Source organism: Acomys minous (genome assembly GCF_964271855.1).
Source record: "Acomys minous genome assembly, chromosome: 1".
Lineage (NCBI taxonomy): Eukaryota > Metazoa > Chordata > Mammalia > Rodentia > Muridae > Acomys > Acomys minous.
This window is the reverse complement of record NC_140483.1, coordinates 87,292,132-87,364,220: the sequence shown is the minus strand read 5'-3', so window position 1 is coordinate 87,364,220 and position 72,089 is coordinate 87,292,132. Positions and strand designations below refer to the sequence as shown.

Here is a 72,089-nt window from a genome sequence, read left to right as displayed (position 1 = left end):
AACGACCGTTTCTCGACGTTTTCTAACTCAGGGAACAAGTTGCACACTTCGCAGATAAATTTGGGCAACTTCGTAAGAAGCGGGTTTTTTGCCTAAAGAGACGTGCTTTAGATCGCGCTAGTTTTGCCTATTTGCGCAGTAGTACAGATTCTGAGTATGTAACTGGGTTTGATGAAATCAGCATTTCTCTTGCTTCCCTGTGCGTAGGGAAGCTCAGTTTTAGTCACAGTAGCTCCCACAAGTGTCTCCTCAGCGTGTTCCCACTTCCTTAGAAACAGTGTATTTGCGGGGAGAAAAGTGCATTATTGTGCCCTTTTACCGTTCAGCAAAGAGATGTTTAGAAGCACAGCATGAGCAGAAACGACCGTTTCTCGACGTTTTCTAACTCAGGGAACAAGTTGCACACTTCGCAGATGCATTTGAGCAACTTCGTAAGAAGCGGGTTTTTTGCCTAAAGAGATGTGCCTTAGAACGCGCTAGTTTTGCCTATTTGCGCAGTAGTACAGATTCTGAGTATGTAACTGGGTTTGATGAAATCAGCATTTCTCTTGCTTCCCTGTGCGTAGGGAAGCTCAGTTTTAGTCACAGTAGCTCCCACAAGTGTCTCCTCAGCGTGTTCCTATTTTCTCAGAAACAGTGTATTTGCTGGGAGAAAAGTGCATTACTGTGCACTTTCACCGTTCAGCAAAGACATGTGTAGAAGCACAGCGCTAGCAGAAACGACCGTTTCTCGACGTTTTCTAACTCAGGGAACAAGTTGAACACTTCGCAGTTGCATTTGAGCAACTTCGTAAGAAGCGGGTTTTTTGCCTAAAGAGACGTGCTTTAGAACGCGCTAGTTTTGCCTATTTGCGCAGTAGTACAGATTCTGAGTATGTAACTGGGTTTGATGAAATCAGCCTTTCTCTTTCTTCCCTGTGCGTAGGGAAGCTCAATTTTAGTCACAGCAGCTCCCACAAGTGTCTCCTCAGCGTGTTCCCATTTCCTTAGAAACAGTGTATTTGCTGAGAGAAAAGTGCATTCCTGTGCCCTTTCACCGTTCAGCAAAGACATGTGTAGAAGCACAGCGCTAGCAGAAACGACCATTTCTCGACGTTTTCTAACTCAGGGAACAAGTTGCACACTTCGCAGATAAATTTGGGCAACTTCGTAAGAAGCGGGTTTTTTGCCTAAAGAGACGTGCTTTAGAACGCGCTAGTTTTGCCTATTTGCGCAGTAGTACAGATTCTGAGTATGTAACTGGGTTTGATGAAATCAGCATTTCTCTTGCTTCCCTGTGCGTAGGGAAGCTCTGTTTTAGTCACAGTAGCTCCCACAAATGTCTCCTCAGCGTGTTCCCATTTCCTTAGAAACAGTGTATTTGCTGGGAGAAAAGTGCATTACTGTGCCCTTTGACCGTTCAACAAAGACATGTGTAGAAACACAGCGCTAGCAGAAACGACCATTTCTCGACGTTTTCTAACTCAGGGAACAAGTTGCACACTTCGCAGATGCATTTGAGCAACTTCATAATAAGCGGGTTTTTTGCCTGAAGAGACGTGCTTTAGAACGCGCTAGTTTTGCCTATTTGCGCAGTAGTACAGATTCTGAGTATGTAACTGGGTTTGATGAAATCAGCATTTCTCTTGCTTCCCTGTGCGTAGGGAAGCTCAGTTTTAGTCACAGTAGCTCCCACAAGTGTCTCCTCAGCGTGTTCCCATTTCCTTAGAAACAGTGTATTTGCTGGGAGAAACGTGCACTACTGTGCCCTTTGACCGTTCAGCAAAGACATGTGTAGAAGCACAGCGCTAGCAGAAACGACCGTTTCTCGACGTTTTCTAACTCAGGGAACAAGTTGCACACTTCGCAGATGCATTTGAGCAACTTCGTAAGAAGCGGGTTTTTTGCCTAAAGAGATGTGCTTTAGAACGCGCTAGTTTTGCCTATTTGCGCAGTAGTACAGATTCTGAGTATGCAACTGGGTTTGATGAAATCAGCATTTCTCTTGCTTCCCTGTGTGTAGGGAAGCTCAATTTTAGTCACAGTAGCTCCCACAAGTGTCTCCTCAGCGTGTTCCCATTTCCTTAGAAACAGTGTATTTGCTGGGAGAAAAGTGCATTACTGTGCCCTTTGACCGTTCAGCAAAGACATGTGTAGAAGCACAGCGCTAGCAGAAACGACCGTTTCTCGACGTTTTCTAACTCAGGGAACAAGTTGCACACTTCGCAGATGCATTTGGGCAACTTCGTAAGAAGCGGGTTTTTTGCCTAAAGAGACATGCTTTAGATCGCGCTAGTTTTGCCTATTTGCGCAGTAGTATAGATTCTGAGTATGTAACTGGGTTTGATGAAATCAGCATTTCTCTTGCTTCCCTGTGCGTAGGGAAGCTCAGTTTTAGTCACAGTAGCTCCCACAAGGGTCTCCTCAGCGTGTTCCCATTTCCTTAGAAACAGTGTATTAGTTGGGAGAAAAGTGCATTACTGTGCCCTTTGACCGTTCAGCAATGACATGTGTAGAAGAACAGCGCTAGCAGAAACGACCGTTTCTCGACGTTTTCTAACTCAGGGAACAAGTTGCACACTTCGCAGATGCATTTGAGCAACTTCGTAAGAAGCGGGTTTTTTGCCTAAAGAGACGTGCTTTAGATCGCGCTAGTTTTGCCTATTTGCGCAGTAGTTCAGATTCTGAGTATGTAACTGGGTTTGATGAAATCAGCATTTCTCTTGCTTCCCTGTGCGTACGGAAGCTCAATTTTAGTCACAGTAACTCCCACAATTGTCTCCTCAGCGTGTTCCCATTTCTTTAGAACAGTGTATTTGCTGAGAGAAAAGTGCATTACTGTGCCCTTTGACCGTTCAGCAAAGACATGTGTAGAAGCACAGCGCTAGCAGAAACGACCGTTTCTCGACGTTTTCTAACTCAGGGAACAAGTTGCACACTTTGCAGATGCATTTGAGCAACTTCGTAAGAAGCGGGTTTTTTGCCTAAAGAGACGTGCTTTAGAACGCGCTAGTTTTGCCTATATGCGCAGTAGTACAGTTTCTGAGTATGTAACTGGGTTTTATGAAATCAGCATTTCTCTTGCTTCCCTGTGCGAAGGGAAGCTCAGTTTTAGTCACAGTAGCTCCCACAAGTGTCTCCTCAGCGTGTTCCCATTTCCTTAGAAACAGTGTATTTGCTGGGAGAAACGTGCACTACTGTGCCCTTTGACCGTTCAGCAAAGACATGTGTAGAAGCACAGCGCTAGCAGAAACGACCGTTTCTCGACGTTTTCTAACTCAGGGAACAAGTTGCACACTTCGCAGATGCATTTGAGCAACTTCGTAAGAAGCGGGTTTTTTGCCTAAAGAGACGTGCTTTAGAACGCGCTAGTTTTGCCTATTTGCGCAGTAGTACAGATTCTGAGTATGTAACTGGGTTTGATGAAATCAGCATTTCTCTTGCTTCCCTGTGCGTAGGGAAGCTCAGTTTTAGTCACAGTAGCTCCCACAAGTGTCTCCTCAGCGTGTTCCCACTTCCTTAGAAACAGTGTATTTGCGGGGAGAACAGTGCATTATTGTGCCCTTTTACCGTTCAGCAAAGAGATGTTTAGAAGCACAGCATGAGCAGAAACGACCGTTTCTCGACGTTTTCTAACTCAGGGAACAAGTTGCACACTTCGCAGATGCATTTGAGCAACTTCGTAAGAAGCGGGTTTTTTGCCTGAAGAGACGTGCTTTAGAACGCGTTAGTTTTGCCTATTTGCGCAGTAGTACAGATTCTGAATATGTAACTGGGTTTGATGAAATCAGCATTTCTCTTGCTTCCCTGTGCGTACGGAAGCTCAATTTTAGTCACAGTAACTCCCACAAGTGTCTCCTCAGCGTGTTCCCATTTCCTTAGATCAGTGTATTTGCTGACAGAAAAGTGCATTACTGTGCCCTTTGACCGTTCAGCAAAGACATGTGTAGAAGCACAGCGCTAGCAGAAACGACCGTTTCTCGACGTTTTCTAACTCAGGGAACAAGTTGCACACTTTGCAGATGCATTTGAGCAACTTCGTAAAAATCGGGTTTTTTGCCTAAAGAGACGTGCTTTAGAACGCGCTAGTTTTGCCTATTTGCGCAGTAGTACAGATTCTGAGTATGTAACTGGGTTTGATGAAATCAGCATTTCTCTTGCTTCCCTGTGCGTAGGGAAGCTCAGTTTTAGTCACAGTAGCTCCCACAAGTGTCTCCTCAGCGTGTTCCCATTTCCTTAGAAACAGTGTATTTGCTGGGAGAAACGTGCACTACTGTGCCCTTTGACCGTTCAGCAAAGACATGTGTAGAAGCACAGCGCTAGCAGAAACGACCGTTTCTCGACGTTTTCTAACTCAGGGAACAAGTTGCACACTTCGCAGATGCATTTGAGCAACTTCGTAAGAAGCGGGTTTTTTGCCTAAAGAGATGTGCTTTAGAACACGCTAGTTTTGCCTATTTGCGCAGTAGTACAGATTCTGAGTATGCAACTGTGTTTGATGAAATCAGCATTTCTCTTGCTTCCCTGTGTGTAGGGAAGCTCAATTTTAGTCACAGTAGCTCCCACAAGTGTCTCCTCAGCGTGTTCCCATTTCCTTAGAAACAGTGTATTTGCTGGGAGAAAAGTGCATTACTGTGCCCTTTGACCGTTCAGCAAAGACATGTGTAGAAGCACAGCGCTAGCAGAAACGACCGTTTCTCGACGTTTTCTAACTCAGGGAACAAGTTGCACACTTCGCAGATGCATTTGGGCAACTTCGTAAGAAGCGGGTTTTTTGCCTAAAGAGACGTGCTTTAGATCGCGCTAGTTTTGCCTATTTGCGCAGTAGTACAGATTCTGAGTATGTAACTGGGTTTGATGAAATCAGCATTTCTCTTGCTTCCCTGTGCGTAGGGAAGCTCAGTTTTAGTCACAGTAGCTCCCACAAGGGTCTCCTCAGCGTGTTCCCATTTCCTTAGAAACAGTGTATTAGTTGGGAGAAAAGTGCATTACTGTGCCCTTTGACCGTTCAGCAATGACATGTGTAGAAGAACAGCGCTAGCAGAAACGACCGTTTCTCGACGTTTTCTAACTCAGGGAACAAGTTGCACACTTCGTAGATGCATTTGAGCAACTTCGTAAGAACTGGGTTTTTTTGCCTAAAGAGACGTGCTTTAGAACGCGCTAACTTTGCCTATTTGCGCAGTAGTACAGATTCTGTGTATGTAACTGGGTTTGATGAAATCAGCATTTCTCTTGCTTCCCTGTGCGTAGGGAAGCTCAGTTTTAGTCACAGTAGCTCCCACAAGTGTCTCCTCAGCGTGTTCCCATTTCCTTAGAAACAGTGTATTTGCTGGGAGAAAAGTGCATTCCTGTGCCCTTTGACCGTTCAGCAAAGACATGTGTAGAAGCACAGCGCTAGCAGAAACGACCGTTTCTCGACTTTTTCTAACTCAGGGAACAAGTTGCACACTTCGCAGATGCATTTGAACAACTTCGTAAGAAGCGGTTTTTTTGCCTAAAGAGACGTGCTTTAGAACGCGCTAGTTTTGCCTATTTGCGCAGTAGTACAGATTCTGAGTATGTAACTGGGTTTGATGAAATCAGCATTTCTCTTGCTTCCCTGTGCGTAGGGAAGCTCAGTTTTAGTCACAGTAGCTCCCACAAGTGTCTCCTCAGCGTGTTCCCATTTCCTTAGAAACAGTGTATTTGCTGGGAGAAACGTGCACTACTGTGCCCTTTGACCGTTCAGCAAAGACATGTGTAGAAGCACAGCGCTAGCAGAAACGACCGTTTCTCGACGTTTTCTAACTCAGGGAACAAGTTGCACACTTCGCAGATGCATTTGAGCAACTTCGTAAGAAGCGGGTTTTTTGCCTAAAGAGACGTGCTTTAGAACGCGCTAGTTTTGCCTATTTGCTCAGTAGTACAGATTCTGAGTATGTAACTGGGTTTGATGAAATCAGCATTTCTCTTGCTTCCCTGTGCATAGGGAAGCTGAGTTTTAGTCACAGTAGCTCCCAGAAGTGTCTCCTCAGCGTGTTACCACTTTCTTAGAAACAGTGTATTTGCTGGGAGAAAAGTGCATTACTGTGCCTTTTGACCGTTCAGCAATGACATGTGTAGAAGCACAGCGCTAGCAGAAACGACCGTTTCTCGACGTTTTCTAACTCAGGGAACAAGTTGCACACTTCGTAGATGCATTTGAGCAACTTCGTAAGACGCGGGTTTTTTGCCTAAATAGACGTGCTTTAGAACGCGCTAGTTTTGCCTATTTGCGCAGTAGTACAGATTCTGAGTATGTAACTGGGTTTGATGAAATCAGCATTTCTCTTGCTTCCCTGTTTGTAGGGAAGCTCAATTTTAGTCACAGTAGCTCCCACAAGTGTCTCCTCAGCGTGTTCCCATTTCCTTAGAAACAGTGTATTTGCTGGGAGAAAAGTGCATTACTGTGCCCTTTGACCGTTCAGCAAAGACATGTGTAGAAGCACAGCGCTAGCAGAAACGACCGTTTCTCGACGTTTTCTAACTCAGGGAACAAGTTGCACACTTCGCAGATGCATTTGGGCAACTTCGTAAGAAGCGGGTTTTTTGCCTGAAGAGACGTGCTTTAGAACGCGCTAGTTTTTCCTATTTGCGCAGTAGTACAGATTCTGAGTATGTAACTGGGTTTGATGAAATCAGCATTTCTCTTGCTTCCCTGTGCGTAGGGAAGCTCAGTTTTAGTCACAGTAGCTCCCACAAGTGTCTCCTCAGCGTGTTCCCATTTCCTTAGAAACAGTGTATTAGCTGGGAGAAAAGTGCATTACTGTGCCCTTTGACCGTTCAGCAATGACATGTGTAGAAGAACAGCGCTAGCAGAAACGACCGTTTCTTGACGTTTTCTAACTCAGGGAACAAGTTGCACACTTCGCAGATGCATTTGAGCAACTTCGTAAGAAGCGGGTTTTTTGCCTAAATAGACGTGCTTTAGATCGCGCTAGTTTTGCCTATTTGCGCAGTAGTACAGATTCTGAGTATGTAACTGGGTTTGATGAAATCAGCATTTCTCTTGCTTCCCTGTGCGTACGGAAGCTCAATTTTAGTCACAGTAGCTCCCACAAGTGTCTCCTCAGCGTGTTCCCATTTCCTTAGAAACAGTGTATTTGCTGGGAGAAAAGTACATTACTGTGCCCTTTCACCGTTCAGCAAAGACATGTGTAGAAGCACAGCGCTAGCAGAAACGACCGTTTCTCGACGTTTTCTAACTCAGGGAACAAGTTGCACACTTCGCAGATGCAGTTGAGCAACTTCGTAAGAAGCGGGTTTTTTGCCTAAAGAGACGTGCTTTAGAACGCGCTAGTTTTGCCTATTTGCGCAGTAGTACAGATTCTGAGTATGTAACTGGGTTTGATGAAATCAGCATTTCTCTTGCTTCCCTGTGTGTAGGGAAGCTCAGTTTGAGTCACAGTAGCTCCCACAAGTGTCTCCTCAGCGTGTTCCCATTTCCTTAGAAACAGTGTATTTGCTGGGAGAAAAGTGCATTCCTGTGCCCTTTGACCGTTCAGCAAAGACATGTGTAGAAGCACAGCGCTAGCAGAAACGACCGTTTCTCGACGTTTTCTAACTCAGGGAACAAGTTGCACACTTCGCACATGCATTTGGGCAACTTCGTAAGAACTGGGTTTTTTTGCCTAAAGAGACGTGCTTTAGAACGCGCTAGTTTTGCCTATTTGCGCAGTAGTACAGATTCTGAGTATGTAACTGGGTTTGATGAAATCAGCATTTCTCTTGCTTCCCTGTGTGTAGGGAAGCTCAGTTTTAGTCACAGTAGCTCCCACAAGTGTCTCCTCAGCGTGTTCCCATTTTCTTAGAAACAGTGTATTTGCTGGGAGAAAAGTGCATTACTGTGCACTTTCACCGTTCAGTAAAGACATGTTTAGAAGCACAGCGCTGGCAGAAACGACCGTTTCTTGACGTTTTCTAACTCAGGGAACAAGTTGCACACTTCGCAGATGCATTTGGGCAACTTCGTAAGAACTGGGTTTTTTTGCCTAAAGAGACGTGCTTTAGAACGCGCTAGTTTTGCCTATTTGCGCAGTAGTACAGATTCTGAGTATGTAACTGGGTTTGATGAAATCAGCATTTCTCTTGCTTCCCTGTGCGTAGGGAAGCTCAGTTTTAGTCACAGTAGCTCCCACAAGTGTCTCCTCAGCGTGTTCCCGTTTCCTTAGAAACAGTGTATTTGCTGGGAGAAAAGTGCATTCCTGTGCCCTTTGACCGTTCAGCAAAGACATGTGTAGAAGCACAGCGCTAGCAGAAACGACCGTTTCTCGACGTTTTCTAACTCAGGGAACAAGTTGCACACTTCGCAGATGCAGTTGAGCAACTTCGTAAGAAGCGGGTTTTTTGCCTAAAGAGACGTGCTTTAGAACGCGCTAGTTTTGCCTATTTGCGCAGTAGTACAGATTCTGAGTATGTAATTGGGATTGATGAAATCAGCATTTCTCTTGCTTCCCTGTGCGTAGGGAAGCTCAGTTTTAGTCACAGTAGCTCCCACAAGTGTCTCCTCAGTGTGTTCCCATTTCCTTAGAAACAGTGTATTTGCTGGGAGAAAAGTGCATTCCTGTGCCCTTTGACCGTTCAGCAAAGACATGTGTAGAAGCACAGCGCTAGCAGAAACGACCGTTTCTCGACGTTTTCTAACTCAGGGAACAAGTTGTACACTTCGCAGATGCATTTGGGCAACTTCGTAAGAACTGGGTTTTTTTGCCTAAAGAGACGTGCTTTAGAACGCGCTAACTTTGCCTATTTGCGCAGTAGTACAGATTCTGTGTATGTAACTGGGTTTGATGAAATCAGCATTTCTCTTGCTTCCCTTTGCGTAGGGAAGCTCAGTTTTAGTCACAGTAGCTCCCACAAGTGTCTCCTCAGCGTGTTCCCATTTCCTTAGATACAGTGTATTTGCTGGGAGAAATGTGCATTCCTGTGCCCTTTGACCGTTAAGCAAAGACATGTGTAGAAGCACAGCGCTAGCAGAAACGACCGTTTCTCGACGTTTTCTAACTCAGGGAACAAGTTGCACACTTCGCAGATGCATTTGAGCAACTTCGTAAGAAGCGGGTTTTTTGCCTATAAAGACGTGCTTTAGAACGCGCTAGTTTTGCCTATTTGCGCAGTAGTACAGATTCTGAGTATGTAACTGGGTTTGATGAAATCAGCATTTCTCTTGCTTCCCTGTGCGTAGGGAAGCTCAGTTTTAGTCACAGTAGCTCCCACAAGTGTCTCCTCAGCGTGTTCCCATTTCCTTAGAAACAGTGTATTTGCTGGGAGAAAAGTGCATTCCTGTGCCCTTTGACCGTTCAGCAAAGACATGTGTAGAAGCACAGCGCTAGCAGAAACGACCGTTTCTCGACGTTTTCTAACTCAGGGAACAAGTTGCACACTTCGCAGATGCATTTGAGCAACTTCGTAAGAAGCGGGTTTTTTGCCTAAAGAGACGTGCTTTAGAACGCGCTAGTTTTGCCTATTTGCGCAGTAGTACAGATTCTGAGTATGTAACTGGGTTTGATGAAATCAGCATTTCTCTTGCTTCCCTGTGCGTAGGGAAGCTCAGTTTTAGTTACAGTAGCTCCCACAAGTGTCTCCTCAGCGTGTTCCCATTTCCTTAGAAACAGTGTATTTGCTGGGAGAAAAGTGCATTCCTGTGCCCTTTGACCGTTCAGCAAAAACATGTGTAGAAGCACAGCGCTAGCAGAAACGACCGTTTCTCGACGTTTTCTAACTCAGGGAACAAGTTGCACACTTCGCAGATGCATTTGAGCAACTTCTTAAGAAGCGGCTTTTTTGCCTGAAGAGACGTGCTTTAGAACGCGCTAGTTTTGCCTATTTGCGCAGTAGTACAGATTCTGAGTATGTAACTGGGTTTGATGAAATCAGCATTTCTCTTGCTTCCCTGTGCGTAGGGAAGCTCAGTTTTAGTCACAGTAGCTCCCACAAGTGTCTCCTTAGCGTGTTGCCGTTTCCTTAGAAACAGTGTATTTGCTGGGAGAAAAGTGCATTCCTGTTCCCTTTGACCGTTCAGCAAAGACATGTGTAGAAGCACAGCGCTAGCAGAAATGACCGTTTCTCGACGTTTTCTAACTCAGGGAACAAGTTGTACACTTCGCAGATGCATTTGGGCAACTTCGTAAGAACTGGGTTTTTTTGCCTAAAGAGACGTGCTTTAGAACGCGCTAACTTTGCCTATTTGCGCAGTAGTACAGATTCTGAGTATGTAACTGGGTTTGATGAAATCAGCATTTCTCTTGCTTCCCTTTGCGAAGGGAAGCTCAGTTTTAGTCACAGTAGGTCCCACAAGTGTCTCCTCAGCGTGTTCCCATTTCCTTAGAAACAGTGTATTTGCTGGGAGAAATGTGCATTCCTGTGCCCTTTGACCGTTAAGCAAAGACATGTGTAGAAGCACAGCGCTAGCAGAAACGACCGTTTCTCGACGTTTTCTAACTCAGGGAACAAGTTGCACACTTCGCAGATGCATTTGAGCAACTTCGTAAGAAGCGGGTTTTTTGCCTATAAAGACGTGCTTTAGAACGCGCTAGTTTTGCCTATTTGCGCAGTAGTACAGATTCTGAGTATGTAACTGGGTTTGATGAAATCAGCATTTCTCTTGCTTCCCTGTGCGTAGGGAAGCTCAGTTTTAGTCACAGTAGCTCCCACAAGTGTCTCCTCAGCGTGTTCCCATTTCCTTAGAAACAGTGTATTTGCTGGGAGAAACGTGCACTACTGTGCCCTTTGACCGTTCAGCAAAGACATGTGTAGAAGCACAGCGCTAGCAGAAACGACCGTTTCTCGACGTTTTCTAACTCAGGGAACAAGTTGCACACTTCGCAGATGCATTTGAGCAACTTCGTAAGAAGCGGGTTTTTTGCCTAAAGAGACGTGCTTTAGAACGCGCTAGTTTTGCCTATTTGCGCAGTAGTACAGATTCTGAGTATGTAACTGGGTTTGATGAAATCAGCATTTCTCCTGCTTCCCTGTGCGTAGGGAAGCTCAGTTTTAGTCACAGTAGCTCCCACAAGTGTCTCCTCAGCGTGTTCCCATTTCCTTAGAAACAGTGTATTGGCTGGGAGAAAAGTGCATTCCTGTGCCCTTTCACCGTTCAGCAAAGACATGTGTAGAAGCACAGCGCTAGCAGAAACGACCGTTTCTTGACGTTTTCTAACTCAGGGAACAAGTTGCACACTTCGCAGATGCATTTGGGCAACTTCGTAAGAACTGGGTTTTTTTGCCTAAAGAGACGTGCTTTAGAACGCGCTAGTTTTGCCTATTTGCGCAGTAGTACAGATTCTGAGTATGTAACTGGGTTTGATGAAATCAGCATTTCTCTTGCTTCCCTGTGCGTAGGGAAGCTCAGTTTTAGTCACAGTAGCTCCCACAAGTGTCTCCTCAGCGTGTTCCCATTTCCTTAGAAACAGTGTATTTGCTGGGAGAAAAGTGCATTCCTGTGCCCTTTGACCGTTCAGCAAAGACATGTGTAGAAGCACAGCGCTAGCAGAAACGACCGATTCTCGACGTTTTCTAACTCAGGGAACAAGTTGCACACTTCGCAGATGCATTTGAGCAACTTCGTAAGAAGCGGGTTTTTTGCCTAAAGAGACGTGCTTTAGAACGCGCTAGTTTTGCCTATTTGCGCAGTAGTACAGATTCTGAGTATGTAACTGGGTTTGATGAAATCAGCATTTCTCTTGCTTCCCTGTGCGTAGGGAAGCTCAGTTTTAGTTACAGTAGCTCCCACAAGTGTCTTCTCAGCGTGTTCCCATTTCCTTAGAAACAGTGTATTTGCTGGGAGAAAAGTGCATTCCTGTGCCCTTTGACCGTTCAGCAAAGACATGTGTAGAAGCACAGCGCTAGCAGAAACGACCGTTTCTCGACGTTTTCTAACTCAGTGAACAAGTTGCACACTTCGCAGATGCATTTGAGCAACTTCTTAAGAAGCGGGTTTTTTGCCTAAAGAGACGTGCTTTAGAACGCGCTAGTTTTGCCTATTTGCGCAGTAGTACAGATTCTGAGTATGTAACTGGGGTTGATGAAATCAGCATTTCTCGTGCTTCCCTGTGCGTAGGGAAGCTCAGTTTCAGTCACAGTAGCTCCCACAAGTCTCTCCTCAGCGTGTTCCCATTTCCTTAAAAACAGTGTATTTGCTGGGAGAAAAGCGCATTACTGTGTCCTTTCACCGTTCAGCAACGACATGTGTAGAAGCACAGCGCTAGCAGAAACGACCGTTTCTCGACGTTTTCTAACTCAGGGACCAAGTTACACACTTCGCAGATGCATTTTAGCAACTTCGTAAGAAGCGGGTTTTTTGCCTAAAGAGACGTGCTTTAGAACGCGCTAGTTTTGCCTATTTGCGCAGTAGTACAGATTCTGAGTATGTAACTGGGGTTGATGAAATCAGCATTTCTCGTGCTTCCCTGTGCGTAGGGAAGCTCAGTTTTAGTCACAGTAGCTCCCACAAGTCTCTTCTCAGCGTGTTCCCATTTCCTTAAAAACAGTGTATTTGCTGGGAAAAATGCGCATTCCTGTGCCCTTTGACCGTTCAGCAAAGACATGTGTAGAAGCACAGTGCTAGCAGAAACGACCATTTCTCGACGTTTTCTAACTCAGGGTACAAGTTACACACTTCGCAGATGCATTTGGGCAACTTCGTAAGAAGCGGGTTTTTTGCCTAAAGAGACGTGCTTTAGAACGCGCTAGTTTTGCCTATTTGCGCAGTAGTACAGATTCTGAGTATGTAACTGGGTTTGATGAAATCAGCATTTCTCGTGCTTCCCTGTGCGTAGGGAAGCTCAGTTTTAGTCACAGTAGCTCCCACAAGTCTCTCCTCAGCGTGTTCCCATTTCCTTAAAAACAGTGTATTTGCTGGGAGAAAAGTGCATTACTGTGCCCTTTCACCGTTCAGCAACGACATGTGTCGAAGTACAGCGCTAGCAGAAACGACCGTTTCTCGACGTTTTCTAACTCAGGGAACAAGTTGCACACTTCGCAGATGCATTTGGGCAACTTCGTAAGAAGCGGGTAATTTGCCTAAAGAGACATGCTTTAGAACGCACTAGTTTTGCCTATTTGCGCAGTAGTACAGATTCTGAGTATGTAACTGGGTTTGATGAAATCAGCATTTTCTTCTTTCCCTGTGCGTAAGGAAGCTCAGTTTTAGTCACAGTAACTCCCACAAGTGTCTCCTCAGCGTGTTCCCATTTCCTTAGAAACAGTGTATTTGCTGGGAGAAAAGGGCATTACTGTGCCCTTTCACCGTTCAGCAAAGACATGTGTAGAAGCACAGCGCTAGTAGAAATGACAGTTTCTCGACGTTTTCTAACTCAGGGAACAAGTTGCACACTTCGCAGATGCATTTGAGCAACTTCGTAAGAAGCGGGTTTTTTGCCTAAAGAGACGTGCTTTAGAACGCGCTAGTTTTGCCTATTTGCACAGTAGTACAGATTCTGAGTATGTAACTGGGTTTGATGAAATCAGCATTTCTCTTGCTTCCCTGTGCGTAGGGAAGCTGTTTTAGTCACAGTAGCTCCCACAAGTGTCTCCTCAGCGTGTTCCCATTTCCTTAGAAACAGTGTATTTGCTGGGAGAAAAGTGCATTCCTGTGCCCTTTCACCGTTCAGCAAAGACATGTGTAGAAGCACAGCGCTAGCAGAAACGACCGTTTCTCGACGTTTTCTAACGCAGGGAACAAGTTGCACACTTCGCAGATGCATTTGAGCAACTTCGTAAGAAGCGGGTTTTTTGCCTAAAGAGACGTGCTTTAGAACGCGCTAGTTTTGCCTATTTGCGCAGTAGTACAGATTCTGAGTATGTAACTGGGGTTGATCAAATCAGCATTTCTCGTGCTTCCCTGTACATAGGGAAGCTGAGTTTTAGTCACAGTAGGTCCCACAAGTGTCTCCTCAGCGTGTTCCCACTTCCTTAGAAACAGTGTATTTGCGGGGAGAAAAGTGCATTATTGTGCCCTTTTACCGTTCAGCAAAGAGATGTTTAGAAGCACAGCGCTAGCAGAAACGACCGTTTCTCGACTTTTTCTAACTCAGGGAACAAGTTGCACACTTCGCAGATGCATTTGAGCAACTTCGTAAGAAGCGGGTTTTTTGCCTAAAGAGATGTGCTTTAGAACGCGCTAGTTTTGCCTATTTGCGCAGTAGTACAGATTCTGCGTATGTAACTGGGTTTGATGAAATCAGCATTTCTCTTGCTTCCCTGTGTGTAGGGAAGCTCAATTTTAGTCACAGTAGCTCCCACAAGTGTCTCCTCAGCGTGTTCCCATTTCCTTAGAAACAGTGTATTTGCTGGGAGAAAAGTGCATTCCTGTGCCCTTTCACCGTTCAGCAAAGACATGTTTAGAAGCACAGCGCTAGCAGAAACGACAGTTTCTCAACGTTTTCTAATTCAGGGAACAAGTTGCACACTTCGCAGATGCATTTGGGCAACTTCGTAAGAAGCGGGTTTTTTGCCTAAAGAGATGTGCTTTAGAACGCGCTAGTTTTGCCTATTTGCGCAGTAGTACAGATTCTGAGTATGTAACTGGGTTTGATGAAATCAGCATTTCTCTTGCTTCCCTGTGCGTAGGGAAGCTCAGTTTTAGTCACAGTAGCTCCCACAAGTGTCTCCTCAGCGTGTTCCCATTTCCTTAGAAACAGTGTATTTGCTGGGAGAAAAGTGCATTCCTGTGCCCTTTGACCGTTCAGCAAAGACATGTGTAGAAGCACAGCGCTAGCAGAAACGACCGTTTCTCGACGTTTTCTAACTCAGGGAACAAGTTGCACACTTCGCAGATAAATTTGGGCAACTTCGTAAGAAGCGGGTTTTTTGCCTAAAGAGACGTGCTTTAGAACGCGCTAGTTTTGCCTATTTGCGCAGTAGTACAGATTCTGAGTATGTAACTGGGTTTGATGAAATCAGCATTTCTCTTGCTTCCCTGTGCGTAGGGAAGCTCAGTTTTAGTCACAGTAGCTCCCACAAGTGTCTCCTCAGCGTGTTCCCATTTCCTTAGAAACAGTGTATTTGCTGGGAGAAAAGTGCATTCCTGTGCCCTTTGACCGTTCCGCAAAGACATGTGTAGAAGCACAGCGCTAGCAGAAACGACCGTTTCTCGACGTTTTCTAACTCAGGGAACAAGTTGCACACTTCGCAGATGCATTTGAGCAACTTCGTAAGAAGCGGGTTTTTTGCCTAAAGAGACGTGCTTTAGAACGCGCTAGTTTTGCCTATTTGCGCAGTAGTACAGATTCTGAGTATGTAACTGGGGTTGATGAAATCAGCATTTCTCTTGCTTCCCTGTGCGTAGGGAAGCTCAGTTTTAGTCACAGTAGCTCCCACAAGTGTCTCCTCAGCGTGTTCCCATTTCCTTAGAAACAGTGTATTTGCTGGGAGAAAAGTGCATTCCTGTGCCCTTTGACCATTCAGCAAAGACATGTGTAGAAGCACAGCGCTAGCAGAAACGACCGTTTCTCGACGTTTTCTAACTCAGGGAACAAGTTGCACACTTCGCAGATGCATTTGAGCAACTTCGTAAGAAGCGGGTTTTTTGCCTAAAGAGACGTACTTTAGAACGCGCTAGTTTTGCCTATTTGCGCAGTAGTACAGATTCTGAGTATGTAACTGGGTTTGATGAAATCAGCATTTCTCTTGCTTCCCTGTGCGTAGGGAAGCTCAGTTTTAGTCACAGTAGCTCTCACAAGTGTCTCCTCAGCGTGTTCCCATTTCCTTAGAAACAGTGTATTTGCTGGGAGAAAAGTGCATTCCTGTGCCCTTTCACCGTTCAGCAAAGACATGTGTAGAAGCACAGCGCTAGCAGAAACGACCGTTTCTCGACGTTTTCTAACTCAGGGAACAAGTTGCACACTTCGCAGATGCATTCGAGCAACTTCGTAAGAAGCGGGTTTTTTGCCTAAAGAGACGTACTTTAGAACGCGCTAGTTTTGCCTATTTGCGCAGTAGTACAGATTCTGAGTATGTAACTGGGTTTGATGAAATCAGCATTTCTCTTGCATCCCTGTGCGTAGGGAAGCTCAGTTTTAGTCACAGTAGCTCCCACAAATGTCTCCTCCGCGTGTTCCCATTTCCTTAGAAACAGTGTATTTGCTGGGAGAAAAGAGCATTACTGTGCCCTTTGACCGTTCAGCAAAGACATGTGTAGAAGCACAGCGCTAGCAGAAACGACCGTTTCTCGACGTTTTCTAACTCAGGGAACAAGTTGCACACTTCGCAGATGCATTTGAGCAACTTCGTAAGAAGCGGGTTTTTTGCCTAAAGAGACGTGCTTTAGAACGCGCTAGTTTTGCCTATTTGCGCAGTAGTACAGATTCTGAGTATGTAACTGGGTTTGATGAAATCAGCATTTCTCTTGCTTCCCTGTGCGTAGGGAAGCTCAGTTTTAGTCACAGTAGCTCCCACAAGTGTCTCCTCAGCGTGTTCCCATTTCCTTAGAAACAGTGTATTTGCTGGGAGAAAAGTGCATTCCTGTGCCCTTTGACCGTTCAGCAAAGACATGTGTAGAAGCATAGCGCTAGCAGAAACGACCGTTTCTCGACGTTTTCTAACTCAGGGAACAAGTTGCACACTTCGCAGATGCATTTGAGCGACTTCGTAAGAAGCGGGTTTTTTGCCTAAAGAGATGTGCTTTAGAACGCGCTAGTTTTGCCTATTTGCGCAGTAGTACAGATTCTGAGTATGTAACTGGGTTTGATGAAATCAGCATTTCTCTTGCTTCCCTGTGCGTAGGGAAGCTCAGTTTTAGTCACAGTAGCTCCCACAAGTGTCTCCTCAGCGTGTTCCCATTTCCTTAGAAACAGTGTATTTGCTGGGAGAAAAGTGCATTCCTGTGCCCTTTGACCGTTCAGCAAAGACATGTGTAGAAGCACAGCGCTAGCAGAAACGACCGTTTCTCGACGTTTTCTAACTCAGGGAACAAGTTGCACACTTCGCAGATGCATTTGAGCAACTTCGTAGGAAGCGGGTTTTTTGCCTAAAGAGACGTGCTTTAGAACGCGCTAGTTTTGCCTATTTGCGTAGTAGTACAGATTCTGAGTATGTAACTGGGTTTGATGAAATCAGCATTTCTCTTGCTTCCCTGTGCATAGGGAAGCTGAGTTTTAGTCACAGTAGCTCATGAGCCATTATTTTATATACCTTTTAAAATTATTTATTTATTTAATATATATGAGTGCTTCTGCTTTCATGCACAACAGAAGAGGGAATCAGATCCCATTACAGATAGTTTGAGCCACCATGTGGTTGTTAGGACTTGAACTCAGGACCTGGGGAAGAGCAACCAGTGCTCTTAACCACTGAGCCTCTTTTTAGTCACCATTTATTTCATATCTACTATGTATTTATTCATTACATGTGTGTGTGGTACGCCTGTGTGTGGTGTGGAGTGTGTGTGTGTGTGGGGGGCATATGTATGTGATGTATGTGTGTGTGATATGTGCCTATAGTGTGGTATGGTACTGTGTGTATGTGTGTGTGTGTGTGTGTGTGTGTCTATTATATGTGGTATGCATGTGTGTGGTATGGTGTGGTGCCTTATGTATGTGGTATATATAAGTGTGTGCGGTGTGTTTATATGGTATGCGTGTTTGTTTGTGTATCTGTGCTGTGTGTGGTGTGGTATGGGTGGTGTTTTGTGTGGTGTGTGTGTGTGTGTGTGTGTGTGTGTGTGTGTGTGTGTTGTATGTGTTTATGTCCATGCACATGCATGCAGAGGCCAGGGACTACAATTAGCTATTATTCTCAGTCCTTTTGTGAGACCAGGTCTCTCTCTGAGCCTCCATGGTCAACACGCCCCCAGGATTGTCCCATTTCTATTTTACCAGTCCTAGGATTATAGGTCTGTGCCACCTAGACTGGCCTATTATGTGGAGGTTGGGGATATAAACTCAAATCCTCATGCCCGTGCATTTTACCCACTGAGCCATATCACCAGCCCTACGAACCTCTTTTTTAATGCAAATATGTTTAGAACTAATGAACAAATTTGATGCCATCTCTAAAAGACAAGCTGGAACATCCTTAAAAATTCTGTCTGATTCTCCTGTTTTCATTTCTAAAAAAGACAATATGTAACACGCACTCTTGCTTTTAGTCTCTATGGCTATCCACCGTGTCTTCCAGAACGTTTGAAAGAGTAGTTGCTGGTAATTTCCACTAAAAATAGATTCTACCATATAACAGGCGTATTGCAGTTAACTGTCGGCAAATATTTCATGTCATCCTTACCGGCACTGCAGCTACGCTACCGTGTCTTTAGAGATAGGAGAGGGGTTGCAATTAGATGGGGAGCATCACAGGCTTTCACACCCAGTCTTGTGGACTGTGTACAGCTTACCTTTGTTCATTCAAATATTGATTTCTTTACTCTACTCTCTGGATCAATCTGGACATTGCATTGTGTTGTTTATTCTAAGTATTTCTTTTGGGATGAAGGAGCCTCAGTTGAGAAAATGCTTCCACCAGATTGGCCTGTGGGGGTGTCTGTCAATCAACTAATCATTAATCTTGGTTATTGGTTCATGTGGGAGGGTACAGCCTATTGTAGGTGGTTTCACCCATGGGTAGGTGGCTCTGGAGTGTGTAAGAAAGCAGGCTGAATAAGCCACAGGGGAGCAAGCCAGTAGGCAGGGTTCCTCTATGGCCTCTGCTTCAGCTCTTGTCCTGAGTCTCCTTAGTGGTGGACTGCAGCTGTAAGATGAAATAGAGTCTGTCCTCAACAAGTTGCTTTTGGTCATTTTAATCACAGCAACAGTGAGCAAACTAGGACTGTGTTGTCTATGATTGAGCTATATAGAAAGTTAACATTCATGTTGTTGCTAAGGTTGGAACTTCTCATTAGCTGTTGGGGAAGGTAGTTGTACACTAGTAAGAACTAGCTTGGGCCCTGCTTTGTGGTAGTTACTACATCAGCACTCACACTGGACGTTCTGTCCAGTGCTGATCATCTGATAGGAAGACAGACAGTAGTGCAGGATGGAGCTGGTGTGGTACACATGGAGAACAGAAGATGCTAATCTTCATGCAAGACATATGGCCTGTCACTCATCACCTACTGAGGGGAAAGTGTGGCTAGAAGGTAGGTGTTGAGAAAGGTAGCAATTTCTGTGCTTATCCACTTTATAGTTCAGTAGACTGAGTAACAACATGCACATGGTTTATAAAAGAACTACCAACTTTATTTTCAACATGTTTTCCTCACTTAGTATCTTAGCAATATTCCACCTGACAGAAGTGAGAAGCAGCCATGGGAAATATGTGGAGAGAAGTGCCCAAGGAAATTTCCCAACTGTTAAAATCTTTGTTTAGCTGCAGCAGGCATCTGACTGGCCCTGATTTATTCCAGGTTTCCAGCATTCATTTGCATTGCTGTCTTACCTCACTTTCCTGAACTAAAATAACTCCAGTGATTTTTGTTACAGAACAGCAGGGAATATGCTCCATTTGTGTAACTATTGCCAGCCGCAGGACAGTGACATGGTGCTAAAAACTCTCTGTAAATAGTTTATTTAGTAGAATTGAGCAAGGAAAGGAAAACAGCTGGAATAGAATGTGGGCTTTGTGACAGACCATGCTGGATGCGATCCTTTTATGTCTTCTCAGAGACCTCTCATCTCATTCCCACACACTGAAGGGCCAATTTACATAATGTTTTGTGTTGCTTCTTTCTTTCTTTCTTTCTTTCTTTCTTTCTTTCTTTCTTTCTTTCTTTCTTTTTAAAGGCATGGCTCAGTCACTATGTAGCCCAGCTGGACTCACATTTGTGAACCTCCTATCTGCCTCAGCCTCCCAAATGCTGGGATTGTAGATGTTCACACCAACATCTTAGTGACGCCTTGTGTTGGCAGCCCACAACACAAGGAAGCCAAACATAAGGCATGGGACCTAGTGGGAGGAAGTCCGTACTCTTGAAAGAGATATTTGGACCTTGTCCCCTTCTTTTTGCTTCCTGTCTGCCCCATGAAGTGAGAAGTTTCTTTAACTATATTCTCCTTCTTCTTCCAAGACTTTCATTCAGAAGAGATGAGGCCAACCAACCCTGAGCTGTGTCCTCCAAAGCTAGGTGCCAAAACAAACCCCATTTCTTTGTATGTTGTTTAATCCAGGTACTTGTTACAGTGATGGAAAGGTGACTAAAACAATGGCATTGCTTAATGCCCTTAGAGGTCCCAGAACTAAGGCAATCCTGTGATGATTCACCTGAGATCCAAATTCCTGAAGCATGAAATAGAACAGATCAGTCCCACCACATCTTACATTCTTACATTCAAGCATCTCTCCTTTCTCATACTCTCACTTTGCCTGTATTATGTGATGTCTTTGCCTAGATCAAAATTATACTTCTTATTGTCCTTCTCTTCTCTTTCCTTCTATTTCCCTCTTTTCAGTTCCCTGTTAAGCCTTCCCATTGTGTCTTGGAACAGCTGATGTAGGAAGCCAAACCTTTGGCATCCTTACCTAATGTAACACTATTTTTCTGGCTTCTGATCCTTCCAACACAGCTTAAGACATCATTATACAATTTAGAGCATTAAGCTTCTTTCTCAACTCATCCTACAGATTTATGCTTGTCTTGGTGTGGAGCTATGGGGTACTCAAATCTTCCTGAAAGTGGACCAGCCTGTGGGACAAATCAAACAGGGCTCCCTGGAAGAGGGAGTGAGAATTGAAAGTGGGGGACAGAGACACAAGAAAAATTGAGTCAAGTCTGGAGATTTCTGATCCAGACTCACTTTAATGCAGATGAGTAGACTTTATATAGCAAGGTCACCAGAAGCTCTATTGTAATCTCACGTCTCCTAGCTCCCAGGGAAGAATACAATCCTCTGAATAGCTCTGTGTAAGAACTTCCTTAGTCCTCTGGGTAGTTAGTTCCCTGTAAGAACTTCCTTAATCCTCTGGGTAGTTTCCTGTAAGAACTTCACTATTTCTTTCAAAGGTAAACAATCCAAAGATAGCCTAAAACAAAAGACCTCCTTCAGTAAAGGTCAACAACTTGAAGGTCATAGCATTTAATCTAAGCACAGGATTTCTAACATATCTGAATTTAGCATGGCTCCCCACAAGAAAAAAAAAGCCTTGATGCTATAGCTCCTGGGAGTATAGACATGGGAGTGTCTAGCTCAGCTGTAGAGATGGATCTCATTTAAGTTTATACTTATCCAAGGGCAATTATATCTAATGTCAACCGATCACGACAGGGCATCATGATCTGGTCATTTGAGTCAAATATGAAACAGCTTTGAAAATAACTCCATTACATGGGTCCCACTTAGAGTGCCTCTTAGTATTTTTCAGGAAGGCATAACAAAATAGTTTAGACTGACTGGGCAATGTATAAACAACAACAATTTGTTCCTAACTACTCTGGAGGCTAAGAAATGCAAGATCACGGAGTCAAGAGATTTGCTCTTTAGTGAAGGTTCATTCCTCTTAGTAGATAATGCAGTCTGTGTATCATTGCAAGGCAAGGGCACAACTAAGGTTCTCTAGAGTATGACTGTAAAAGCACTAATCCATTCAGAAGGCATAGAACCCTCATGGCATCACTGACTGGGTTAAATTTCAACACAATGCACATGAGCATCACTTCCTGCTCTCATGTTGCAGTTTGTCCTGGTTTTGTCCATTTTTTTCAGATTCATTCCTACTCTGACAAGTGAATTAAGACTGCCAAGTGACAGTGAATCTTGACTCTCCCTTGGCCCAGCCTAACTTGCCTTCTTTTAAGTCTACCTCTGATTAGGGGTCCTGATGTTAGAGAGTTAACATCTGGTGACACTGTGTTAGAGGCTGCTTTCTGGAAAACACCAACTCCAACAAGGAGCATGTTCTCTGTTCTCATGCTGCAGAAAGGCGCATATGCCTCACTTCCTGTCCTCACACTGCAGTTTCTTTTGTTTTCCTTTTTCATTTTAGCAACACTGACTTTTGGCATAGGGATCTCTATCTCCTATCTAACCTTCCAAAGCCCCACTCTGAAGAGACACCATGACCATGGCAACTCTTAGAAAGGAAAACATTTACTTGGGGCTGGCGCACAGTCTCAGAGGTTTAGTCCATTACTGTCATTTATTTATTTTTATTGTTACTTATTCAAGCCACTACACTTATATTGACAGTATAGATTTTGGACTCAAGGAAAACAGATGACTTACTTTAAGTCACTAAAAATGCCTAACCCAAAGCCAGCTGCTGTCTGTCTTTGGCTATATTAATATTCTAAGAAGCTCCTTTATAAATCCTTGCCAATCAGATTGTAGGGAACTGTTTGAGCTTTAGGGACCATTTTTTTTAGTACCAAGAAATTCTGCTTTCTAGTTATGTTTTCCTCTTATAATGGTCACAAAGTACCAGGCAATATTTATTTTGCCCTGCATGAAAAGAAATAGATTTTTTTCAGTCTGCTATTTTTTTCATATGAAATTGGGGAGGTACTAATTATCATCTATATGTTAATGAAATACCTGCTGTGTATTAATACAAATAATTTTCCAGAAGCAAACAAAAAGAATAAGACATGGACTTTGTATAAAATGGGTTTTAATAGGAAGAGCCATTTCTCTTCTTTGCATTTTCATGCTATTTTCTTGGTTGGAGGGGGGGTCTGCCTTCTGGGACATAAATTATTCCATATACTGGGTGCAACTGTTTGTTTGTTTTCATGTTCAGATGTCTTGGATATGCTTGGATGTCCTTGAGTAGTAGAGTCTTAGTGCATGCTTGATGATTATGTAATTTCTTCATTACAAGCACATATTGACTAAACATTGTGGGATGGATATTTGATCATTGGAGTTTGGTATACTATGTCATTATCCTAATGTTTTCATGAATGTCATGCCTTTGCTGTCCAAAGATTTATATTCCAGGATGGGTCTCCAGAACAGGACACAGGGGCTTTTTTGGGTCTTGGTATTTGGCTATTCATTGCTCCACTTCAAGAAGTTCATAGAGACTGCTCCAGCATTTTGGGGCTCTGGGTTCTGGCTGCAGTTCCAGATTCTGGCAGCAACTTTGGTGGAATTGCTTGCTGGTCTACTGAAATCCTGCCAACTATACCAGGGGAATCATTTCCAGGAACTGAATCCAGCAAGGTCTACTTCTCATGTTCCCATAAACCTCCTTTCTCTCCTATCTAGGGTAGGTGGGTTGGAAGGGAGGTATAAACATTAAAGAACCCCAAATAAAGTAGGCTTGGAAAAGTTGGATCCTACGCCATCTCCAGTTAAATGTTTCATGGTGTCTCTTCACAGCAATAAAACCCTAACTAAGATTGCCAACATGTGGGTGCTGGAACCAAATCCAGGTCCCCTGCTACAGCAGCCAGTGAAGGTTGAGATCATTTGATGGTCATCAATACAAAAATTTTCTTCCTTTTAAGTACCATAGGATTATAGCAGCAGATGAGCAACTGAAAGGCTATAGCTATAGCTTAATGTGGTAACAGAGTTTTTCTGATTTTTAGGTGTGTGTGTGTGTGTTGTATAAGAAAATGCATTTATCTGTATTTCTACATTTGAAGATTAATCCATTTTAAAATTAATAACAGATGTTCAAAATGATACTCAAAGATAAAACAGAGAGCATCAAGCCAGTTATTCATTTACCTGCTGTCTGGACATCAATCCTCAAGTGGAAAGAAAGTTCTGGAAATAACAGATCCAGGAATATACTCAACTTGATCTATTTTAATAATGAGCAATATTAAAGCTAATAGCTACCATACTATGGAGCATAATCAATTTTATTATACATAATGTGATATATAAGAGTTAGAGAAGGAACCTAATAGGATGTATTGATTTCTCTTCTGTTCCATGTGTCACTTCTTTTATGTTTCTGATCATTTTCTTTCAAGATATTCAACTAAGCTCCTTATCCCTCTATATTCCTATTTTAGAAGGACTAGAAATCATTGACCCACAGAAGAAAATTTGAATTGCCATATCTTTTACTATTAAGGTTTTGAATTTATCATCAACAATTTGTTTTGAAAGTGAAGTTATGTTAATTTACAAGTTTGAAGATACTTCTATTCTTAAACATTTTATTAACATCAATTAGCATCTCAAATTTTGTTAGTTATCATAAAAAATATTCTCATAACTAGGAAATAGTTTTGATGGTATATTATTAGTCTGCTCCCATGTCTTTTAAATAGATGTATAAGATAAAGAAAGATTACCTACTGGTAACTTGTGTTTCTATTTTGAGCAGGGCTTATTATCACATTATTATCCAAGTACTCAGAGATGGTTAGCTCAAGGCCAACCATCAGCTAATACTAAAGCATGTCTCAAACCAAAACTGAACACAAGCTCAAAATTGAAATAAACAGTTTATTAAAGGAGCATTGAAAACAATAGCCAGCTAAAAGCAATGCTGGCCTGGTACTGATGTCATTACATCTGTCTCTCAAATCCTAGCCATCTTTAAGTAGGATAGGCAATCTGATAGAAAATTGACCCCAAGGTATATAGCATGGTTGGAAAGCACAGGCCTTTTTCTCTTTTATAGTCAAGCTGAGGGACTCTGGCTCACACAAATGGCTTTTCTATACAGATGTGAGTCAGTCATGGGCTCCTTTCCATCTTTTCAACAGAAGGCTTTCATGGTCACAGTGCTTGTCTCTGATGGGGCTCATTACATGACACTCCCTCTCCCTCCAACATAGCAACCTGAACACATAAGCTGACCTTCATGTGAAGCATATTACAAACCCTCATTGGGGAGATGCCCCTCCCACACCCAAAGGAAGGGAGTATCCTGGCTTCTGAGAGTTTGAACACCAGCTATGGCAATCTTCCTTCAGGCAATGATTCTCACTTCATCCTCTATTATCAAACTATAAAAACGAGCATTAAAATATCTAACCTTAATTTTTTCTTTAGGATTTTATTTCTTTGGGAAACCTCCTGTGACACATAAATTTCTCTCTCTCTCTCTCTCTCTCTCTCTCTCTCTCTCTCTGTCTCTCCTCTGTTTTCCTCTGCCAAGCTGTCTTTCCTGATGTAGTTTATAGGGCTGTAGTTAATGTTCCTATGATGAACAGAAGTAAAGATTTAATTCCCCCTCTCTTCTTCATCTAATGGAGAAAGAAAACTTACAGAGTATGGCCTATGGCAAGTTTGTATGAGCCTGGATTTGTTGGGGAATGGTCTAATGTATTTTGATGGTAATTACTTCTTGCTGTCTCTGTGATCCACCTTTTGATTAATAAAAGGCCATCCCACCTGGGCAGAGAAGAGGAGATAGAGGTGTGGCTAAGATTCCAGAGGGAGAGAGAGGAATCCTGGGAAAAAAAGAGAAGGAAGCCGAGGAGAGAGACACAGAGAGAGGAAAAAGGAAGCCATGGGTTAGATGGAGGAGAAGCACATGGCTGGCATGGATAGAGAATCTGGCCCAGATGAAGAACATGAACAAGTATTTGGGATTACGGATGGGAGATAGCTTGATAGAAATTATTGGAAGCAGATGGCATGGGATTGAGGCAGGGATTCCATGCCAGCCCCCTTATGGGAAGTAGTTTAGAGGGTTAATGTCTGCCCTGCTTCAGGTTAAAGGCTATTTTAAATATTTAAATATTTTAAAATATAACCAGTGTCAGTGTCTTAATTGATTGATAGCCAGGCCTACTGATAATACAGATCATTTAAAAATAATATGGATTGACAGGGGTTTGCTTCATGTCTGGTTGGCTAGACTTAGTGACAGAGTCATGTCTAAAAATGGAAACTGGTAGAAAACTAACATAGTTTTAGATGTTAGAACAAAAGGAAGTAGGCTTGGAGAACAGAGAGATAGCTTGTGCCACACCTGATATCTGTATAAACTTTGTGATCTTTGCAAAGATGTTAAATGATTTAGTAGTGGTAAGGCACAGATATCAGGTTTATCATCAGAAAATGAAAGTTGGTGTTCATTGTATTTAGTTACTTTAAAAAAAATCCCTTAATGGTCCATGTACAGATGTTCAGTCTGCAGGTGTGGCTGCACATCACATGTGTGCAGTGCCCACAGAGGCCTGAAGAGGGCATCAGATACCCTGGAACTGGAACTGGTCATAAGCTGCCATGTGGGTTCTGAGAATGAACCCAGGTCCTTTGAAAGAGGAGCTGGTCTCTTACCCTCCATTTTTTTATGTATTTATGTATTTATTTATTTAACCAATTTACAGCTGGATCCCAGCCCTCTCCCTCCTCTCCTCCCAGTTCCACGCTCACACTCCCTTCTCCTCCCCCTTTCCTTTCTTCTCAGAGAAGGGGAGGCCCCCAGGGGTATCAACTCACCCTGGCAGCCAGTGCTCTGGACCACAGAGTCATCTTTCCGGTTTCAGATGATGCTTGTTTTAATATACGAGAACTAGAATCCAAGAATAAGAACATAAGAAAAACCTTAGTAGGCCATTAATACACAACACTTACTACTGTAGGGAAGTAAATCTGTCTTCTTCCAAATCCATCATCCACCCGTATCCATCCTAGAGTTGTGTATTTGTTCTTAAACAAATCACATATTTTAACACAACCATCCCAGTGTACCACAAACAGCCCTTTGTTATGAAACCCACCTAAATCTTCATCATTCTGTGTCTCTCTCACCCCTTACTGTGTGCCTATTTGGACAGATGTTAACAGCTGCCTGTTGGATATCTAAGCTCTCATTTTTTTTCTTATTCTTAGAACTCTATTTTTTTTTTTTTTGGTACAACCACCTGCTGAGCCATCTATCTCTCCAGCCCTCATTAAATAGTGTTAAATGAATGGAGGCATTGGGAACTGTTGAATCATCATGACTTCTCAATTTAATTTCTAAAACAAATACAAAAGCACCCTCAAAATATTGCCCATGTTCCTTGCATATCTCTTATTACCAGGTCTCATAAATTAGAGGATTCTGAGGATGATTGTAAGATAAAACCACAGGACACCCAATTAAAATTTAATTTCATGTAAAACAAATTTCAACTGAAAAATATTTTGCCTGGGATGCACTAAAATATTATCTGAAATTAAAATGAATGGGGCACTGTGTTTTGGACTTACGAAATCGAGTAAACCTAGATGAGTTCCCCCGCCTTCGTTCTTTCCATATTCTTTCAACCTTTTAGAACACAGCACTAAAGCACAGACGCTAGGATAGACCACGACCTATCTGTTCTTACTGAAGCTGTCTGTCATGCTACTGGCCACCACTGACAAAGCATAGCTCATTGTGGCATCTATCTCACTCTCCTCATTTCCAAAAGTCTTTCCATGATCACAACCCCAGTGTCTATAAACGTGGCCCTTCAATGCCTTTGTTTCTAATTTCCTTTGCTTTCTCACTTCAGAAGTTGTTTCCTCATTGCAGTCCAACAATAGAGTATGAGGAAGGTTTTCTTGGGCAGCTAGAAACGTGTCCCTGAATACAGGACAGGGCTGTGGGAAGGAGCTGCTTAGAAAGTACATTAGTTTCTCACCATTGTAAATGCAGATGTCCCCAGATTTGTTTCAGAAGTTTCTTGAACTCAGGAACTAGATCTTATAGATCTGGTGTTATTGATTTCTCTCAGTGATATTTTATCTACCCAATAGCTCGCTGAACATGATGGTTCACAGGTGAAGACAATCAATTCTTGTTTAGCACATTAATAGAAGGCTACTAAATATATCTGGAAATCAATTCCACTTATGAGAGGATTTCTAATCTTAAAACAGGAGTCTGAGTAAGGACGCAAAACAAAAGCACATGTTGAATAAGAAATCAGGGGGGCAGGAAAGATGGCTCAGTGGTTAAGAGCCTTTGCAGTTATTAAAGACAGCTTGCATCCACTCCCTAGCAATTCTTAACCAACTGTAATCCCTATTCTAGGGCATCCAGTGTCCTCTTCTATCTTCCATGGACCATGCTCGAACATTTATATCTTAAACAAATGCAACCAGCATTACAACTAGAAAAGCACATTTTGAGAGGTGCAGCTGAGGGGCATTGTGATGGTGTGGCCTTGAGATGCAGAATATTTTCTCAAGTGTTTCACACGTTTCCTTTTGAGCAAAAGGCTTTCAGATGTTCTCTATAGAAAATAGCATGCTAATCCTGTGTCTTCTCCCCTACTGCTCTTCTGTAGTCTTTCTTGCTTCCTTTTATTTATTTTGTTTTCAATCCATTATGAACTTTGTGTAGTGGAGATAAAAAATAAAATAAAATAAAGTTTAAAACTGTTCTTCCCTCCACTTTTTTTTTTCTATAAATTCTACTGAGTGCCTGCAATCGATTTACAGTGAGAAGAACACAGGTCTAGAGGTAGTGGCTCAGTGGTTAAAAGTTTTCGCAGCTCCTCTAGAGGAGTTCAGTTCCCAGCACTGACATGGCAGCTCACACCTGTCTGTAACCCTCATTGCATGGGAATCTGGTATCTTCTGACCTCTGAGGGCACCAAGAACTGACACAAATAATCATTGACATTTATTTATTTACTTATGTACATATTCATTCATTGATTCATTTATTAAAAAAAAAAAAACAACAGCTCTACAGCCGGGCGCGGTGGCGCACGCCTTTAATCCCAGCACTCGGGAAGCAGAGGCAGGCGGATCACTGTGAGTTCGAGGCCAGCCTGGTCTACAAAGCGAGTCCAGGACAGCCGAAAAACCAAAACCAAAACCAAACCAAAACAAAAACCAACCAACCAAACAAAAAAACCCCAGCTCTGCAAATACAGATGAATTTCTGTAGCACAAATTTGGATGAAGTTATAAATGGAGGAAAGAAATAGAGGAAACTTCCCTCTTCTAAGCACTCAGATTGGATGCCCTGCGTCTTTAACTCCGTCTGATATTTTCTAAAGCGTGAGGATAAAGAGACAGGACTGCAGCAAGAACTCAGCGACTGCTGGTATCATAGTAGCAGAAACTACGCGCTACGCGGGTGGAGGGGGGGGGAGGGGGGACCATTTCAGGTCCCATTCGGAATCCGTAAAGTCCCTGTCCGGAAGTCGAGCGCTGCAGGACGTGACGTTTTACGGGTTGGCGCCCGCGGGAAAACTGGCCGCTGGCTAAGGCGGTCTCACCGTTGGGACTCGGAAGCGGCCATGAGCCTCTGGGTGGATAAATACCGGCCGAGCTCCCTCACCCGGCTGGACTATCACAAGGAGCAGGCAGCACAGGGGCGCAACCTGGTGAGCAGAGCGGGAGGGAGGCGGCCGCCACGCTCAGCAGCTTCCCGCAAAGCAGAGGGGAAGGGAGTGAGACGGGGGCCCCCAGTGCTGGTGAGGGAGTCCCCAGAGTGCAGAGTGTGTGTTGCGGGGTTCCCGTAAGCCTGGCGTGGCGACCTGAGAGAGGGCGTTATAATGGCGCCCACTGAGCTGGCCCGGGCTGTAGGAGTCGGCGCAGGGGCGGGGCGAGTGTGTTACAGCCGCGGGCCGTGATGGAGGAGACTGTGCTCTGGACTCTGTTGCTAGTAACTAAACTCTTCATAATCATAGCGAAGTGCTTTCCAAAGAGGAGAAATTTGAACAAATGCCTCAATCCTCTCAATATATGAGGTTTTTTTTTTTTTTGAAGAATCGAGAGTGAAGTGGAGGATATGTTTTTGTTTTTAATCCATGCAAATAATTTAAAGTAGAGCATTATACTTCGTTTATATGCATACCAGTTTTTCTTACAGTAACGTTAATTTTCCTAGCGGCAGGATGGATGCATCTTTTACTGGATTTCTGTGGCTACTCGTACAGAGTTGGGGCTATATTTTTAGAGCAGGCTTTAAAATACTATTCCTACCTGTTAGTAAGCCAGCTTTTAAACACTGTCTTCTTAACCAATCAAGCCCCCGTGCCTATATTGCTCTTTAGTTTGATAGCACTCTCTTACTGCTGCCATTTCCATAGCTTTGCATTCCTGGCCTTAGGTGAAGTTCTCTTGTGCTTCCCAAGTGTCCTTGCAAGGAAATTGGTGCACCTACTTCTTAGGAAGAGGACCATTTTGGGGGACCCGGGTAGGAGGAGCATCTATTGCAGTTACAGAGATTGATAGGGAGTTCCTATGTTTAAGCATATAGTGTTGGGCCTTGCATGCTCTGTGTTGTGCATGTAAGTTGGGTTAAATTAATGCCCAGAAAATAGTAAACATTCCAGAGTTTGGCAAATTTTCTATTGGAGTTGGATGGTAAACAAAATGCTTTGGTACTTTAAAAGTAATTTGTTTAACCCTGTGTCACCTCAGTTTGACTAGGGTAAAATGTGTTGTTCTTTTTTTTCTTAGGTGCAGTGTGGAGACTTTTCTCACCTCTTAGTCTATGGACCGTCAGGTGCTGGAAAAAAGACGAGAATTATGTGTATTCTACGAGAACTGTATGGTGTTGGGGTGGAAAAATTGAGAATTGAGCATCAAAGTATCACAGTAAGCATCTCATGTCGAGGCTTGGCAGATGTTTCTGGCAGGGATTTTCAGTCCTGGTCATGTACATACCTCACCCCCACCAAGGCTGCCTAGTGTGTGACTTAAGAATGTGTGTGTGTGTGTGTGTGTGTGTGTGCGTGTGTGTATGCATGAGTGTGTGGGTGTGTGCACACTCGAGAGCTCATGAACACTCGCGTACCATGTGTGTATGTGATGAGTAGGATAACGGCTGTGAATTCTCTCTTTTCCATTTTGTTTAAGAAAGCTTCTTTGCCATCTCCTGCAGCAGGGTGGCTGACCCAGAATCTCCTGTCTCTGCCTCCCACCTCCCTGTGAAGGTACCCTGGGATTTTCACTAGCGCTTATAGCTTTTATGTAGCGTCTGGGGATTTGAACTCAAGTCATCATGCATGCATAGCAGGTGCATTCTACTCAGACACACACACACACACCCGCCGTCTCTGACATGCCCTTCTCTTAAGTGCTCCTCAGCTCAGCAAACTTGGCAGTTCATTACAAATAGTAGTTTATAACTTGCCTTGATTATACTTGTTTATCTTTTACTTTGGTAAGTTGTATTTGTTTTGAAGTTACTAAGAGAATATGCCACACCTTTTTAAAGTCCCCCTGCCTCTAATAGAGTGTCTTATGGTATTGTGTATTGAAAAAGGAAAAGTGCTTAGTGTGAATGGAATGCTCTTAATAGAATCTTCAAGAGGGTAATGTTGAGTTATCTCAGAGAAACCTTGTCTTACAAGACAAAAGAGATGAGCAAATAGAAACACGAAGTATCTTCTCATTTGGGAGACTTATTATTTAAAAGTTATTTTCCCTCATATTACAATATAAATTTCAGTTAAATTCCCAATGTTTAAAAACTGTATGATGCCATCCTAAATTCCCTATGGAGAATACATTTCTGAAATGAGTTAAAGTTGTAAATAAGATACTTAAAGTGTATTTGTTCCCTTATCTCATCTGTGGAATCAGATTATGTACCACAAACTAGCTTAAGGGAGGGTGGATTTATTTGAAGGGAGAGAGAGGGGGGAGGGAGAGAGACAGACAGACAGACTATTGAGATATATTGATTTTGAGAAATAGAAATAGCAAGTTTTCTGATAAAATACACTTCACCAACTTGAGTCCTGAGTTTGAAGTAATTTCAGAAGGTTTAGTCTGTGATCAGTGGACTGTGTCTTTAAGTCCATCGTGCAGCAGAAAAGTTATATGGGTGGGGTGTATGTGTATGAAGGAGGAACTTCCTTTGTCAGTGGAGGGGTAGCAGAGCTAGAGGCAGGAAGGAACCAGGCACATTTATGCCCAACGATCCACTCCAGTACCACAGTCTACCTCTTGTAGGCAGGCCCTACTCCCTAACATTTCCAGAACATCCCAAACACAGCACCATCTGAGCACTTAAGTCTGTAGGGACATGGTACATTCAAACTGACATGGGACTTCTTTTACAAGATGGCAAATCAGAGTTTGACTGTAAAACAGTAAGGTAATAATTTGACCTGTGAAAGCAAATAGCCCACAAACATGCAGGGTGTATTTCAAATTAGTGGAAAGAATGAGGCAGCATAGCTGGTCATCTACTGGAGGAAAGTAAAGATGAATGCTGTGTCATACAGCTATGATATAAAGACTTATGATGAAATACTGTCTTAGAATGACATGTCTTAGACTCTGTGAGCTCCCCATGGGCAGGGAAGCCATGGAGAACATGGAAACTACAGAAAAGATGTGGCTGTTTAGTGCATGTGGCTTTACGTCTGTAAGACAGGGGATAAGCTGAATTAGCAGAGAGTGATTGGCATAAAGTATTCTATTAAACAGCAGGAAGATAACTTGGTCAAAACCAACAAGTAATCACAGTGCAGTGTGAGTGGCCAGTGACGAGTAACTGGAGCTTTGGAGTGGCCCAGCAGTGTGAGTCTGTTCTGTATTAGAAAACAGCAAGATCAGAATCCAGTCAGTGAAACTGAATAGCCAGACATGTTAGATTCTTGCTCAGCTGATGGGGCTGTAGTCAGGGGACACAGATATACAGAGTGTCAACAGAGTGAAAATCCATATGGGTAATTAGCTGTAGACTGTGCATGTTATGAGTTGATATACAGTCATGGCCTCCAGCAGTTTTCCGAAAAGGATTGCAAAGACATAGTAGGAAAAGCAAAATAGGTATGTGTGAAATTCCCTCTTTTTATATTTTTTTCCATGAAACACTGATCCTATTAATGTATTTTTTCTTTATTTCTCTGTTAATATGGAAGACTGCAGATAGTTGACAGTGGTGATTTGCTGATACATAAAAAAGGGAAGACAGCCGATCAGTAAAGTTGAGGAGATTCTTGTTTCATTCACAGACTCCATCTAAAAAAAAATTGAAATCAGCACCATTGCCAGTAACTACCACCTTGAAGTTAATCCCAGGTAAATTCCTACTAAATATTTTTTATAAAAGTAGCTAGAAATTAACAATGTTAGCAGAAAAGAAGTTTTGCAGTCTCTGTCCTCCAGATTATAGTTTTATTTTTTAATAATATTGTTCATGTAGAAGCACAGGATATAAGCAGATTAAAGTAAAGCAGCTTGCTTGACATAGCCTGGTGCTTGGCCTACTGTGCTCTTAGCGCATTCAAGTCTATGCCATCAACAGAGCTTACTCTTTTCCCATAATTCTTGCATGAATTCTGTTAGTGATCTTGATTTATTCGGTGCTGATGAGCATGCGCAAAGCTGTCTAAAATGTTGATCCTGTTTGGAATGAGCATGACTGCAGGCTGCACTAGTTTGTGTTTCAGTGTCCCAGTTAGAGTGGTGTGATGGCCACCAAGCATTGCTGGGATGTCCTGCTGGGGACGGGTGCACACCGGGGACGAACGTTGCAGATCAGAGCTGGGAAAATGGTCAGGGTTTTGTGTGGCCTAGGCATTCTTGGAGGAGTACAGATCAGAGGCCCTTAGGGCAGGGGCCACCATGGACCATGTTGCTGAGGTGAGTGCTTGTGTAAAGGAAGGGGTGTAGTGGAGAGCGCGGAAGGAGGAGTTGAAAGATCTTGCATATGTGGATTTGGCGGCAGGACCCTTGTGTGCTGTATATGAACCTCAGAGTAACCCTGAGAGGGTTCATCAAGGGAAAGATTGCGAATAGATCAAATTATAAAACTAAACATGTTTGCTCTATAGGCAACTTGGGAATTATTCTAACTTCTTGGCTGGGAAAATGGTTGCCAGCGTCCAGCTGTTATGATCCAGCTGTGGCAAGCGGAGGAAACCTTAAGGGCTGTGTGGGTAACAAAGTAATTGACAAGTAGGATGTAATTAGGTCTTCACTTTCTGTACTGAGTAGTCTATCAAGATATTTGTTAAACTGTTAGTTTTGTTGTTCAAGTAATAATAAACTACTGTGAGAGCACACAGAATATTTTTAGTAGTAATACATTTTAAACTTGTTAATGAGCCTAAAACATCTCAATTTTAAAGGTTTATGAGTATAATTAGATATTACTAGTTTCAACAACAGCAAAAAAGATGTCACCACAAGGCCTTCAATTGTAGCCAAGCGTGATGGTAAATTCTGGAGGCTGATGTCAACATGTCTCCCAAAACAAAGCAAAAGAAGGCAAACTTCTGGCATTTCTCATGTAATAACAGATTAAGAATGAGGGTATATTTTACTTGGTGAGTATTTGCATCCATATAACCAACATTCTGCTGTTGTGTAGTGATGCAGGGAACAGTGACCGGGTGGTTATTCAGGAGATGCTGAATACAGTGGCACAGTCACAACAGCTTGAAACAAGCTCACAAAGAGACTTCAAAGGTAGGTGGTGAGGAGACTTTCTGTGAAGCTGTGGAGTGACAGGGCTCTTTTCTTATTAGAGCTAGAAATGAATACATGCTGGGCATCCATGTGTATGTCCTTAATTACAGCACTAGGGAGGCAAAGGAGTTCAAGGCCAGCCTCGTTTACAGAGTGACCTAGCTGCAGGATAGCCAGGGCTGCATAGAGAGATCTGTCTCAAAAGAAAAGAAAAATGAATGTGAGCCCTGGTTTCTGCTTATGGTGTTTAGTCTTATGGTATTCAGTCTTCTGTCTGTGGTGCCTGTTTGACATTTCAGAGCAAGGTAATGGGAGCCCACCTCATTTAAAATAAAAAGAAATGCCATTTCAAAATAACACTCTATGACCAAAGTTTCCTGTTGTCAATTGTGAACAAAGAAAATAAAACTAGCTGCAATTGCATTTCCTAGACAGCCACTATTGACAGTGACTTTTGCCTGCCAGTATTTTTTATATACAGGTTATTCTTACATATAAGAATTTCTGATGACAAAATGGCAGCATTTGATGTCAAATTCTTCTTCTGGGGGACAGTATACATTTGTATTTCTCCAAAACATTTATCTAATCTCCATGTTATTATTTTTTACCTTTGTCATTTTGGAGAAAATAGCATTTTTGTTTTTATATTTTCTTCTGTTATGTATTTATTATTTGAATTATTTATAGTTATTCTTAGCCCATTTCTTTTGTGTATACATGTTTGTGGTGTGTGGGGCCGTGATGTGATGATGTACAATGCACATGTGTGCAAGTGCACGTGCATGGCGGCAGTTGACACTTCCTGTCTTCCTAGCTCATTCTTCACCTTATGTTTGAGGTGAGGTCTCGCTGAGTCTGGAGCTCACTGATTTTTGGCTCTGCTGACAGGGCTGTGAGTTCCTGGGATACCCCTGTCCCTGCTTCCCCAGCTCTGTACGTGGGCACTGGGCCTGAACTCAGGTACTTGTACTTCCAAAGTTTTCCATTAAGTTTATGGCTATATGAAAATAATGGTTTTCTGGGTACTTTGAATTCAATTGGTTCTTTTCTGTTGACCATTTTTACAAAAAATAAATGTGAATTTAAATTAAAAAAAAAAAAGGCTTTCTTGTAGTGTTTGAAAGTAGGAGGCCAGAGAGGGATTGGGTCTCAGGTGGGCCCCATATTTTATTTTCAGAAAGCAGTGAAGCACATAACCCTGTGCTGCGGTCTCTACCTCTTTGTTTTTCCTGCCACTCTGCATCCTTGTTCTTGTCTCATTGTTGCTCTGTTCAGCCACTTCCATTGCCAGGCTCTGTGTGGAGCGTCATTGTAGCATTTTCAGAACCAACCACTTGCCCAGGCTTTACTGTGTCGGGTCCTGTGTTCCCATCTGCAGGTTGGGCCCTGTGCAACCTGCTCCTCCCGCTTACAACTTCTGCTTTGCTATTGGCTGTGATTCTTAGTGTGTCCTGTGGGTACTTTGGGGTGTCACATCCTAACAGCTGGGGCAAGTGTTGTGGATCCCTCCTTTCTCTCCCATTTGAGCACGATGCCGCTTCGTTGACACTGTTCGTTCCTATCAGCTTCAATGTGGCTGTAGTATGACTTAAATGCTGAGGCGGCTGTGACTGTGAGCTCGTTTAAGTGGAACCTGTTGCCACTGCTATCCTTTGGAAGCAGTTTGTTTTTGCAAGTTAGATTTATCCGCTGCCTATGCATTGTTCCTGAGCCACTTAAGACTGACCTGTCCTAGGTTGCATCCAAATCCTCCTGTTGGCTACACCCAATGGTTATGACTCTTGTAATGGAGATTTGCAAAGTCTTAGTGAATTTTTTTAGAATTTACAGTGCAGTGCAGCACATTCAGGTCTTGCAACTTTGTTACCAGTGGTAACGGCTGTAGTGACATTCCTAATTTAACTTCACTGTGACCCTGTAGTGACATTCCTAATTTAACTTCACTGTGACCAATGTTTCTTAGTCTTTTTTATTATAAAAAATTAAAAAATACTCTTCTAAATCTAATTTTGTCCCTTTCAAAGGTAAAGTGGACTATCAGTCATCTATTTAGGATTAAGGCCTTGTCTTTCAAGCCTTATTGTGAAGCTGGTTACTTTCTTTTTGACTCAGTGGTATTATTGACAGAAGTGGATAAACTCACAAAGGATGCTCAGCATGCCTTGCGCAGAACCATGGAGAAGTACATGTCCACCTGCAGGCTGATCTTGTGCTGTAATTCTACGTCCAAGATGATACCCCCGATCTGCAGTAGGTGCCTGGCAGTTCGTGAGCCTGCTCCCAGTATCGAAGATGTAAGTCAGGTTAAGCTTTTCAGAAATGCTTGCTCCAGTTTTGCTTTCTGAAATACAGTGATACTTATTGGTCATTGAAGGGCAGCTACAGATAGAACCGTAGGCCAGCCATTAGTAGGTGCGGAGTGATAGTGATGTGTTTAATGGTGAATGCAAATGCAGAACATGCTCTCTTTCACTAGTCTTTTACTCTTAACAGATGAGCAATCACCAAGCTATGTGACGTCTCCGGAAGTATTTAGTATCTTCTACCTCAAGCTGATTTACTTAGTTATAGGGGGAAATGTGAGCATCAAGGAAGGAGATGACATGAGAATCCTGGTCCCTCTGGGGGAGTCATCCTGGGTACTCCTGTGCAGTGGAGCCGGGCAGTGAGGCATCCTGGGTACTCCTGTGCAGTGGAGCCGGGCAGTGAGGCATCCTGGGTACTCCTGTGCAGTGGAGCCGGGCAGTGAGGCATCCTGGGTACTCCTGTGCAGTGGAGCCGGGCAGTGAGGCATCCTGGGTACTCCTGTGCAGTGGAGCCGGGCAGTGAGGCATCCTGGGTACTCCTGTGCAGTGGAGCCGGGCAGTGAGGCATCCTGGGTACTCCTGTGCAGTGGAGCCGGGCAGTGAGGCATCCTGGGTACTCCTGTGCAGTGGAGCCGGGCAGTGAGGCATCCTGGGTACTCCTGTGCAGTGGAGCCGGGCAGTGAGGCATCCTGGGTACTCCTGTGCAGTGGAGCCGGGCAGTGAGGCATCCTGGGTACTCCTGTACTATACTCTGCCTGTGGGATGGAAAGGAGCTTGAATGTCTACTTTTAAGAAAACTTTTAAATCCCTATCTTGATTGACATGGAGTGGAATCGGCAGTAGCTTACTGAGAACCGTGGGTAGTTGTTTTCACTTTTGGTCAGAACCTTGGGGGAATATTGTTGTTTATTCTTGTTCTGACATGCAATGTGCGCATTTCCTTCACCCACTCCTGAAAGTGTCGTCAGGAAGGCTTGAGTTAAGGGTTCACAGGTTTGGCCCCCGTGTTGGCTTAGCTTGGCTATGCTTCCCTGGGAGCTCTGGCCTATCCCTTCTATACTAGGCAGCTTGTGTCCCTGCTGTGTTGTTTATATACTTTTTGCTCATATCCCCTCATCACTTGGGTGATTGACGGTGGCTGTCTAGTCTTCACAGCCACTCTGGATACTTAAGGCGTACAATTCAGTTGTGTGTACAGAAGATGCATTAACATAGCGCTTGGTATATCAGTAAAGTGAGTGTCTTCAGGTCCTGATGTGAATGAGCTTTACATTTCAAGGTTGTTTTTCTTCTTAAAGTTATTATCTCTCTCTCTGAATATGTGTGTATACAGCCATGACTGTGTCAGTATCTGGAGGTCAGAGAATGACTTCCGGGAGTCCATTGTCTCCCTCCACCATGGGTTCTAAGGGATCAAACTCAGGTCCTCAGGTTTGTACAAGACACAGATTATTCACCAAACTTGTCAGGCCCTGGAATCTTGATTTCTCTCTAGTAGTCTTGTGAGTGATATAATAGCCCTTATTATAAATACTTATTGTTAAAAAGGTATGAAAAAAAAAACCATTTTAAAAAATGAGTTGGTCCATGACCATGGTGGTGTATCCTAGGAGGCTGAGGGTGGAAGATTGCTCCTGATTCAAAGCCAGCATGAGCTACACAGTGAGGTCCAGGCCACTTGGGCCACAGAATGAGACTGTCTGAAAAGACAAACTAAAGTAGGTGGGGCTTGGGCTGTCTCTCCTTCATACAGCACAAGCCATCAAGGTGATATAGCAAGTAAGAAAATGGACCTGTACTGGCTGGTGTGTTAAAATTGCTTCTTACTTTTTATCACAAAGTAGCAATTTCTTTGTTTTATATAGGCTCCTTGAAGTCCGTGGGAGCCTCTATGAGCTTCTAACTCATTGTATTCCTCCTGAGATAAGATTGAAGGTAAGTAGCCCTGTTTTACGTCCTGAACTTTTATAACTGTAAGCTGGACACTGGCTGCATGATCACAAAACTTTTGAAATGCTGAGATATATCATTATTGCTAGCATTTCAGTAATCCTGTGCATTAGGGGAGCACTGAAGAAGGAAGGGAGGACCCCAGTGTGACAGTAATCCTGTGCATTAGGGGAGCACTGAAGAAGGAAGGGAGGACCCCAGTGTGACAGTATGTGATAGAGAGTGATAAGGGGGACAAGTGAAGAAGATTTCAGAGTGTTGTGAGTCTTTAGAGGAAGGAAAGGGGGATAATAATAATGGAAGTGAGCTATGCACAGCATGGACAGCTGCTCAGGGAAAGGCCCTCCTCAGCTGACACGTGGAGGATTGAGACTGAAGACAGGTACAGTCTAGGCCTTATAGGATTGGCCTACTGGCCACTTGGCTAAGTTTACTGATTTTGGATATTGGGGCATTTGTGGGATTTTGTTTGTTTCTGTCAAAATTGCACAGTAATGTGAACAAAATTAAATGATACTGAAAAGGCAGAGAAAAATGTGCTCTCTTACATACAGGAGTTAATTCTGTGAATAGATTTCTGTTCTTTTCACCTAGTAACAAGTGCTGTGTGTGCGTGCATGCATGGGTGTTACTAGTGTATAGTCTGTTCATTCTATTGAGTTTTCATTCAACAGTATAGGATAAATGATACCTCATTGTATGACCATGTCAATTTCTTGAAGATGCGCTTTATTGGTGAAAATTTGGATTGTCTATAGATTATTATTATTTTTATAATGAATGTGGCAGTAACTACCTTTGTGCTTAGATCCTTGCACTCCTATGCAACTGCGTATAGCTGCTCTCAAGTTATGTTAGGTTTCTTCCTGGTAAACACGTTATAAGTTGAACATGTTATGTCTCAGAATGGCATAGCCAGATACTGTGGCCACACCTCTAGCTCCAGCCACTGGAATGAAGTATAAGGATATTTTGAGCACATCAACCTGGGTAACAGTGAGACTTGGTCTCTTAGCACCACTTACTTGCCCATCAGCAGCACAGGTTAGTGATGATATGCTGTAGGGTATTGACTGTTGCCATCAGGATTATGTGGTACTGGCATTGCTCCCTGCTTGGCACCAGGGTCTCAAGAGAATATTATAGTACATATTTCTAGTATGGAAAAAGAGTATGTGTGCATTTATAATTTATATATGTATATATATTCTTAAATACATATGTACAACCTGCTCAGTCTGCATACTGTCACTTGTATTAATATACAGTTTCTGCTGCATATGTACTTTATTTTGCATTATCAGTAAAGCCAAAACCTCATGCTGTGGCAAGGGGCTTTCTGTGTTTGACAATGGAAGACCTTGAATAAGTACCAGGTTTTGTTACACATGTTGGTTTTAGGTTTTTTGGCTTTGATTCACACAAATGAAGTTAACATCTTTCTCTTATACATATATACATATGCTTGTATATATTCACCTGCATATACATATAAAAACTATATTAAAGCTTTACCTTTTGTAAGTGAGAGGCATAAGCATGTTTGGCTATTTTCCTCATGATTGTGCTTTATGCCACCCTCACTTCCTGTAGGGCCTACTTTCAGAACTCTTACATAACTGTGATGGGCAGCTGAAAGGGGAAGTGGCACAGATGGCAGCCTATTATGAGCATCGACTACAGCTGGGCAGCAAAGCCATTTACCATTCGGAAGCATTTGTGGCCAAGTTTATGGCACTTTATAAGAAGTTCATGGAGGATGGACTGGAAGGCATGATGTTCTGACTCAGCCAACAGGTCTTCCAAACACCTCAGAGATTGGGTTTATGTACATTTATGCTGGGCTGTCGGTACAATAAACTAGCTTTACTTATGGATTGTTATTGTTGTTTTAATTCTCTCCTAAGTATAAATCTCATTTTTAAAATTTTTATGTGTATGAATGTTTGCATTGTGATTATGTGTGCTTGTGTACCATGTGAATGCCTGGTGCCTCAAGAGGTCAAAGAGGGTCTTGAATCCCCTGGAACTGGAGTTATAGATCGTGTGACTACCATGTACATACTGAGAACCAAACCAGTACTTTTTATCCCCTGAGCCATCTCTATAGCCCCTGAACTATAAAAGACATCCATGATCTTGTTCTTAGTGTTGTGGTATATTGGTTGAAAGGTGATCCTGTAACAAAAATGGGTGTAAGTCTAGAAGGTAGACACTGAAATTTCCGGATCCCTGTGATACTTGACAGTGAATTACACAGAGACTGTTGTACAGAGTTCACATAACTCACAGGACCTCTTTAGAACATGTTTCCTTGGCTGCATGAAGCTTAGGGAGGTTATGAGCTGCCAGTCTTTCTCTCCTGGAAGCCTTTCTTAGGTTAGTCTCTGAATTTCCAGCTTCCAACCAGAAAATACTCAATTCTTCTAGACTATCTTCTATTCCTTAAGTCTTGAAAGAGTTTTGGTCATAAGAATAATGTAACACTTTGGACCAAAGATTTATCCTACTAGTCCTGCTCTGGAGGATGAGCACTCTCCACAGCCATCTTGCCCTTGCCCTTGGTGCCATGGTGAACAGATAGGAAGGTGGCCCAGACACTAAAAAACCTGCATGCTGAATATCAGGAGCTTGGCTTCTTTGAATTGTCAGGAAAGTTATAGTGGGATCTCTTCAGGGACAGGGCTCCTAGGTATCCCAGGACATAGTAAAAAGCAATTGATTGATCCTTGTTGACTATGATAATTTTTCAACACAGGAACCTCTCTCACCTTAAGGTGAATAAGACTATTCTGGAGCCAAATACAAGAGACTATTGCCCTGAAACATGGATTTGGGTCGTTCCAAATTCCACATTCCAATGTGGAAGCAGTAGTATTTATAGTATACTGCTATTCAGTATAGTATATACTGTATATTCAGTATAGTAAGTGCTATTCAGTTAGATGTTAGAAAAGTGGGTTATGGCAATGCATAGAAAACTCAAGCTATTGGCCACAGATGCTTTCAGGTGGAAACCTTAACATTGGGCCTGGTAGAAGCTTGTGTTCTAATGAACACATTCCTAAAGGTATTCATTAGTCATAGGACATTGGGCCAACAAAAGAGGTGGGCAAGGAATGGCTAGTAGGGGCTAAAAATAGCCCAAGATACAATTGTTATTCGGCTGTGGGTAGTCCAACATCTTCACATAACTACAGTTCTGTGGGAAGGATTGTAAGCTTTGTCACAGGTGAAAGCAGTCTTGGTGGGCTTTGCCCTTGGATTTTGATACTCCCCGAGATTAACCGTGAGGTAGGGTGGAGCCATCCTGGGCTTGGAATTCAGGAAGCAGACCTGGGGACTCCACTCGGATTATTGTGTTTCTAATCGTCTAATCGACCCTCGATGGGAGGAGACCCTTGCACCTGAGAGACAGGCAGAGAGGACAAGAGGAGGGAGCAGGTTTGGAGGGAGCAGCTCAAGTGCTCATGGATTGGCAAAAGGATCAATGAACAGGCCGGACCAGCGCGCAGGTCAGAGAAACCTAGTGACCCATCCCATGGAACAGATAGCGGAAGGTTCACTTTTGTTTCCCTTTAACCTTTTTCTCCCTCTTGTGTAAGATAGTTGGGTTGTATAATAAAGTTTAATCGTTAAGAAACAGAGCCAACACAGTTCTAATTGGTCAGTCAGACTTTGTACACATAGCTTCCTCCTCGGAATTCTCATTCACGCGATGAGGTAGGTGGTCAGGTTCAGAGTGTGCCACACTGTCAAAACAGATCCAACCACCAAATTCCACAGATAAGTTGAATAAAAGAACAGATGAAGATGACAGGTGATTGATAACCAGCAAACACTTCAGTGTTATTGCTGCTTTTAGAAACTTGAAGGCTATGATTTTAGTAATATTCCCCATCCCATACCCCCAAAATAAATAATAGAAAAAGCCACAGTGAATACAAGTCCAAATGTTACTTGCTGGGTGATGCAGATGACCCTACTGCAGTAGTGAGGAGTACATAGAAGAAGGGGCAGCAGAAGGTAGTCAAGATACAGCTTAGAGCTCTGGCTTGCCCTGGACAGCCAGTGGGTCTTAGTTCTATACAAAGTGATGTGAAGCCACAGCTGTGAAGACCAGTGGGTCCTCAAAGGTGAGAAAGATCATTTGTTTGGGGTTAATCTCATGGTTGAGTGCTAAGAGCCGCCCTGTTGAGGGGGCTCACTAGGCATGTGGGCTGTCTAGGAGGTGATCTGGTGTTTGCAAGGTCTTATACCATGATGTACCCTGAAACTGCTTCCAGCCTCTAACATGCTGCCAGGAGCCATTGATTTGGGAAAGTCCAGGAGGCGTGAGATATCGGAGGTGATCCGATATTTGCAAGGTCTGTATCGTGATGTGCCCCAGAATTGCTTCCAACCTCTGACTACCCTGTCAATTATGCACTGCTGCATCTCTCTGACATCTGGCATTAGAGCTGGGCATGGTGGTGCATGCCTTTAATCCCAACACCCAGGGAGGCAGAGGCAGGTGAATCACTGTGAGTCTAAGGCCAGCTTGGTCTACAAAGCAAGTCCAGGACAGCCAGGACTACATTCATGGCCAGCCCGGTCTACAAAGCGAGTCCAGGATAGCCAAGATTACACAGAGAAACCCTGTCTCGAAAAACCAAAAGTAAATACATCTGGCATTGGTGTGAATTGTTATTTTCTGGGTACTGACCAGCTCTGATTGAGCAAACTTCCTAGAGGTTCTTATTGAAGATGTACTTTTTGTTATCCAGATGAATTAATCCCTCATTATGGAATTCCTGATTTGGCTCAAATAGTTTTAAAAGTTAAAGTTAGTTTTTGGCTGCAATAAATACCTTTGTGGACCTCCAGATGCCTCACTAGGATAGCCTACCAGCAGATTTGTGGCTTCAGATAAGCTTCCACCGCAGATGGCACCACGAATCCTGGTATTTTCCCCATAAATATAGCCAACTTTGTTTAAACTCCATGTGAACCTACGTGGAATGAAGTTACCTAGAGATGTCTGAATTTACTCTGTTTCTTAGAATGAAAGACAGACAAAATTATTGTCCTGCGCTCATAACAAACTAAGAGATAGCTGGATAATGTATAGTTAGGTCCGTCCTAACTGATAAGTTGTATACTCTTGTAAGTTTCTGACCCTATTAACCTTAGACCCTGTCAATCTTTGTCATTCTGAACTCGCCATGATCATAGATAAGAAATGTTTAGATTTAAAACATGTAACCTGTTGTATTTTTAGAATGCATTTGTTTTGTGATTAATTGTACTGTTTTGACTATGAGGTAATTCCCTGTTCTCAGAAGTATAAGTATGGTCTTCTACAATAAACGAGGAGAGAGAAAGGAGAGATCGAGAAAAAAGTTGAGGAGCAAAAACGGAGCAGCTCAACCTCAGTTGAAGTTAAGATGCCTGACTTCATCCACCTTTTCTCCTGATCCTCTTCTCTTGAATGTATGTGTGTGAGTGGTTTATTTTCTATCTCTCTCTTACTTCTTATTTCTCTGTAGATTCGCAAATAAGTTAGCAGACTCAGGGCCATCAGCCTTCTATAGCTATCAAGCCTAAGTTTACACCAACTTATTGGAGATCTCCATAAAGAGGCCTATCTACAGATCAAAGAGCCTCCTTCTACGACCCCGTGCAGTTTCTAGCCAGAAGCCGCTTTTACAGCCTCAGCCATAGGCAAAAAGGTGGTCAGTTTAAGTTCTCCTCAGCCGCAATACAGCCAGTCCCTAGAGAAGAAACCTTGGGCTCTTTTTCCCTTTCCTTCCTTTTTCTTCTTTCAATCCTGATCGGTTGCCTGAGCCATCAGCTCTGGCCACCCAAGAGGTAAAGTGAACAAGAAGGGCACCCGCAATCCAACCCCAGAGTGAATCTACCCTGGACCCTCACCAGAGCACTAGCCGAGCATTAACAGTTGAAGTACTCTTAAATTGGGCACTTGTATTTCATAAAGAAGAAATTTTCAGGCTTTATGTTTCAAGAAATGGCTATCATTAATGAAATGATTGAAATGGCTATCATTAATAAAAATATCAAAGAAAATGCAGGAGGAATGCATATGGATGCAGTGGTACATGTCTGTACACACAGAAATCCCATTAAAGCATGAAACCAGAAGCTATAATGTACACAAAGGAACTGTAAGTTAAAAAACAAAACAAAACAACAACAACCCTGATACAACATTATGAGACAAAGAACGTACAAATGGCCGTCTATCGCTGGGCATGGGGCCTACCTTGAAGCATGATTTGTTGCTCCGATGAGACTCCCTTGGAGAAAGCTAAGGCCTTATTTTTAAGTGTTTATCTCCTTTGGCTCTTAACACTCTTTCTGCCACAGAATTCCCTGACCCCTTAAGGGAAGCATTATTGACTGGTTGTCGGTCTCTGTATTTGTTCCCAATCTGCTACAGGAGGAGTTTTCTCTGATGATGGCTGAACAAGGCACGGATCTGTGAATATAGCAGAATAAGTCATATTGCTATGTTCCTTCAGCAGAACTGTAGTATTTAGATTTCTCTTTATCCCTGACCTATCTAGTTTTGGGTTCTTGGCCACCCAAACTGTATTGGATATAAGTTCCTTCTCATGGAGTGGGGCCTTAAATCCAATCAGATATTAGTTGGTCACTTAACACAACTTTTGTGCCACCACTCCACCAGCAAATCTTGTAGACAAAACACCATTGTAGAGTAAAGGGAGTGTGGCTGGATTGGTGTTTGGTTTTCTTTTCTAGGAGCATGCAGAGTAGCTTTTAGTATCATAAACAGTAGTCCATAGGGGTAGACACCAGCTCAGATTCTCTATGTTCAGTGAGTTGCTTAGGTGTTGTCCTTAGCAGCAGGGTCTTACCAACAGGTTGTTTGGTGGTTTTTATGGCACCCTTTGGTGAAACCTCGATTAGGTTTAATTCATTTTCAGTACAGGAAGATTCATTTGATGATGAAAGATATCCAGTTGGGGCTTTTTCTCTCACCCATTATTTGTTGGTTTCCTTTAGATGATCTTCAGATTTGTATACATTTTCTTAAGCTTCTACTGTATTAGGTTTACATACAGCCTCTCAAATAATATTTGGTTTTAGCTGTCTTTCCCCTTAGTCCCTTCCCAACTTCCCTGTCCCCTGTTTGACCCTCCCATTAAAGTCTCTCTCCCACTCCATTCATCTATCTATAACTATTCTATTTTCCCTAGGGAGATCTGTCTTGCTCTCCTGTCCCTTTGTCTATACCTAATCCCTGTTGTTGCACAGATTATAGCTTGGTCATCAATGATTTAATGGCAAACATCTACATACAACTGAATGCATACCATATTTATCTTTCTGGGTCCGAGGTTCCTCACTCAGGATGACTTTCCCTCTAGCAACATTCATTTATCTATGAATTTCATTTATTTTTAACAGCTGAGTAATGATCCATTGTGTAAAATGTACAACATTTCCTTTATCCACTCATCCATTAATGGACATCTAGGTTGTTTCCAGTTTTTGGCTGTTTTGAGTTGAACAACAAATATGGTTGAGTAATTGTATAGTTTTAAAATAAATACAAAAAGAAAGAAATGAACCTGCAACTAAACCTTAAAAAATGTTTTATTTATTTTTATCATTCTCTTTCCTACTGATTTGTATATAGATGAACCTTTTGTAGAAGGTTTTTTTTTTTTACATTTTTCTTATTTTGTGTTGATTCTTTTAAATTTTTGTATTAAAAACCAAATCAGGTCAATTCTATTGATTTGTGTTTTGAATGGAATTGTATTAATTCATTTGGAGAAATTGATATTTTCATTGTTTTGTTGCAAAATAGGATGTGTTTTCAATACATTCAATCATTTACTCTTAAAAACATGGTTTCCTAATGTTGCAGAACAGGGTAACCTGGAGAAGGCAATGTGAATCCTAGCATATACAAATATGAAGATCGTCATAGAAAATAGAAAAACAGTGTAACTCTTTTCTCATCTGGGCTACATGAAACAAACTGAGAATGCTTAAGAGAAGCCCAAAATATACAAACATAGTAGTAGATTCAATGTAAATGTCCTAGAAAGTGCCAGGGCTCATGGTCTAGCAATTTTGGGACATGTGATTTTTCCCTAAACCAACTAACCCTCTTCCATTCTCTGGAGTGCTTTTGCTTTTTAAATTAAATACTTCTATATCTATTTCTAACCTGGTGTCTATTCCAACTCATTGTCTTGGGACATGAGAACCTGGATATGGGTGCCTTACAAGCTCAAGTCCATGCCTTTGACAGTGATCCACTTTTAAAAGCTAGCACATTGTACGTATTTCAAGATTCATACATGATAAAGTATTCCATTTTTAAAAAATTATCTATTTACTTGCCATAAAATAGACATGTTGATTAATGGTCTAGAACTGAAGATTCAGATATAAGCCCACAAACCTATGGACACATGATGTTTGATAAAGAAGTCACACATACACTGGAAAAACAATAAAATATTTTCAACAAATGGCACAAGTTAAACAATGTCTTCACAGAGAAGAATGCAAGTTGATAAATAGAAATTTATCAACATGCAAAAATTCAACTCCAAATGGAATAAGAACCTCAACATAGGACCAGATATTTTGAGTCTGAGAAAAGAGAATGTAAGAATAGGCACAAGAAAGGAGTTCCTGGACATGTTCAGATAGGATGGCATGAAGACCAACAATTAATAATTATGACTGTACGATGCTAAAAAGCCTTGGAAAGGCATTATCATCATTCAAGCACAGCTGCCGCCTCCCGGAGGGGAAGAAATCATTACAAATTTTATGTGACATAGAGACAATATCTAGATTTTATAAAGAACTTTAAAAAAAGGTGAACACCAAGAAGTTAAATAACCTACAACTAATAATATACTAAAAAGTATAATCATTAATGACAAACTAAACATTTGATCCACAGATAAGTGTACCCCTTACTTCTCAAGGAAACTTTTCTTTGTAACAGATGGAAACTAGTAAGGAAAACAAGAACATAAAAAATGCAGAGTTATGAGTTATGCAGCCCAGTCTCAGCAGATACATCTATAAAATACTCCTGCATTAAGGCTCAAAGAACACTGAGGAAGATTGTTAAGAGTACCAAGAAGAGACTTGAGACCCTAGCATCATATTCAGGGGGAGGTGGTCCCCCTCAGTCACAGTCATAGGGAAGGGGAGTGGGGTGAAAGCGGGAGGGAGGGAGGAATGGAAGGATGCATGGGATGGGATAGCAATTGAGATGTAATATGAATGATTTTATTTTTCAATAAAAAGATAATAATTCAAAAGAAAAAAGAGGATCAGGGAGCTGGCCATAAGGTTGTGTCTTTTAGTAATGTCAGAAGCAGAATCCATAACATCATAGCAACATGACTGCCAAAAAACATGAGCTGAAAAAGGACAGTACCAATAGACATGCCAAATTGGATGGGGAAAGCCCAAGAGCCCTCAATCCTACAAAGAGAACTACATGCAACTAAGGAATGCTGAGAGTTGGAGAAATAAGTCTTTCCCAAGTAAGAACACATCAATTTGGTTATCCAATAACAAATCTTCAGCCCTGTAAACATACATGTGAGTAACATTATATGGATTGAGTAGTTTATATTCATGGTTATGTCTATATATACATGTATACATATAACAGCAATTAATGAATAGGTCATGGATTTGAAAAGAGCAAGGAAATATATATAGGAAGATTGGGAGGGAGAAAAGGAAAGTGGGAAATGACGTAATTATAATCTTGGGAAAGAGGAAAAGAGAACAAGCAACCCAACTAAAAATAGGGTATAGAACTAAATATTCTCAAGTAAAACACAAATGGGTGAGAAATGCTTATAAAAATGTGGACATACTTAGCCATCAGGGAGTCTCAAATTAAAACTGCTTTGAGGTGTTATCTTAACACACTCAGATGGCCAAGATCAATAAAGCAAATGACAACACATACTGGCAAGGCTGTAAGGAAAGAGGGACATTTATCCATTGCTGATGAGGGTCAAAACTTGTATAGCAACTATGAAAAATGGTGTGGGGGGTTCCTCAAAAGGCTGAAAATCAATCTACCCCAAGATCCAGCTATTCCACTCTTGGGTTTATACCCAAAGGATTCTGCATCTTTTTTGTCCTTTATTAATTTATTCTTGTTACTTCTCAATGGTTATCCCATACCTTGTATCCTCCCATTCTTCCCTCCCTCCTCTTTTCCCCTTATTCCCCTCCCCTATGACTGTTCCTGAGGGGGATTACCTCCCCCTGTATATGCTCATAGGGTATCAAGTCTCTTCTTGGTAACCTGCTGTCCTTCCTCTGAGTGCCACCAGGTCTCCCCCTCCAGGGGACATGGTCAAAGGTGAGGCACCAGAGTATTTGAGAAAGTAACATCCCACTCTCCACTCTACTGTGGAGAATGTTCTGTCCATTGGCTAGATCTGGGTAGGAGTTTAAGGTTTACTGCCTGTATTGTCCTTGGCTGGTGCCTTAGTTTGAGTGGGACCCCTGGGCCCAAATCTGCCTATCATAACGTTCTACTTGTAGGTTTCTAGGACCCTCTGGATCCTTCTACTTTGCCATTCTCCCATGCTTTTCTCATCTAGAGTCCCAATAGAATTTCCTCCCCTCTGTCTCAGTTTCCTGGTAAGTGAAGGCTTCGTGGGACATGCCCCTTGGGCTAATATGCAGATATAAGTGAGTATATACCATTTGAGTCTTTCTGCTTCTGGATTAACTCCCTCATTATGATCATTTCTAGCTCAATCCATTTATTCACAAATTTCGGGAATGCTTGTTTTTAATAGCTGAGTAGTATTCCATAGTGTATATGTACCACAGTTTCTTTATACATTCTTCTACTGATGGACACTTAGGCTGTTTCCATGTTCTGGCGATTATGAATAAGGCTGCTATGAACATGGTGGAGCAAATTTTCTTGTTGTGTGCTGGAGCATCTTCTGGGTATATTCCAAGGAGTGGAATAGCTGGGTCTTGAGGAAGCCCTATTCCCAGTTTTCTGAGATAGCACCAGATAGATTTCCAAAGTGGCTGTACTAGTTTGCATTCCCACCAGCCATGAAGGAGTGTTCCTCTCTCCCCACATCCTTGCCAGCATGTGGTGTTGCTTGAAGTTTTGATCTTAGCCATTCTGATGGGTGTAAGATGGAATCTCAGAGTTGTTTTGATTTGCATTTCCCTGATGACTAAGGAGGTTGAGCATTTCTTTAAGTGTTTCTCAGCCATTTGATATTCCTCTGAAGGACAAAACTTTAAATGGTTACAGGTAAAACTGAGCATGAATGAATAACAGGGTCTTGTTCTTAGTCACAGACAGCTAAAAGTAATTGAGAAAACTCAGGTTATTATGACTTTTATGTGTTAGGAGGACAAAGCAGTTTGTCAGTTCTTCTTTGCCCCCATAAGATGAGTGTATGCCTGGAATGATTTGGAATTCATTCTAGGGGCCATTTGTTGAAGCTCTTTGGGCCTGCATTCCTTGGCGGATCAGGTATGGCTGGCTGTGCTCATTTGAAATTCCTGGCTTCTTATTTCTTCTCAGACCCATCCATTCCTGAGAGCAGTCTTGTCAAGTGTGGACCTATACACACAGTTTTGGTACCAGAGGATGCTGTCATATTCCATGGCCCTGGTGTGTATCCTGAAATAGAAACAGTGAATATGTGAGTTTCAGGTCTGGAAGGTACAAGAGCAAAATGCTCGGTAGTTCAAAACTAAAAACTAGCTATTACAGAGTGTCTTACACATTTTAATTAATATCAGCTGCTCATAAAATATATCATGATATCATTAGCGGGTTTCGAAGAAAAACCCTCAAGAACTAATCTCAAGTTCCAGAAGTTGAAGAAATTCCATATCAAGCATGGTATATGAGTGCCATCTCTTTTCATTCCCAAGCCGTATCATTCTGAATTCGTCAGCAGAGCTAGTGTTGGGAAAGCAATGAATCATTCTGATTTCTTTTGTAATAAATGTGTGTACCATGGATGTTGTCTCACATGAATGAGAAGTCCCAGGTTTTAGCATTTTTTTCCTTGTTCCTCATCATGATTGATCTAATCAGACCTAATTTTTTTGCTTGGTTCATCTTCCTACTAATTACTATTGTTGGGCTCTTCTGTCCACATAGGTCATTGTGGAAGAAAGGTTGAGAGAGAGAGACAGAGAGAGACAGACAGATAGATGGCTAGAAATATGGGGGAAAGAGGAAGAAAAAGATGAGGAGGAGTAACAAGGAGAGAAGGAGGGGGAGAGAGAGAGAGAGAGAGAGAGAGAGAGAGAGAGAGAGAGAGAGAGAGAGAGAGAGAGAGAGGAGAAAAAGTAAAGAGCAAAACAGAAAAAAGAGGGGGGCAATTAGGAATAGGACAAGATGGACAAGGTCTAAGAGGAGGACAAAGATGACAGTGATGACAGGAATAGGAGGAGAAGGTCCACAGGCACTAGAAGAGGGAGAAAGTGTGGAGATTGCATCCAGTTAGGGTCCTGTCTTTTCATGTGTTCCTTCCCTGCTCCTATGTCATAAATATTACTTCTGGTAGTTTCTGAAGCCTGTGATAATTTGAGAGCCAGCAGCTTTGGCCACAGCCACAACAGGGTGTCTCAGGCATTCTCGGGAGCCACAAGACAGATGAAATTATAAGCTTCCGTATAATGTTTGTGTGAAACCTTTGTATCTAACAAATGATTTTCCTATTGCAGGAGAAAAAAAGAGATTGGAGGAGAAGAGGGAAGTGAAGATATAGAGTAAGAGATAAAAATTGGAGGCATCTAAGAAAGGAAAGGAGACAGGAAGAATGGAAAATGAAAGAAGGGGAAAAAGGAGAGAAAGGTGGAGAAGTGAGAGGGAGGTGACTTGATGGAATATCTACTTGACTTTGAGGTCTGCCTTTTCTCATTTCAGAATTAGAATTTGCACATGGACACCTACTGGATTAAAAGAGATTTTCTTCTGCCCCAAGAGGGGATTCCATTCCTATAAACAGGAAACTATTCTACATGTATACCATAGTACAAGAGACCAAGGCCATGATCTCAGGCAGGATATAGAGCTGATAAGGTTTCTCATCTTTTCAGACCCATGTGGAAGTTCAGCCTTATCATGCACCTTCCCAAAAATCCATAATAACCACATATCTAGGAAGCAAGAGGGCAGAGGACATAAGCTTCCTCATATTTTGAAACCCATAATGTACTGTATTTGAGGGTACTAATCCTTTCTGTGCCCTTTACCTGATATCTGGATATACTAATATTATGTAAGTTTAGGGGATCTTGAGAGAATAATGGAATTAGGACTGGGGTGTAACTTAGGGTCCGAGGGTGAGCTCAGCATGCTAGAGGCTCTGGATTCCATCCCTAGTAACATGGGGAAAAGAAGTAACAGACAAGGATGGAACCAGAAGCTTATTCAGTGCTTATTATGTGTTATTTTGCTCTTTATCAATACCAATTACCAAGCTTCAGTCAATCATCTGAATGCAAAGGGAAAAGCCATGTAAGTTAGGTCAATTAAGCAACTTTTATTCTGGAATTCAGCCAAAAAGTAGGGTTTTCACCTGCCTAGGGATATGGTTTCTTCTCCCAGGTTGTGTTCACTAAAAACACCCTTAGTATGATTAGATAGATCTTGGTATATCAGATCATCCACAGAGCAATGATATTTTGTCACTTCACATTATCCTGGTCTCTTCCACTGATTTTGCACTCAGAGGAAATGCAGCAACATTGTGAAAGGACAAGAACTTGTCGCATAAAGTATATAAGACCCAGAGATGCAGCCACCGAGATCCAAGGAAGTTCAAGATCCTGGGATCATATGCTAATTCCAAGAGAAAGGGAGGGAGGGAGGGAGGGAGGGAGGGAGAGAGAGAGATAGAGAGAGAGAGAGAGAAGAGAAGAGAAGAGAGAGAATCTGCTACCTCTTTTCTCCTTGTATGTGTTTTTTAGATATCATTAAAAAATAGCTGTGGGAAGAGCAGGGACTGCCTCTGACATGGGCTCTGGTGCCCCGCATCTGACCATTTCCTCTTGGGGGGAGGCCTGGTGGCACTCTGAGGAAGGGGAAGCAGGCTATCTGGATGAGACCTGATAGGCTGTGGTCATATGGTAGGGAAGGAGGTCCCCTTTTGTCAGAGGTCTAGATGTGGGGAATAGAGTGAAAGGGGGGGTGATCAGATACAAGTGAGGGGATAACAATTGGGATGTAATCCGAATAAATTATTTTTAAAAATAAAAATTTAATTTTAAAAAGAGAATAAGGAAAGTAGCAATGTGGTATACCTCAGGGTCAGAGCTTGAGCTCAGCTTGAGGCCTTGGATTCCATTCCTAGTAGTGGAGGTGTGTGTGTGGGGGGGGCAGGGTAGAGAGAAACAAAGGATGAAATCCAATAGCTTATTCAATGCTTATTACCTGCTACTTTGTTCTTCAATATCAGTTCCCAAGTTTCATTCAGTAGTGTGAATACAAAGGTAAAAGTAATGTAAGATCATAAAAAAATATATATGCCTTAAAAATCACATCACAATATCACCTATAGGCTGAGAATTATTGGCCTCTCTCTGTGCATGTTGTGTGTGTGTGTGTGTGTGTGTGTGTGTGTGTGTGTGTGTGTGAGAGAGAGAGAGAGAGAGAGAGAGAGAGAGAGAGAGAGAGAGAGAGAGAGAGAGAGAGAGAGAGAGAGAGAATGTGTGCTAGATGCTCTTTGGAATCAGGATAAATTACAGGAATCAGTTCTCTTATTCCGCTATGCGGAGTGATTAAGCTCTGTCAGGATTGGTTGCAAGGGCCTTATCCCGTGGGGTCAAGTGGTCTGCCCCATTTTCTCTGTTTTAACATCCTGCTGTGCTTAATCAGAGTTATTTGCATGCCCTTGCCTGTGGCATTCCTGGGCAAGTTTTCATTCTCTGCATCCCTCCATAAAATGGCTCTTCCTTCCCTTGTAAAAGTTAACTATCAATAGCCCCTCTGGAGGGGTGGAGCAGAACCTCTATCTCAAGCATGCTGGAATACTGAAAGGGTGCCACCTTGTGAAATTTTAGTGGAAGTAACCACAGCTTCAGAGTTTTAAGTGTGTAATGCCTTGTCAAGTCCAGAGAGGAGGTTTTCACAACACTCCTTCCCAGCCTCTACCTCTTGTATTATTTCTGTGTCATTTTACACCATGCCACCTGAGTGGTGAGGTCTGGTGTGTGACTGTGTGATACAGATACCTCCTTGTGGCCAGACACTCAACACTTATTCTCAACCTTTTGATGAGTCTGTGCATTAATAGCTCTTCATACAAAAGAACCTTCTCTGACAATAGGGAAAGCAGCACTATCTATGGACATGAACCTGGGCTTCATGAAGTGAGGCAGTAATATAACACAGCTTTCATCCTGTTTGGAATACATAGTGAGACCCTGTGTGAAACAAAGCCAATGCTAGCAAGGAGGGGAGACATCTCCTGGGATGCTGTTGCTTCTCCACCAAGTTAAAAACCCTGTCAGGTGATTTCCATAACACTGGTGTCCATGGAGCTGTTTCCTCTCCTTGCTGCTGCTGGCATTTTCCTGTTATCATAGCAAGTGGCATTAGTAGTCACTGAGAGGTAAGGTCTGTTGACAATTCTGAATGGACACATAGTCATACCTTTTTCTTTTTGACACAGGATATTTGTAACAGGTGAGCTCTCCATACATATTTTTAGTGATTATCCTGCATCAGCTTCCCTGAGCTTTGAATGGCATTGATATTGATGTTTTGTTTAGGCTAGAGCTGTCAATTTAGGATGCTCAAGTTCTGATGTAGCAAGAAGCCACAAATCATCACTGTAGGTGTTAGAAACTTTAAGACACTGAGTATGTGGCTGAAGGTGCAGGTGACCATAAAGGACTCCTTCTTGCTCACAATGCAGGGTCAGTGCTCTGGCCTTCTGGCCAATTCCTTCAATGACTGACATATTTAGAGGGAGCATAGGGATGACGTTCCCCACAGAGTGATTGGAATCATCTAAAATGAAAAAGGTTCTAAGATGACTGGGGGAAATGACATGCTTTCCACTCACTCTTGGGTACCTGTCCCCTGTCTGTCCTATGGGAACACCATGAATCTACTGCCATCTGTGACATGGGTAGCTTGGTAGGATTAGTAGGCTGTAACCCAGGTAACCATATTGGTTATGAAGTTGTCATTCCAGGGCCCTCAGTCTTCTCATCCAGAGGTTTCTGAAAGTGAGAACATGTTTGGAGAATTGTTGAGTCCCACACATTATAATTTAATTAGAGCCGAAGAAAAGGAATAAACCATAGATCCTAGTTATCATGAAGTGGAAACAAGGCCTGGTCTTGGGGGCAAGGGGTGGTTTCTACAGACAAATAAGGACTACTAAGAGAATTGGTCATAACATTACCAAAAAACCTGTTTAAATGTGTGTATACATGTAAATTCACACCCACAAGAGGTTTCTGCATTTATACCTTCTATATAAAGGTAAAAGTCTTCATTCATGTGATTATATATTTGTGTGAGCATTCTTACACATGTGCTTGGGTATGCATGCCTATGTGTTAACATTGGTGTGTCCTTTATGTATGAATGTCTATGGGCATGGGATCATGTGTGTCTGTGTGTGTACATATGCATCCATATTTATAAATTTACATGTGCCTGTCTTCAGGTCAGAGGACCTTTTGGAGTTCTCTTCATCCTGATTTACATGAGTTCAGGAATTGACCTCAGATCTTCATGCTTGCACAGCAAGGGTCTCTACATACTTACCAGATTCCTGACCCTAGACTGGTATTATAGCCATTTGGACAACAGCTAGCAGATTAGAAGAAAGTGTCCAGTATTCTGTCCCTTGACCAGTCTCCCCATCATTCTCCATACTCTAATTCTCTGCTGCATTCTCTAGCCATTCCTGACATTCAGTCCCAGGACTGTCCTTCTCTGCTTCTCTGCCTGCACCACACACCTAGAGCGACCTTTCTGTAGAGTCCTACTAAGAGCCAGTCATCACCAGCTCTACTGCTTCCCTGGGACTCTTACCACAGCTTCACTGGAGTCAGTGCCCAAGAGAGGAGTGTGCAGGCTGGGATGTACTTGGGAGATGGAAAGGCCCATGCTCTTTAAGAGACAGATGCTTTTGTGGATTTCCTTAGAATGAGGCTGTGAGCTGCAGTGTCTACTTCTCAGATCATTCTCCTTTGTGTCCAAAAAGCCATTCCTCGTGTCATTTTGGAGGTGCACATTATTTTGGACATGGGTTCATATGTTCACAACATGTGGGTGTGGAGTGTGGAGGTCAGAAGACAAACTTGGATGTTGCTTTTCAGGTACTGTATTCATAGCTGTGAGCCAACTGATATGGTGCTGGAAATTGAGCTCAAGTCTCCTGTGAGAGCAAAACATGTTCTTAGTTGCTGAACAATCTCTCCAGCCTTTATGGAGTCTACTTAAAGGGTTCTTGTTTGTTTTCAATTTTTATGATTCAGTAAAGATATGAGGTGTGGGGGTCAGAGTGTGGAGAGCCATAGATAGCAGCGCCCCCTGCTGCTTCACCTGCACAATGCACCCCCTTCTGCGCATGCGCAGTGAGAAAACCCTTTGCGCATGCGCAGTGAGAAAAACCCTTTGCGCATGCGCAGTGAGAAAAGCCCTTTGCGCATACGCAGTGAGCAAGCCCCTTATGTGCATGACGTAAGGTGGCATGATTCTGACAAGGCATGGCGTGAGGTGGTGTGATTCTGACAAGGCATGGCGTGAGGTGGGGTGATCCGAATGCACCAACCAGGAGTGGCGACGTGGCAGTTTCTGATAGGACAGGCACACTATAAAAGGTTCTGTGGGAGCTTTTCCCAGGGTCACTCCGATAGTCAAGGATCCTGAATAAAAACTGCTACAAGAAGAGTTCCCGGTGTTGGTGTCTTTCCTGCTGGACGGGAACGGCATCGGCATCAGAGGATAATTTGGTGGAGTGGGTTCTCCCTTTCAATGTTTATATAGAATTTGGGAGTCAAATTCAGGCTGCAAAACACAACCATCACAATGAAGTCAGACAAGGCACACCAACAGAAAGAAAAGAGTCCAAGAAAAGACACAAGTTTCAAAGACATACTTTTTTCACACTCTCAGGAGTTCCATAAAAATACCAAGAAGAAAGGTATAATATGTTTGTGGAGGGCCTGGTACAGACCTTTGTAGGCTCTCTTTTGCTGCTTCAGTGATTACTTTGTTCAATGGCTTAGAGGGATTTGTTCTCCTTTTGTCCTCCATCCTCTCTTATGCTTTTCTGTTCTTGTTCTTCATTTTCCCCCTCTTCTTTGTTGTCATCATTGTCATTGTCATCATTGCTGTCAGATTCCCTGAGCTCTGAACAGAGGAATTTACTTAGCTACCCCAGCTCTCTCTTGTGGGTCTCTCTACTTGTTTCCATCTGTTGTGAGAGAAAGCTTCCACAAGCATCTTTATCTGCTGAGCCATCTTGCTGGCCCTCCACTTTGAGCTGGCTTCCACTATTTTTCCTGCACTGGTGGCTCGCTTTTTTCCTCCATTACTTGCAAGGCCTGTTTCAGATTCAGGACTGGCACAGTGGTGACAATCTTATGGGTCTACAGATCCTGAAATGTAAATAAATGGTGAAGACACTGAACATGATTGCAGGCAAATACCAAGCTTCCCTTTGGTACCGTGAGAAGAATGGAAAGGTACTGATGTTAGAAACACCTGTTCCTGAGTTCAAAACCAGATGGGCAAGAGACACTGTGGCAGTGAAGCCTACAGGTGCTAGGAATAATGCATGCTACTCTCCAGGATGCCAGAACTCTGGTGTTGGGGGTGGCAGTTGGGAAAAAAAAAAACAACAACAACCCCCCAAGCCCGCCAGAAATCTGAAATCTCCAATGAGGTGCTCATGCCCAGTCTTTCTGGAGCCCTTAGGCATCTGTTGCTGGGATGAAGCATTTTTAATCCTTACTAATAGGTCTCATCCTCTCCACAAACACTGCACTGCCCACTGTATATGTGTCAGGGGCTGTGCCACCTCACTCTACTTAGTGGCCTATTAGTCCCCAAGTAGCTTCCTTGCCCTGTGTTACAGAAAACACTATTACACTATTACATGAATTAGACATTTGAGGGATGGTAGAGAGACAGAGACACAGAGAGAGAGAGACACACACACAGAGAAAGAGACAGAGAGACATACAGAGAAAGAGGCAGAGACAGAGACAGACAGATGGACACACACACACACACACACACACACACACACACACACAGTGGTGAGAGGCCTTGGAAATGATTGTGGATAAGCTATGCAAAGCCTGATGACCTGAGTTTGACCACTAGGATCCACACAACTAGGAGAGAGCAATCTACTCTACATTGTCCTCTGGCCTGCACAAGCATACTGCAGCTTTGGAGTGCCCCACCCTGAAGTAAAGTTGATATTAACAAGCTCTATGCTTTAATAAATAGCCCTGCCCTGAATATTTGTAATTTACTCCCCATCTAAGCTCCATCCAAGCTGTTTCATTTCCCAACCACACTACAACCTGTGCTGCTTTCAATGCTGGCATAAGCCACACTTACAAGCTTCAGGGAACCAGCATTGAGCATTGGCATTAAGGAGCACGTGTCCTGGAGGTGATCTAAGAATGTTATTCAAGATTCCTAGACTGTGAGTCATGAAACAGGAAGGATAACATTTGCCTCACATATAGAAGATAGTCACAAAGTGTACCAATAATCGATGAGCTTCCCTCCCAGACAACTTTGACTGCCTCTCCTTTTTCTCCAGCCTCCTACCAGTCCCTCCCCTTGACTCTCATTTTCTATGCTTGGTGGTGGTGGGGGAGTGGGGACAGAAAGCTCAAGTAATTCTTCTGGTACCTTCTCCAGCACCTTACACACATCCTTGTTCAAGGAATTAAGTGCAACCAAACCTTCTGGCGTTGCTCCTCATCCCAGGGTGTGGAAGTTGCTGAACTCACTTGTCCAGCTGCTCAAGAGAGACAGCTTGTCTTACAGGTCTCCTGGCCACCTCATGCCCAGCTTGTCTGAACCAGAGCTCCTGGGACCCACGCCTGCTACAACCTAAAGTGATGGCTCTCCACTGTAGGAGTCTTAGCCTTCCGGGGGACATTTGGCAAGGCATGAGATATTGTGGGTGTTACAGCTATGGGGAGGGATTCTTACTGGCATCTGGTAATTAAGAGATCTGAGATGTTGACAAACATCCCACAATGCATCCTGAGGAGCCAACCTACCCCAGGTATCAATAGTGTCATGGCTGAAAACCTTGACTTAGAGGTGACCTTACATTAGGAGGAGTCTGGTCATGGCAAAGCTCTGCTTACAGCCATCCATGGTTCCCCTGTTCTTCCTCTTTATGGTTGGGGACAAGGCCATTCGTGTCTCATACTCTAGTGGCCATGCCCACCCTCTTCCTGTTCCCACCAGCTGTTCTGCTTTGCCACCTGCTATCCCTCTAGCATGCTTCATGTGCCCTAAATACCACCTGCCTGTTCAGCTCTTCTGTGGTCACCCCTAAGTTCACCTCCTGCCCGTCTCTGCTCAAAGGTGGCCTTCCCAGGGGAGAACTCCTGTAACACCTATAATTTGCCAAGCTACAATTTGCCCAGAACTTTCTACCCTCCCTTGATTATGGCTCTGACACTCAGGACCCCAGTTCACCAATTATGTTAGATTACTGTCCTGCTGAAGTGTGAGCTCTGCAGGAAAGGGTTTTTTTTGTTGTTGTTGTTTTGTTTTTTGGTCTTGTTCCTTGATTTTTCTCCAGCTGGGTTCTCACAATGTATTTGCTAAATTCTTCTGGTATCTTCTCCAGTGAATGAATGAATGCATGAATGAGTGAGTGAATGAGTGAATGAAAATCATACTGTTCTAAAGCTGCTGCTCTGACCCGTGTCATTGCTTTATGAAGTCATGCTTGTCTGATACCTGGGTCATGTGAGTGTAGCTGCCCTCAGTGTCCAGAAGACGGCACTGGATGCCCTGGAGCTGGAGTGACAGGTGGCTGTGAGCCGCTGGACATGGGTAGTGGGAACCGAACTCAGGTCCTTTCCCTTATTATCCCCGACCCCTGTTTCTTCCTAAGCTCAGACAACCACTTGAGCTGTTTCTGACTGTGAGGTTTGCCAGTTCTGAGCATCTCCTGAGGGGATCCCTGTATGGCTAACACCTCAGTCACAAGGGAGGGAGTTTCAATATCCCAGGGCCCAGGATACACATGCAGCAGATAACAGCAACTTCCCTCAGGTGTGGCTAGGTTCTGCAGCTTCCTCAGGCAAAGCTTTGCTATGACTACAGTGCAGCCGCCCATGAGAGCCCTCACCTCCTGTCCGTGCTCCGCTGGCTACCTGAGTGCTTCCTAAAGCAAATCGTTCCAAGGTACCCACAGGTCTGGTAAGCCTCCCCAACACTGTCCGTGACTTCTACCCACTCATCAAGCTGAAGCCCATATACTAACCTCTCAGAGCCAGTCTCCATGCCTTGTGGTAGGCCACTCCTTCCTCTTCCTACAGCCTGACTGGCTTTCCTCTTTGGTCTGGTGCAGGCCTCTCTCCAGCCCCCATTGCCCTCATCTGGGCATGCCTCCTGGCTTGAACTGGTTCAGAAATTCACCTTTGAATCTGCAAAACCTGCACGTGCCTGGATTTTAGTAGGTTGCCCTTGCTAGGGGGAGGTGACAAATGAAGGGATGAAGGGGGCTGAGTGCTTACCGCTTAGGTAGGGGAGGGCCCATCGAGGCAATCTTGCCAAGGGTGGGGCAGGTACTCCCTTGACTGTGAGTCCCACTTATTTTCATGCCACCTCCCTGCATTTTCCCCAGGCTCAGGCATGTGTCTGTCCCTTCTCTAGCCATGAGCACAAGTGCCAAGCAAGTATTTCATGGTCAGGGTAGGACAGTTCTTGAAGTTCAACCAGAAGATACAGGCCACAGATCTACATTCTGAGGGCCAGCATTCAGTAGAAGGTTCCCCATCCCTTCTTTCACCTTTAGTGTCTAGGCTGGAAAGGTGATGCCCTCCTCTTGCCAAAGGAGAGATGGCTCAGCAGTTAAGAACACTGGCTGTACTCCCAGAGGGCCTGGATTCAACTCTTAGCATCCACATGACTGCTTACAACCATCTCTAACTCAAGGTCCAGGAGATCCAATGCCCTTTACTGGCATCTGTGTGTGTGTGTGTGTGTGTGTGTGTGTGTGTGTGTGTGTGTGTGTGTGTGGTACAGCCATACAAGCAGGCAAGATACCCATACACATAAAATAAAATGTCTGTGGTGTGTGTGATGTGTGTGGTGTGTGTGTGACACTCCCCTTCTCAAGGTTTGCTTTGTGGTGAAGGGAGGCGGGGTGGGGTGGGGTGGTGGTGGAGGAAGGTGGGGGCTGGGACTGGGATGACTCAGAAGGCTGAGTCAGCTTTACTGGCCTTATCTCAGCACTACCCTTTATGATAGTTGTATCTAAGGTCCTGAATGATAGGAAAAGCCATGTTTGAGAAATCAAAATTTGGTGAAAACAAAAATAGAACCCCAGGCTGAGAAATAATAGTTTTTATATGTTGAATTCCCCCCATCTTTGGGTTTCACATAAACATGGTAGCAGAGTTGTGTGGGAGACAGTATGAAAAAAAGAAACCTCCCAGATCTGAACATCCATTCCCACTGTCCCCTTGGTGAGGCTGGTCATGGGCTGCCATGTCCCTGCTGAGGCCTCGGTGCTCATCTGTACAAGGGGATGTTTGATACCTTTCCAATCCACCCAGCAGACTCTTGCCACAGCCCATTCAGTGTGGCCAGGTGAGAAGGGCAAGAAGACACCAAGTGACTTAAGTCCAGCTGGGAGACAACAGACGAGCAGGCAAATAATCCCACCAGGGCAGTAAAGGATGCTCTGTTTTTTTTTTTTAAGACAAGGTTTCTCTGTGTAGCCTTGGCTGTCCTGGGCTCACTTTGTAGACCAGGCTGGCCTCAAATTCACAGCGATCCACCTGCCTCTGCCTCCCAAGTGCTGGGATTAAAGGCAAGCGCCACCACCCTTTCTCTGTGTGCTCTTAAAGATGGGAACTGGGGCTAGAGAGGAGAGTAAATTTGCCCCTCGGTTGGGACAATCAACTTTCCAAGCCAATATTCAAAGTTCAGTGACAACTGTCTCAGCAGAGGGTCCCAAGCAGAAAAGGCTCCAGGAAAGTGAGGATGGAACCAGGCAATGGGGGGCATTCAGAGGCTGGAGGATGGGTTGGATACTAGAACAGTGGTCCAGGGACAGGCAGTGATGTGCTTAGAAATCCTGTCCCTCTTCTATCTCAGATCATGCCAAATGCCTACTGAAGGGTAAAGTCGCTTCATGTGTGGAGCCCATGATCCCAGTACTGGCTGGAAAGGCTAAAGTAGGAAGGCTGTGAATGTAACTCCATCCTGTGGATATGGTGACAGACCTTCTCAAAACAAACAAATAAACAAACAAAACAACAATAAAGCAGGGGGCCAGAGATGGGGCTCAGTAGTAAAGAGCACTTGCTGTTCTTGCAGAGGACCTGAGTTTGGTTCCCAGCACACTTATCAAATAGCTCCCAATGCCTATAATTTCAGTTTTAGGGGATCCAACACCCTCTTTGGGCCTCCTCAGGTAGCTGTACACAGGTGTACATACAAGCAGGCAAATACATACATAAATAAAATAAACATGCAAATAAATGTTTTTAAAAATATTTTATTTATTTTTATTTGATGTGCATTGGTGTTTTGCCTGCATGTGTGTCTATGTGAGGGTGTCAGATCTTGGAGTTATAGACAGTTGTGAGCTGCCATGTGGGTGCTGGGAATTGAACCCTGGGTCCTCTCGAAAAGCAGTCAGCGCTCTTAACCACTGAGCCATCTCTTCAGGCCCAATAAATGTTTTTAAATGATTAAAAAACAACAACAACAACAACAACAACAACAACAACAACAACAAACCAAACACTTCCAAAAGCTCTCCTCATAAAACCCCAGCAAACCAGAGTCATGTGTGAGTCATCCTGAGGTTAGAAAACACAATGCCACAGTAGGAAGCTTCTTAAACTACCGTGTGTCCGAGCAATGGGCTGCAGCCTAGTCAGCAAAGTCACACTTTAGCCAAATCACCAGTGCTCACCACCTGCCAAGCCAAATGCCCCACTGTAAATAATCTTTAGTGAAACCCCAGTTCTGGAGCTTAATGACCCACAGTATATCCAGGATCACATGCACACGCACACGGGTTTGGACTGTGAGTTCATATATATAATGTAGACTCACATACATACACATGTCTTCATGTCCTCAAAAAGCCTGTAATGACATGCATCCAGATGGTGGTAGCGATGGCCTTGGCATGGTGACATTTTTTTACCCACAGCCTTCTGCTTTTGTCTTTTCCACAACAAAGATTCATTACTTTTGAAATGTAGAAGGCCACAGACAGATTTCATTTAGAAATTAGTTTATAACAGCTTGCAATATAAAAATAACATACAGTTTTACATAAGGAAATGAAGGCAAGCCGTGGGGAGCAGAACCCACAAAGACTGGGGATACACTGGGCTGAACTGTCTGGCTTTCTCCCAAGACTCTATCACAAGAGTTTGTGAACTCCTGGGCAGTGCAGAGGAACTCTCCTGGCTCTGGGGAGGAAAATGCCTGGGTGTGAGAAGGAATCTCACATGAAGTGAGAATGAGATTAGTACTAACTATATTGTTTTTTCTCTTTAATTATTTTTGTTAATGAAATTTCTATCTATCTATCTATCTATCTATCTATCTATCTATCTATCTTTCTATCCATCCATCCAAGGAGTCTTACTATGTAACCTTGGCTAGCCTGGAACTTGTTTTGTAGCACAGACTGGCTTTGAATTCAGAGCTCTGTCTACCTCTGCCTCTGAGTGGTAGGGTTAATGGCCCACACCCAGCCTGATTTTATTTTATTAACTCAGGCTTACTGTGTTATCATCATAGAATATGCTGATTTTTGAGAACAAAGACTATACAGCAGCTAGGGGTCCATAAATTCTTCAGAAGATTCTGCAACACATCAACCCGCCCTTGTAGCATATTCTGAAGTCTTAGATGTTGTTGGAACTAGAGACAATAATACAACCAATATAAAACTTCTCAAGGTGCCAGGTATGGTGGTGCACACCTTTAATCCCAGCACTCTAGGAGGCAGAGGCAGGCAGATAGATCTCTGTGAATTTGAGGCTAGCCTGGTCTACATAGTGAGTCCAGGACAGCCAGGGCTTTTACACAGAGAAACCCTGTTTCGAAGGGGGGAAAAATCTCAAAGCAATGGCATGTATACCTCAGACCACTCAGTTCAGAATCAGTTTAAAGTTGTCCCAGGTGATTTCAATGCAAAGCTGGGCCCCAGCCATTGTTTCTAATGAGAGCAACCTGATACCCAGCCCCCTCCCCACTCGCACCCTAAATTACTTTTTCTCTGTCTCCCCCCGCTGGCCATTAAACCAAACTGCAGGAGTTCTGTGTTATTTGTGTATCTAAGACAATATTACCTGTACTTTTAAAAAAGACAACACTACTTTTACTTAAAAAAAAAAAAGCTTACTAAATGGGGTGGGAGGTAATGGAACATGCCTTTAATCTCAGCACTCAGGGAGGCAGAGGCAGGTGGATCACTCTGAATTCAAGATCATCATGGTCTACAGAGTGAGTTCCAGGACAGCCAGGGCTGCACAGAGAAACCCTGTCTTGAAAAACAAAAACAAACAAACGACATTTCTAAATGGATTTAAAAAAAAAGAACCAAAGAGTTAAAAATCTTAAGTAATAATATTATGTAAAAGTGATACCATTTCCTAAAAGGAGGTTGCTTAAGAGTCTTAAATACACTAGGATAAAGCATGTAGTATAATTAAGTATGAGTCAGACTCCTTCTGTTGGATATCAGCGATTCATTTTCAATGAACTGTTTTCATTTATTCAAAGTATATTTAGTCTTATTTTTCCTGACATATTGTTGAATATGGGTACCTAGTGATGAGGGAACGTGGGGAATACAGGTCTTGGTGCTTGGCTTAGTGGTTAAACACACTTGCTACTCTTTCAGAGGACCCAGTTTTAGCTCCCAGCCCCTATAATGGCAGCTCATAACCTTTTGTAATTGCTGGTTCAGGTAGGATCTGACCCCTTCTTCTGGCCTCTACAGGCACTGCACATACCATGCACAGGCATACATGGATTCCAATCACCCACACACATGAAAAGTAAGATTGAAAAAAATTAATTCTGGGTGGCTGGGGAAATGTCTTGGTGAATAAGAACACTTACTATGCAATCTTGATGACCTGAGTTCAGATCCCAGTGCCTACATAAAAAGCTGGGTATAGTCAAGTGCATGTAAACACACACACACACACACCCCACACCCCACACACCACACACCATTATACAGACATGCACCACACACACACACTATCATACACACACACACACACACACACACACACACACACACACACACACATGCACGCACGCACACACACACACACACATCACCACCACCACCACATTTTTCCTTTTGTGTCTTTTATATCTTCAGTAACATTTTTATTTCTATCATAAAATATGTGCAGGGACTTTCATTGTACTTATTCCAAGTATTCTATTATTCATGTTGCCATTGTGAATGTTAACATAAGAAACCAAATTGATTATTGCTGATATATAGAAAGGCTACTGATTTTGGCATATTTACTTTTTAGCTGGCTGCCTTATAGGCTCTTTATCTGTTCTGTTATTTTTCTGAGTCCATTTTATTGGTTTTCTGCACATGTTGTATCTCAGACTGGCTTTATACAAGAAATGATCATTTAGATTCTTTTAAAAACATTTAAAAATATTGTTTTTGTTTTAGTCACATTGGCAATTAATTAGTTGGCAGTAGTGAGTCAGGCTTGCTTGGTGTGACATTTTAAAGGAAGGTCACTATTAAATACACACATTTTATTATGTTAATGAGCTACTTTTAAATTTATTATTTATTTATTTATTTATTTATTTATTTATTTATTTATTTATTTTTGAGACTGGGTCTCACATGGAGTCCTGAATGGCCTGGAACTATATAGAACAGGCTGGCTTTGAACTCACAGAGATCCTCTTGCCTCTGCCTCCTAAGTGCTGGGATTAAAGGCAGGCACCACTACACTCAGCTCATGAAATACTTTTTAAGTTCTTCCTGTCTTTACATATTTTAAAAATAGATTCCAACTAACAAACTTTAAATTATGTGCATATATGTGTGTGTGAGTGTGGGATTGTGTACAAGAGTGAGTGTGCACAAGAATGAGTGCCACAGAGCCAGGACAGGGTATTGGCTTCACCTCCTGGAGCTGGCTTCACAGGAGGCTGTAACTGTCTGATGTGCATGTGGATAAGTGAACTTATGTCCTCTACAAGATCATAAAGCTCTCTTGACCCCTAAGGCATCTCTCTAACTCCTCTTCTCTATTTTTGAAGAGGAATTTTGAGTGCAAAAGGACACTGTGTTTGACTGGTTTTTGTTGTTGTTGTTGTTTGGTTTGGTTTTTTGAGACAGAGAAACCTTTCTCTATGTAGCCTTGGCTGTCCTGGACCCGCTTTGTAGACCAGGCTGGCCTCAAACTCACAGCGATCTGCCTGCCTCTGCCTCCCGAGTGTTGGGACTAAAGGCGTGCACCACCATGCCCAGCTGTATTTTACTGCTTTATCATCCACAGAGATGGTTTCTCCTACTTGACACAAAATGATAATATTTACTGCTAGAACTTGACTGCATTCCCATGGTATCACCTCATTGCCACAGCTTAGGCTAGACCAAGGGGTCTCATGAATCTTCCCCAGACATGTGTCCCACCACTGCCTTCCTCTCCTTACCTTTCCCATGGGCAATTGTCACTGGTAACCATGCTGTGATCCTAGGCTTTGTGAACAAAGATGGTGCCTGGCTTTTGTTGCTGTGAAGAGACACCATGACCACAGCAACTCTTATAAAGGAAAACATTTCATTGGGACTAGCTAGCAGTTTTGGAGGTTTAGTCCATTGTCGTCATGGTACGGAAAATGGTGGCATGCAGACAGACATGGTGCTGGAGGAGCAGAGAGTTCTACATCTTGATCCTCAGGCAGCAGGAGACTGTGTGGCAAACAGGGCATTGCCTGAGCATATGTAAGACTTCAAAGCCCGCCTCAACAGTACTTCACTTCCTCCAACAATGCTACACTTACACAAGCAAGGCAACACCTCCTAACAGTGCTGCTCACTATGGGCAAGCATTCAAACATAGAATCTGTGGAGGTCATACCTATTTAAACCACCACAGATGGCAAATGCATACGTATTCATTATGGGAGACTCAGGCCCATTAGCCCTAATATCATGTCCATGTTTACTGGAGCTGAGGTTCCCCTTAGGTAGGAGGGAGGGCTGGAAGACCTGAGGACTGAAGTGAGGAAAGGGTGAGAGAGAGGGGAGGGCTGAAGGGCTGGAAGCAGGAGGACAGGAATACTGGAGGACAGGAAGTCTAGAGGTCAGGAGGGCTGGAGGGCTGGAACTGGAGAGCTGGAGTGTTGGAGGGATGGAAGGCTGGAGGATGGGAGGACAGGAGGGCTAGAGGACTGGAGGGATGGAGGACTGGAGGACTGGAGGACTTGAGGACTGGAGGACTGGAGGATTGCATGACAGGAAGACAGGAGGGCTAGAGGGCTGGAGGACTAGAGGACTGGAGGACTGCATGACAGGAAGACAGGAGGGCTGGAGGACCAGAGGATGGGAGGACTGCAGGGCTATAGGATGGGAGGACTGCAGGGCTGGATGTCTGGGGGGTTGGAGGATTAGAGGACTAGAGGACAGGAGTACTGGAGGACTGGAGTACTGGAGGAGTGGAGGACTGCAGGGCTGGAAGACTGGAGGAGTGGAGGACTGGAGGAGTGGAGGACTGTAGGGCTGGAGGACTGTAGGACTGTAGGAGTCGGGACTGGATGGCTGGACAACTGGAGGAACAGAGTAGTGCAAGACTGGGAATTGCAGGGCTGGAGAACAGCAGGGCTGGTGGGCTGGAGGACTGGACGACTGGAGGACTGAGGACTGGTGGCCTGGAGGACTGGAGGACTGGGGAATGGGAGGACTGGAGGACTGCAGCACTGGTATTGGAGGGCTGGAGGACTGGAGCGCTGGAGTGCTGGAGAACTGAGAACTGCAGGGCTAGAGGACTGGTGGGCTGGAGGACTGGTGGGTTGCAGGACTGGTGGGTTGGAGGACTAGATGACTAGAAACCTGGAGGACTAGAGGAATGCAGGGCTGGAGGATTAGTTGACTGCCGATGTGTAGGGATGGAGGACTGGAGGACTGCAGAGCTGGATTACTAGAGGAATGGAGGACTGCAGGACTTGAGGACTGCAGGACTGGAGTACTGGAGAGCTGGAGGACTGGAGGGCTGGAGAAGAGGAGGACTGGAGGACTGGAGACCTGGAGGACTGTAGGACTGTAGGAGTGGAGGACTGCTGGGATGGAGGGCTGGAGGACAGGGCTGGAGGGCTGGATGTCTGGAAGACTAGAGGACTAGAGGAGTGCAGGGCTGGAGGAGAGAAGGATTGATGGACTGCAGGACAGTGAGACTGAAGAATTGGAAAACTGGAGGAATGGAGGGCTGTGGGACTGGAGGGCTGTAGGACTACAGGGCTGGAGAATTGGGGGCATGGAGGGATGGCGGGCTGGAGGACTTGAGGAATGGAGGACTTGGGTGCTGAGCTACTGTAGGATTATAGGGCTGTAGTGCTTCATGGCTTTACAGCTGTAGTGCCATTGGACTGGAAAGGTGGAGAACTAGAGGACTGCAGGGCTGCAGGGCTGGAGGACTGGAAGACTGGAGGACTGCAGGGCTCGGGACTGGATGGCTGGACAATTGGAGTACTGGAGTAGTGCAAGCTGGGTGTCTGCAGGGCTGGAGGACCGGCGACGTGAGGGACTGGAGGACTGGAGGACTGGAGGACTGCAGGGCTTGGGACTTGACAGCTGGACAATTGGAGTACTGAAGGACTGGTGTAGTGTAGGGCTAGGTGTCTGGGGGGCTGGAGGACTGGGGATGGCAGGACAGGGGACGGGAGCACTGGAGGACTGGAGGACTGTAGGACTGTGGCACTGGTGGATTGGAATGCTGAAGGAATGGTGGGCTTGAGAGCTGGAGGACTGAAGACTGCAAGGCTGGAGGACAGGATGGCTGGAGGACTGCTGGGGTGGAGGACTAGACGTCTAGAGGCCTGGAGGACTGGAGGAATGCAGGGCTGGGGGTGGTTTGCAGACTGGAGGTATGTAGGGGTGTAGGACTGGTGGGCTGAAGGGCTGGATGCCTACATGGCTGGAGGACTGGAGGACTGGAGGACTGCAGGGCTGGATTACTGGAGAAATGGAGGACTGCATACTGGAGGATTGTAGGACTTGAGGACTGGAGAACTAGAGGTCTGGAGAGCTGGAGGACTGGAGGGCTGGAGAACAGGGGTACTGGAGGACTGTAGCTCTGGAGGACTAAAGGACTGGAAGAGTCAAGGACTGCTGGGCTGGAGGGCTGGAGGACTGTAGGATTAAATGGCAAGAGGGATGGAGGCCTAGAAGACTGAAGGACTAGAGGATTGGAGGGGTGGTGGAATGCAGGCATGGAGTAGAGGAGGACTGGCAGACGGTAGGGCTGTGCAACTGGAGTGCTGGGGACTGGAGAACTGGAAGACTGGAGGAGTGGAGCGATGTAGGTCTGGAGGGCTGGAGGACTACAGGAGTAGATGATTGGGGGCATGTGTGGCGGTGTTTAGTGAAATCAGTGTTTCTCTCACTTTTCTGTGAGCAGGGAACCTTAGTTTTAGTCATAGTAGCTTACATAAGTGTTTGCTTAGTGTGTTCAGTTTTCCATGGAAATGGTGACTTTTTTTCAGAAACAAGCAATACCGTGCTTTCTTCATGCTACAAACACATGAGTAGAAGTAGAGTGCTTTCAAAACTGATAGTTTTATGACATTTTCTAGCCAAAGAAACATGTTGCAAACTTCTGAAATGCATTTGTTCAATTTCATTAGAACTGGGTTTTTGCTTCTAGGGTCATGCCTTAGAGTGCACTATTTTTGCCTATCAATGCAGTTGTACAAGTTCTGAGTATGTGACTGTGTTTAGTGAAAACAGCCTTTCTCTCACTTTTCTGTGAGCAGGGAAATACAGTTTTAGTCATAGTAGCTCACTCAAGTGTTTGTTCAGTGTGTTCAGTTTTCCTTAGAAACTTTGGCTTTTAATTCAGAAACAAGCATTACCACGCTTTTTCCTCCTGCAACAAACACATGTGTAGAGTTAGAGTGCTTTCAAAAATGACAGTTTTGTGAGTTTTTCTAACCAAGGAAAAAATTTGCAAACTTCTGTGATGTATTTGTTCAATTTCATTAGAAGTGGGTTTTTTTGCTTAAAGATTCATGCCTTACATTGCACTACTTTTGCCTAGGAATGCAGTTGTATAGGTTCTGAGTATGTAACTGTGTTTAGTGAAATCAGCATTTCCTTCACTTTTTGGTGATGAGGGAACTTCAGTTTTAGTTACAGTAGCTCACACAAGTGTTTGTTCAGTGTTTTCAGTCTTCCTTAGAAACAGTGAGTTTTCTCTCAGAAACATGGGTTACCATGCTGTTTGTTCCTGCAGCAACACATGTGTAGAAGTAGAGTGCTTTCAAAAATGACAGTTTTATCATGTTTTCTAACCAAGGAAACAAGTTGCAAACTTCTAAGATGCATTTGTTCAATTTTTAAAGAGGCAGGTGTTTTGCCTAACCAGGCATGCCTTATAGGGCAGTACATTTACCTATCAACGCAGTTGTACAGGTTCTGAGTATGTGACTGTGTTTAGTAAAATCAGCGTTTCTCTCGCTTTTATGTGACCAGGGAAGCTTAGTTTTAGTTACTGTAGCTCACACAAGTGTTTGTTCAATGTGTTCAGTTTTTCATAGAAACAGTGACTTTTCTTTCAGAAACATGTGTTACTCTGCAATTTCTTCCTTCAACAAACAGATGTCTAGAGGAGTCCTTTGAAAAAACAACAGTTTTATGATATTTTCTAACCACAGAAACAAGTTGCCAACTTATGAGAAGCATTTGTTCAATGTCTTTTTTTTAAACTTTTTTTCTCCTTTATTAATTTATTCTTGTTACATCTCAATGGTTATCCCATCCCTTGTATCCTCCCGTTCATCCCTCCCTCCCATGTTCCCCTTATTCCCCTCCCCTATGACTGTTCCTGAGGGGGATTGCCTCCCCCTGTATATGTTCATAGGGTATCAAGTCTCTTCTTGGTAACCTGCTGTCCTTCCTCTGAGTGCCACCAGGTCTCCCCCTCCAGGGGACATGGTCAAAGGTGAGGCACCAGAGTATGTGAGAAAGTAATATCCCACTCTCCACTCTACTGTGGAGAGTGTTCTGTCCATTGGCTAGATCTGGGTAGGGGTTTAAGGTTTACCGCCTGTATTGTCCTTGGCTGGTGCCTTAATTTGAGCGGGACCTCTGTGCCCAAATCTGCCTATCATAATGTTCTACTTGTAGGCTTCTAGGACCCTCTGGATCCTTCTACTTTGCCATTCTCCCATGCTTCTCTCATCTAGAGTCCCACTAGAATGTCCTCTCCTCTGTCTCAGTTTCCTGGTAAGTGAAGGCTTTCATGGGACATGCCCCTTGGGCTAATATGCAGATATAAGTGAGTATATACCATTTGAGTCTTTCTGCTTTTGGGTTAACTCACTCATTATGATCATTTCTAGCTCAATCCATTTATCCACAAATTTCGGAAATTCCTTGTTTTTAATAGCTGAGTAGTATTCCATAGTGTATATGTTCCACAGTTTCTTTATCCATTCTTCTACTGATGGACACTTAGGCTGTTTCCATGTTCTGGCGATTATGAATAAGGCTGCTATGAACATGGTGGAGCAAATTTTCTTGTTGTGTGCTGGAGCATCTTCTGGGTATATTCCAAGGAGTGGAATAGCTGGGTCTTGAGGAAGCCCTATTCCCAGTTTTCTGAGATAGCACCAGATAGATTTCCAAAGTTGCTGTACTAGTTTACATTCCCACCAGCAATGAAGGAGTGTTTCTCTCTCTCCACATCCTCGCCAGCATGTGGTGTCGCTTGAATTTTTGATCTTAGCCATTCTGATGGGTGTAAGATGTACTCTCAGAGTTATTTTGATTTTCATTTCCCTGATGATTAAGGAGGTTGAGCATTTCTTTAAGTGTTTCTCAGCCATTTGATATTCCTCTGTTGAGAATTCTCTGTTTAGTTCCAAGCCCCATTTCTCAATTAGGTTATTTGGTTTGGTGGTGTTTAATTTCTTGAGTTCTTTATATATTTTGGATATTAGACCTTTGTCAGATGTAGGGTTGGTGAAGATCTTTTCCCAGCCTGTAGGCTGTCACTTTGTTCTCTTGACAGTGTCTCCTGCCTTACAGAAGCTTCTCAGCCTCATGAGGTCCCATTTATTAATTGTAGACATTAAGGTCTGGGCTGTTGGTGTTCTGTTCAGGAAGTTGTCTCCTGTGCC

General features: G+C 43.4%; 1 long non-coding RNA gene and 1 pseudogene across 2 annotated transcripts; both read left to right on the top strand.

Moving 5' to 3' along the window:
* Positions 1-28,987: 28,987 nt before the first annotated feature.
* Positions 28,988-36,825, top strand: LOC311602159 (replication factor C subunit 3-like; annotated as a pseudogene). The gene is made up of 5 exons (XR_014783620.1): positions 28,988-29,152; positions 30,234-30,371; positions 32,744-32,810; positions 34,105-34,202; positions 36,318-36,825. The product of XR_014783620.1 is annotated as a replication factor C subunit 3-like (transcript).
* An 11-nt stretch (positions 36,826-36,836) lies between these two features.
* LOC311602164 lies at positions 36,837-40,336 on the top strand. Its single transcript, XR_014780694.1, has 2 exons — positions 36,837-38,446; positions 40,055-40,336. It is a non-coding gene; the product is annotated as an uncharacterized lncRNA (long non-coding RNA).
* Positions 40,337-72,089: the final 31,753 nt, after the last annotated feature.